Source organism: Petaurus breviceps, unplaced genomic scaffold, assembly GCF_028583685.1.
Source record: "Petaurus breviceps papuanus isolate PSGF00001 unplaced genomic scaffold, PetGlider_PUasm1.0 186, whole genome shotgun sequence".
NCBI classification, from domain to species: domain Eukaryota; kingdom Metazoa; phylum Chordata; class Mammalia; order Diprotodontia; family Petauridae; genus Petaurus; species Petaurus breviceps.
In genome coordinates, this window is record NW_027185798.1 from 33,181,694 (window position 1) to 33,253,084 (window position 71,391).

The 71,391-nt window shown below is 40.8% G+C and overlaps 2 protein-coding genes and 10 non-coding genes across 12 annotated transcripts; 4 read left to right on the forward strand and 8 right to left on the reverse strand.

Moving 5' to 3' along the window:
• Positions 1 to 5,366: 5,366 nt before the first annotated feature.
• Positions 5,367 to 5,780, reverse strand: LOC138162740 (histone H4). Its single transcript, XM_069090142.1, has one exon. It carries the CDS (start codon positions 5,702 to 5,704, stop codon positions 5,393 to 5,395), a length of 312 nt encoding a protein of 103 aa, XP_068946243.1. The 5' UTR covers positions 5,705 to 5,780; the 3' UTR covers positions 5,367 to 5,392.
• Positions 5,781 to 9,946: 4,166 nt separating this feature from the next.
• On the reverse strand, positions 9,947 to 10,028 carry TRNAS-AGA (transfer RNA serine (anticodon AGA)). Its single transcript has one exon. It is a non-coding gene; the product is annotated as a tRNA-Ser (tRNA).
• A 7,332-nt stretch (positions 10,029 to 17,360) lies between these two features.
• LOC138162140 (histone H4) lies at positions 17,361 to 17,733 on the reverse strand. Its single transcript, XM_069089216.1, has one exon. It carries the CDS (start codon positions 17,704 to 17,706, stop codon positions 17,395 to 17,397), a length of 312 nt encoding a protein of 103 aa, XP_068945317.1. The 5' UTR covers positions 17,707 to 17,733; the 3' UTR covers positions 17,361 to 17,394.
• Positions 17,734 to 18,738: 1,005 nt separating this feature from the next.
• On the forward strand, positions 18,739 to 18,810 carry TRNAM-CAU (transfer RNA methionine (anticodon CAU)). The gene has a single exon. It is a non-coding gene; the product is annotated as a tRNA-Met (tRNA).
• A 16,221-nt stretch (positions 18,811 to 35,031) lies between these two features.
• On the reverse strand, positions 35,032 to 35,104 carry TRNAV-CAC (transfer RNA valine (anticodon CAC)). The gene has a single exon. It is a non-coding gene; the product is annotated as a tRNA-Val (tRNA).
• A 14,351-nt stretch (positions 35,105 to 49,455) lies between these two features.
• On the forward strand, positions 49,456 to 49,526 carry TRNAG-CCC (transfer RNA glycine (anticodon CCC)). Its single transcript has one exon. It is a non-coding gene; the product is annotated as a tRNA-Gly (tRNA).
• Positions 49,527 to 50,071: 545 nt separating this feature from the next.
• TRNAQ-CUG (transfer RNA glutamine (anticodon CUG)) lies at positions 50,072 to 50,143 on the reverse strand. Its single transcript has one exon. It is a non-coding gene; the product is annotated as a tRNA-Gln (tRNA).
• A 1,103-nt stretch (positions 50,144 to 51,246) lies between these two features.
• Positions 51,247 to 51,317, reverse strand: TRNAG-CCC (transfer RNA glycine (anticodon CCC)). Its single transcript has one exon. It is a non-coding gene; the product is annotated as a tRNA-Gly (tRNA).
• Positions 51,318 to 53,364: 2,047 nt separating this feature from the next.
• Positions 53,365 to 53,435, forward strand: TRNAG-CCC (transfer RNA glycine (anticodon CCC)). Its single transcript has one exon. It is a non-coding gene; the product is annotated as a tRNA-Gly (tRNA).
• Positions 53,436 to 56,000: 2,565 nt separating this feature from the next.
• Positions 56,001 to 56,072, forward strand: TRNAQ-CUG (transfer RNA glutamine (anticodon CUG)). Its single transcript has one exon. It is a non-coding gene; the product is annotated as a tRNA-Gln (tRNA).
• Positions 56,073 to 56,544: 472 nt separating this feature from the next.
• Positions 56,545 to 56,615, reverse strand: TRNAG-CCC (transfer RNA glycine (anticodon CCC)). The gene has a single exon. It is a non-coding gene; the product is annotated as a tRNA-Gly (tRNA).
• Positions 56,616 to 63,222: 6,607 nt separating this feature from the next.
• On the reverse strand, positions 63,223 to 63,296 carry TRNAI-AAU (transfer RNA isoleucine (anticodon AAU)). Its single transcript has one exon. It is a non-coding gene; the product is annotated as a tRNA-Ile (tRNA).
• Between the last annotated feature and the right edge of the window lie 8,095 nt (positions 63,297 to 71,391).

Sequence of the window (71,391 nt, forward strand, 5' to 3'; positions counted from 1 at the left end):
CTTTGCCCCCAAGGAACCATTGTGGAAGGAGTTAAAGTTAGAAATGCTTCTTCTTGACATTCAACCAATCACTCAGCAAGCATTTATTAAGCACCTAGTACAGGCTTTGTTCTGTGTTAAGCAATAGGGATAAAGACTCATCATCATCATCACCCCAGATTCCAAGGAGCATATTATGCTCTCTTGGGGGCCAGTATTTCTGAGCCTCCCCTCTCAGTCTTTTGCCAGGCTACAACAATATGTGGTTCAGTCACTGTCATTTCCCAGGGTTATGGAATCCCCATTCCCACTAGCCTGGAGCTTAAATGAACGCTTTTCATCAGTAGGGTCACAATGAAGTAAACTCAAATAGAGATTTATTTCATATAACTGCTGTGGCTCTCTACCTCATCCCATATCATAAGATCTTGTTCTGAATCAGACTGTGCTTCCAGATAACAGTTTTGTATAAAGCAAGAGAGTGGACAGATATAATTACCATTTTGAACTGTCATGGTTCTAGGGCATTATTAAAATAAACAGCACAGGCCATGGTATAAAAATCTGAGACACTACTCACACTTACCCAGTGGCATATTAATGTCTACAGGCCAAAAGTCTGGGAAATGCCATATTCCTTACCTCTCTAATCTGGGAATGGAGAGCTTTGCTGTGCCACTTTCCTTTACCCTCTCTGGTTTTCCTCCTTCCCTACCACCACCCCATTCCTTACTTTCGTTGTCCCTTCTTTCTATTGGAGGTTCTGAGGTAAGCAACTCTGCTCTATCTCCCCTGTTGACTCCCCAGCCTCTCCCTTCCCTTAATGGGCAAAGCCCTCAGACCCTAAGTATCAAGGACGAATCTGAGGTCCTCCATGCTAACTCTGGCTTAGCCCATGGCTGGGAAGGAGGGGGCCAGACCCAGTTTCTTTTGTACTCTATCAATAACCTCCAACCTTCCCTATCATGGAATATCACCAAGCAAAAAGTTGCCACACTTAACTCCCATCCACTCCTACCCTGTCAGATCTTGAATCCTTGAATAATGATAGCCAATTCACCCTCTTCCTTTTGGTAGTTAAATGTGGACTTTGTATTTATATTTTGTCAGTTATCTGTCAATGTCTCTGTGTCTGTATCATATGTTATTTGTATTTTGTCAGCTATCTGTCAATGTCTATGTATTCTAAAATGTTGTATTGTTTAGCCTAATGTATTCTAAAATGTATTGTTTAGCCTAGCCCTGTGTGGCTAGAAAACTGAACCATCTGTTATACTGTTTGAACCTAGGCTGGGAAACTGAACCATTTCTATGTGCTTTGATGTCAAATCATATGTTTCTGGGAGCTCCTGTCAGGTTTTTCTGACTACTCCCAACTTATGGCATCCAAAAGAATACCCCTGCTCCTGAGTGAACATCTGAGTCAAGGAACCTAAAAAAGACATCAGATACAGACAGCTTTCCAAGAATCGGTCCAGACCTGGCCTGCACAAGAACTGATCCCTCCCTGGGCCCCTTTTCATACCCAAGACTGGCTCATTACATCTTTCTGCAGCTTTAACCTGTTTTAACTTGGTTGTTCTGTATTCCTATTGTGCTCCCTACCTTGATCCCCCTTGCAGCCTGCTACTCTTAATGTCACTGGGGATGTCCAACCAAGAAAGAGTTTTTTATATACCTACTTTGGTCCAAAGGAACAAAATTTTCATAAATTTGTTCTTTAACTAAAAGGGCAGAAATGATCATCATTAAATATCATATTTTGACCAAGGTATGAATTAATCAAACAAACTGCTTTGATTGATTTAAAAATGCCTTTCCCTGTGTTAGCAACTTCAAAGACCAGAGGTAACATTTCCCTTATCTTGGGACTTACTCCACATGAGAGAAAAACAGACAACATGAGACAACATAAATAGACCCTGTTCCATTTGTTGTGAATTTGCATTTACAACCCTTTCTCACAGATAGATGGTAACAAATGGAAGCCATAAAGTTTTGTGACATGGACATCCTGAATTGGGATGGTTCTAAAATGTATAAAAAGTCTTTTGATTCATCTGTTGTGGAGTCAGGACTTAGCTCTTGGTTCCTTGTACAAGTACTGCTAGCTTTAAGCAAATAATGAATAAATGTAATTTGTATATTACTATTTGTCTGTCTCCTTTAACCAAACCTTTTACAGAGGTCGACAGATTAGATAGCATTAGGTTCTCTCTGGAGAGATATAGATCAATTCAATGAATTATCAGTTGGCCCAGTTGCTAGTTTTAGGAACCAGAGTACTTTTGTATGCTTCAGCTTGCCATCTATAATGTTACATATCAACTGTATCTGCACCAACGGGAGTTCTGAGAAGAAAACACCACTGAATCCCAGGCAAACTTCCTTGAGCAGAGACAATGCCATCCTGGACAAAGAGAAAAGAAGGCAGGAAGATTTTGATGCCAGGAAAGGGTCAGGAGGGGGGAGAAGAATGGACCAGAGCAGTGAATCTGAATGTGCAATGTATAAAATAACTTCCCCTCCCTCCCTGTTCTTTTCTCTTTTCCCAGAATGGTAATTGTGTCTGCTGGAGGAAATTTGCTTGGGATCCAGTGGTGTTATTCTTCTCAGGACTCCCATTGGTTCAGATACCACTGTGGTCAGCTGGAACGGTTGACATGTAATGTAATAGGACAGTAAGCTGAAGCATACAAAAACACTTTGGTCCCTGAAATTGACAACTGGGCCTACTTGATAATTCACCAAACTGGTGAATTCACAAACTCTTGCCTCCCTGAAAGCCATATGGAGACAGCCTCCTTACATGATTCCATGAGATAATACATGAAAATTCTTCAAAAATAGCAAAATATGCATTGTATAATGGTAAATTGTCTATTGTGAAAGTCCAACCCATAGTCCCCCCCTTAACTGAGTCTTAAGGCTCTTATCTCTCCACAATCCCTTGGCAATATAAAATTCACTTCAAAACAGCTTAAACTATCTAAATCACTCACAAAAAAAATCCTCTTTAGTTCTGATCCCTAATCCACATGCCAAAAAGGATGCCATCTCTACCTGGATCCCCTCTCCCCCACCTAAGATACCACGTCCAAATCCAAATAATCCAAATGTTCTCAAATAGTTGTTAACTACCCCCTTATCCTCAAAAAAAAAAAAAAATCTCTATTCCTCAGAGCGTCCTAAAAAGAGTGCTGTATTTGGAGTCAGAGGATGTGGGTTCAGTACGGAAAAAAACAACAAACAAAACATGAAGTGCTTACAAAGTACAAAACACTATGCTAGGAATTAAAGCTACCAACACCAAAAATCACTCGCCTTCGAGGGAACCTGGATCTGGAACCTGTGATCTTTTATAGCTTTCTTGATCTAGCTGGACCTTGGCTTCCACATCAGAAAGATAAGGGGGTTCTTATGACTTCTGAAGTCTTATCCTACTCAGTCTATGATCCCGTGAGCCTCTTCTATATGTTATACTGAATGTGAATCTACTAGGGAAAATAGATTGTGGGTAAATGTTTCAGATTTGACGATTTCTGTCTATAACATCATTCACTCAGCCTCTCATATTCTCAACCAGAAAGCTATATTTTGACTTTACTCTTATGACTCATTATATAGTTAGTTACCACCTCCACTGGAGCCTAGATGGTGAAGGGGATACAGCCGGTCCCACCCCAGGAAGGCTGAATCCATATTTGACCTCAGACGCTTACTAGCTGTGCAACCGTGGACAAGTCACTTCACCCTCATATGTAAAATGCTGGAGAAGGAAATAGCAAACCACTCCAGTATCCTTGCCAAGAAAATTCCAAAAGGAGTTATCAGGAGGCGGACACTAGTAAAAGTGCCAACACTTCCCCAAACCTCTAGAAACCAGTAACTTCAACATTTAGAAGGCAGTAAAGCACAGAATGGATAGAGTACAGAGAATCAGGAAGACCTGAGTTCAAATTAAGCTCACTTATTTAAGCCTAATGGTCCTTATTAGCTGGGAAAATCGTTTCAAATCATTCAGGTCAGTTTCCTCATCTGAAAAATAAGGATAATAATCTAGAACCTGTCTTCCAGGGCTATTCTGAAGATAGTGATATAGTATCTGTAAAGGTCTATACAAATAGCTATTAGTATCTTTCCGGCTTTCCGCTACTCCCTTTTCCACCCTAGGACAGATTGTAACATTTCTTCCCATTTCTACTCTCTAGTCCCTACAATCAAGTCTTTAAAATTCCAGAATATTATTTCTTAAACATGAATTCACTCCTATCAGTCCTATCAGTCCCCTGCTCAAAAGTCTTCAGAAATTCCCTGGTTGTCTATTGAGGAAAGTTCCAATTACTCTACTGGTTGTCTGTTGGGGAAAGTTTCAACTACTCTGCCTGGCAAATCATCCTCAGCCAGAGCATTTATCTGCTCATATTGTTCTTTAGGCTTTGAATGTCAGTCATTCCTCTGATTTGTCTGATAAAAGTAACAAAAAAGAAAATGAGGCTAGGCTGTGCTCGTAAGACCCTCCTTTCCTCCCCCTCCCCTTGCCCCAATAACCTAAACTTTATCTTCAGGTCAAACATCTCCATCCTCAGCTCACTAGCAACCACTAGCACTTCTTGGGGATTGGAATACATACCTTCTTTTTATAAGGGCAGGATCTTGGAAAAGGAAACGGAAACAGGTAATTGGGGGCAAAGAAAGAATGGAAGCCGTCGCGTGTATATTAATTATTGAACATAACATTGTGCCAGATCAAATTACAAATGACGTATAAAATGTGATCTTATTCTCCAAGGCTGTGACATCAGCTCGAGAAATCCAACTTGGCATTTTTCCTTTCATGGCCCTTCAGTGCTATAAATTGTACAATTTACTTCAGCTTTCCTATTTTCTCGCTGAAATAGGGACTGACTGGAAGGCCACGTTTTCATAAACAAATTCAAGTCTATTGACAGAAAATTCTGGTTTTACCTCGTTGGGCTAACTTAGTTTGGTAATGATTTTCAGGAATTCAGAGCAGAGCCCTAATATTTAAGTAGCAGCCTATAGTCTTTTGCTCAGATCCCTCGTGATTGGTTAGAGGCCTTATTGTTCTTCCCTGATGCGCAGCCGATTGGCTCATACAATATCTCTTCTGGTCCACTCGCAAGCTTGGCCTTCTTCCTAAAACATACCGTAAGCTGTGCAAGATAGACAAACCTATTTTACTTTCCTGACCCTGGTCTAAGATCTAAACATTAAAATAAGACTTCTAAACAGCCAGTACAAGTTAGGGCCCCCAGGAAGGTTTCACCAGTCGTTAAATAATTGCACACATTACGTCACCTGGGCCAAACAAGAGACTAGAGCTACAGTCTTCAGAAAGAAAACGTGTGGCCCTGAAAAGGGCCTTTATTTTGTGAGGAAATGTAGGAATTTAGCCGCCAAAGCCGTAGAGGGTTCGGCCCTGACGCTTGAGCGCGTAGACCACGTCCATGGCAGTCACTGTCTTCCTCTTGGCATGCTCGGTGTAGGTGACGGCGTCCCGGATCACGTTCTCCAGGAACACCTTCAGCACACCGCGGGTCTCCTCATAGATAAGCCCCGAGATCCGCTTGACGCCGCCGCGGCGAGCCAGACGACGGATGGCAGGCTTGGTAATGCCCTGAATGTTATCGCGAAGCACCTTCCTGTGCCGCTTGGCACCTCCCTTGCCAAGTCCCTTACCGCCTTTGCCTCGACCAGACATGTTAGCAAAATCACAAACAAAGCTGTAAGAAGATCACAGACAAAGCTGTAAGGAACTCACGCACTTTCGTGACCTTATATAGCCGAGTGTCCGACCTGTTTGAAAACCACTTAGACTGGGCGGGAATAATTTTTCCCCACCCCTTTTGATTCTAACAACCAATACCTAGTTCAAAAATGCATAAGTATCCTCCCCTCAAAAGAGACATTCCTCACAAGAGAATTTTTTTCCTAAATCTTTCATGTCCAGAGTCGTATTTTCAGATCTTAATTTTCAGGAAAGTTTCTTCCGAGAGATCTGAAAATAGAGACACAAACAAATAAACAGGGATAGCATCCGTCTTTTACACCTAATAAACTTGGATGAGGTATGATTCCTCCAATCGCAGGAGGCCCAAGGTCTCACTTTACATGCCATTTCCTGTAGCAGCTGCTAGCATTTATCTCAACCTACAACCTATTTGTATCAGAGCTGCTTCGAGAAAGAGCCTAAAAGTCAGGAACATAGTTTACTGAATTTCAGGTGGTCTAGAACAGCTCTCCCCTTTTTCAAATGAAGGGAAACAACTGATTAGCGAGTGGCACAAGAGAAACTGGAAAGCTTGCAAGATCCCTTGGTCCAGTTCCCTCATTTCCATTCCATGCTGCTGTAAAATGTTGTATACATGTATTATTTATATCCTTTCATTTATTTGTATGACTCGGAGAAGGGAAAATCCAGTTCACAAAGAAATTCGTTTGGCAGATATCCCTTCTCTCAGAGGTTCAGTGGTATAATTTGTCTGGTTATACAAAAGTTGATTCCCAGGAAATGTAGTTATTTTAACTCTCTAAAAAGGGTGCTTTGTGGTTCTGATTCATTCATTTCTGAATTGTGGGCCAAGCAAAATTCTGAAACTGTTATTGAAAAAGGGCGTATCTTCCCTATGGCTTTCCTCCCCATTATTTGTTCCCTGGCCACAAGTTCTGTAAGTGTGCTCTAAAACTCCTTGAGAGCAAGCAGGAATTGTTTGGCTTTCCTTTTTGTGTTTGCAGCCTTTATTTAACTCAGTGCTTGTCACAAAATAAATTCTTGATGAGTTTGTTCATTCATCATTTATTTATTCCTTCTCTTTTATTTTTTTCACCCCCATCCACTCTCTACTTATGCCATTCTTCTCTTCTTTTTTTCCCTCATCTGCTCCAATCTTCCTCTTCCCAATCTCCCCTTTTCTTTCTTTGTCTTCAGTAAGTCAACAAGCATTTATTAAAGGTTTACTGTATGCTCCGAACTAAGTGTTGGGGAATAGGGGAAAAAAAAGGCAAAATGTACATTTCAGCCCCTGCCATCAAAGAAGCTCACATTCTCCAGGGGGAGATAATATGCAAATAAATATATGCATACATGATATAGTAGATGAAAGGTAAAGGGCCAAACTGAGGGATATGGGATACAAAAGCATCCAGCAGAAGGTAGAATTTGAACTGAGTCTAGGAAGTGGAGATGAGGAGGGAGAACCAGGCAGGCCTGGGTGACAGTCAATGAGAAGGAGTTCATGAAAATGTATGGAGTAGAAATGAGGGCCCTTTTCAAGGAACTACAAGGAAGCTTGCAGGTAAATTGTAGATGGTATAAAGTTGAGAAAGTGAGAGAAGAATAGATTCTAGAAGCCACAGGGAGCCACAGGAGCTGATCAAGGAAAGAAGTAGGACATAGCTATGCTTTAAGAAAATCATTTTGCTGGCTGAATGGGATTGGAATGGGGAGAGACTTGAAACAGACAGACCCACCAGCAGGTTATTGAATTAGTTCAGGCATGAGGTGTTAAGGCCCTGTACTGAAGTAGGAGCAATGTCAAAAGAGAGAAGAGGACATATTGGAAAGATGCTGCAAAGGTAAAATCAAAAGACCTGGGCAACACATTGGATATGGAGTGGTATAGGAGGCCAGGATGACTTCTAGGTTGTGAGCCCCCCAGTACCTTTTACCTTTCATCTACTGTGTATATATTGATAAGGTATGGAGCTCCTTCGACCTCTCCTTGAGTCCTTGAGGTACAGGCTCTGGGAACCTTCCTTGGACTCTTGATTAAATTGTCTCATTTGATGAGGCATTGCTGGGCCCAGACCTCTAGCCTAGTTACTAACTGCTAACTACTAGCCTAGTTAATACCTTCATCTACCTCCCACCCTTAATCACTCATTGACCTCATTAACTCCTCCTGAATACCCTCCCCAAACTCCATCTCTTAGACCAACCCTAGATTCCTCCCACTACCTTCTGTATATAAGACCCCATGATGTGAGATCGAAATACTATGCCACAGAATAGTGAGAGCGCCATAGAGTGCCATAGAATAGTGAGAGTGTCATAGAATGAACTAGCACAGACTTACTCTATGTCTAATGCAAGTGAACTTTTAATAAATTTTGCTTTTCTTTGGCTGAGAAAACTCATTCGACAGGACCTGGCATGTTGGTATTTTGGTATTTAATATACCCCAGAGCAACTCTAAACCTCTTAGTGGGTAACCTCTACATATATCATGTATGCATATAGTTATTTACATATTGTCTTCCCATTAGAAGGTGACCTCGTTGATGGCAGGGACTGAAGGAGGATGACATTGCCCTCTCTGGTAATAAAGAAGGTAGGAGGGGGAAAGAAGGATATAGAAAGAAAGATAATGAGTTTGGTTTTGGACATGAGTTTAAGATGTTTCTGAGAAATGTCTGAAAGGCAGTTGGATTTTGTAGGAGAAGTTATAGGTAAAGCTGAGAATATCAGCATAAAGGTGGTAATTAAATCCATGGAAACTGATGAGATCACCGTGGAAAGAAAGAAATCGAAAAGAAGAGTGTCCAGGACAGAAGCTTGTGGGACTCCCATGGTTAGAGGCTATGTGACCTAGAGGAGTACACCCCAAACACTCAAAAGAACCTGCCTTCAGATGAAAGGAGAACGAAAAACTAGACAGAGAGTATCAAGTATCAAAAAGAGTATCAATGTCAAAGATCACTGAGGTTGAGGAGAATGAGGACTGAGAAAAGACCATTGATTTTAGCAATTAAGAAATGCATTTATCAAAAATTTTTTTAAAATTAGTTCATGGACTCCATGGGAGTCCCTGCCTTAGAGCTTTGAAATCTTTCCTCCCCACCATCCCCCAATTATTTGATCTTTTTCCTTGTGAACTGGAGGTAGCTTTTGTAAATCATGATTCATTTACATAAAGTTTTATTCCCAGTATTTGCTGAGTGTGATGGACTAAGTGCTGCTTGGGAGGGGGGAAGGGGACAGGGGAGGGTTAAGGATGACTTTGATAAAGTTTTATATTTCACAGAATCTATAAGACAGGATCTCACTCCTGATCCAGTGGCCAAGGAGACCATCTTTAGAGACCAAGGAGACATGTTTATAAGTCTTTTTATCCTACAAGTTTCATTGCTAGTTTACCAAGGGCAGAATTTGAATTGCATCTGAAGTCTACTCAAAACTGGGAGTCTGCCTTTTCATTTCATTTCATTCATCTGGTGTGATTCTCGCCAGGTAGCCAGGACCATCCCCAGAGACTAGGTTCCTCTCTCCCTATTCTTTAAAAAGAGGAAGCTGGGGGACTGTAGAAGGAGTTCCAGCCTCCCCAGGACCTGGAGGCACTTGGAGTTTTCGAACCTGCTCCTTTCTGGTTGGGAGGGTCAGAATTGGCACGTCTGACCAGGTGCTACAGCTACACTTCTGAGCTACATAGGAACAAAAAAAGTATTGTCGTTTGGGTTTGTTTTGCTTTTTACAATTAAAAGAGCAGGAAGTTTCAGAAGTACAAAGCTAATTTCTAGTTGAGGGGTGTGGACTAAAAGAGCGAGAGACAATGAAATCTTGGGAGAAGAAAGAGGTATCAAACTCGAATGCTAGGCTGAAGCCTTGGAAACTGTCCCAGGGCAGAAATGCTTGTCGAATCAAGTGGATCAAAAAGTATCCAACGGCTAATACGTGCAAAGCAAAGCACTATCAGGCCCTGGAGAACATATTAAAAGTGACTAACTCAGCAGGCATCTTTTCCATCCTCCATGGAACTTGCCATCTGGCCTTTTTCCAAGTCTGTTCCTTTAATGACCTTCAGAATGAGAGATCAGTGAAGTAAACAACTCCACCAAGCAGCTTCTTTCTGCTTTCCCCCCCCCCCCCCCCCAGGCTGAGATACACTGACTTGAAACAAGTAAAGTGGAAATAATGGAAGACAGATTTGATTAAAAGAACACCTTGCGTAGTCGGCAGGATTCGAACCTGCGCGGGGAGACCCCAATGGATTTCTAGTCCATCGCCTTAACCACTCGGCCACGACTACTTCTTATGCTAAGAAATTATAATATAAATAATAAATCTTGGAAATGCCTTCTGTTGGAGGGTTTGAGCATGTTTATTTAATGTTTAATAATCATTTCTTGAGATTCTATTTGTGAATCTGGTCCCTTCATGAAAGAAAAAAGTTGCTATAAGCATGTCACTTCACCTCTAAAAATTGATATGGTTCATTTTTTACATTTCCTATAAACCCCTCCCCCCTCCTATAAACCCCCTTCTATTGAATTCCTTACAATAATACAGTATTCCAAAACACAACAATCCTTCCACTTTTATAGTTTTTCCCTTTAAAGAAAGGACAATATATGGTTTCTTGATCTACCTGCCAGTTGCCCCCTCCTCTGAATATATATTTGCTTATGTGTAAGCAAATTAGTCTAAAGTTCTTTCCAGATTTTTCCCTTTAGGAATTTTGATAAAGGCCTGGGTGGGGGTGGGGGGGAGATGGATTAAATTATGTGGTAACTAGTTTTAAAACATTACCTACCTAATTAAGATCATTGTCTTCCCTCCCCATCTCCCTAAAAACATGGGGCAGGGATTGAAGGGGGGATGGAATCATGGAGCTACCTGAGACATCCTACAGAGGCATATATAAGAAAGGCTTCTTTTCACCTCTAATAACAAAATGCCTCTCTGATCCCATTCCATATGGTTTAATCTCTAAAGCCAAAATGAAGGTTCCATTGCTGGATTCTAAATTCATATGCTAACTAGTATAAGAATCTGATGAGGTAAAGGCTCTGGGAAACTCCTAGAGCTCTCCTTGAATCTTCCTACAGGAGGCATTTGCTGGAGGTCATAAACCTTTCATTATAGCTTGACCCAAATCTCAGTTAAGCCTAGCCCTCCTCCCAAAATATATACATCCTTAAACTAGGTAGCCCTCTATATAGCTGGTCATCTACAAGTAGCCTTCAGCTATTTTCTACCCTTAATCTCTCATTACTGGAGTCTGACCTCATTTGACTCCTCCTGAAGACCCCATCCCCCCCCACCAACTCCTCCTCTAGATTTATCAAACATCTTTTCTGTATATAAACCTCCATCTTGTCTCCATGAAGGAGCTAAGAATTATCTAGAGCAGACTTACTCTGTGTCAGATTATTTTGGTCCCCTCCTTGTCCAAGTGCAATACAAGCATCACAGATACCTAGGCTCCTTAAGAACCCATTATGGCAGACCTTTATAAACTTTGCTTACTTTGGCTGAGAAAAGGCTTGAGTCAAATTCTTTTGTCAGGACTCCGTGTGGGGTCTGAAGCACCCTAAACTCTAGACCTCAACATTTTATGTTTCCCAGACCTTCACAAATCTTTTACAAAGAAGAGTTTACCTAAAAAAAGCACTTTTTCCTACATTTTACTACTGCATGGGGGTGAGGGGGGGGGGAATAGGAATTTCAATCATTGCACTACATCTTGATGACTAATAATGTAGAAATCACCCAAATGATGAGGTACAGGCTCTAGGAACCCCCTTAAACTCTGATTGAATCTTCCCATATCTATACCCAAATCAACTGTTACACCATTGAACTGGCCTAGCCCACCATTTTGTAGGTGGTCTTCCAGGTAGCCTCCAGCAACTTCACTCATTTACTGGAGTCTGACCTCATTAATTACCACCTAAACTCATTAATGCAGTCAGACCCTCCCCAAAAGTCTGACCTCATCTGACTCCTCCTGAAGACCCTCCCCAAACTCCTCCTCTAGACCATCCCTAGAGTCCTCCCATAACCTTTCTGTATATAATACCCCCATCTTGCCTCCATGTGGAGTGAGAGTGCCACAGTATTTTCTAGCACAGAACTTGCTCTGTGTCAAATGATTCTGGCTCCTTAATAGTATACCCAATATGGTGAACTTTTTAATAAACTTTGCTTTTCTTTGGCTGAGAGAAGACTTGAGTTGAATTCATTCAGCAGGACCTGGTGCATTGGTATTTTGTCATCTCAAGCACCCCTAACCCTAACCTCTTCACAACCACCCTGGTGGTCTAATGTTCGGAAGTTTCCTGATCCAACCTGGTAAAACATGTTCTCATCCACAATTGTAACAGCTACTTGCTTGTCACTGTATAAGAGTCCTTGAAGTTTTATCTAAAAGTACTGCTTTTACAATTGTAAAAGTTTTTGGTTTCTTTTATCTCCTGCCCTTGAACTGGGAATGTGTTCTCATAATCCAGCCATTTTATTGCCCTTTTCACTCTCCCATCTGATTTCGTCTTCTCTATCCTTCCCTCTTCCATTGAAATGCTTCGTTTTTTCTAAGTGCTGTTAAAGATTGGCTATGTGTGCTCTAAATAGGCCTGAATCATAATAAAAAACAAATCTGTCCCAGAGATATCTGAATTTGCTCTTAGGGAGAGCAAATTCCTTAGCATTCTAATTTCAGGCTGGCCTCCAATCTTTGATCCTGAAATCCTGAGATATCAGATTCTAAGTGATGGATTTGTTTCTCTTCAGAGGATGGAGAGAATTCCCCAACACTATTCATTAAGTCATTATAATTTATATTCTTATTCATCGATGTTTCTGGTTGGTAGGCTGAGCTCAAAACAGAACATATTCTATGGAAATGAGATTCCCAAAACTTTGTGAATGAAGGCTGATACAGGCAATGGGTTTTGACATACCTTTAAGTGGTCTTCAGTCAGGAGTGCATGAAAAAGAGAAAAATAAAATAAAACCAACTACTCTTCCCTTCCTCAAATAACTTTAGCACTTTGTCTTTTACTCCTAACTCAAAATCATGTTCTGTGTTTCACTTGCAACACCTAGTACAGTTAGTGAGAATGAAAACTTTTGTGGAGGATGCTTCCATACCCATATAGCCAGCAACTCCTCAGTGGATGCTAGATACAAAAATCTTCTGTTAAGCGAATGATTGAAAAAGATTGAGCTGAATAACAAAAGTCCCGAGTGAAAAGGGTCAGCATAAAATGATGAGGTTAGGAGTGCTCGAGACCACAAAATACCAACACCCTGGGTCCTGCCAAATGAATTAGACTCAAGTCTTCTCTCAGCCAAAGAAAAGTAAAGTTTATTAAAAGTTCACCATAGCCTTGGTATCTGTAAGGCCAGCTCTTGACTAGGTCATTCTATGCTCACACACATGGGGACAAGATAGGGTCTTATATACAGAAAGTTTGTGGGAGGAACCTAGGGGTGGTCTAGAAAAGGATTTTGGGGAGGGTCTTCAGGAGGAGTCAGATGAGATCAGGTAACAGTTGATTTGGGTATAGATATTTTGATAGGCTCAAAGGTGGGAAGTAGATGGACAACGGAGGGCCAGGCTAGTGGTTTGGGCAGAGCCACAGTGAAAGGCCTATGGCCTCATGCAAATGCCTCATCAAATGGGATGATTCAGAGTTCAAGGGGGCTCCCAGAGCCTGCACTTCATCACCAAGTAAGCCCAGCAGGAAAATCAGCCAAGACCTTAGTTGAGTGGGCTGGATTACTTTCTGAGAATTGCAAACTACAACCAAGAAAATGTCACATCTTTTAAATTACTAACATTCTCACAATATTGCTATATGGCAGTGACACATGGAATAACTACCCTCTCCAAAGAATTTAAAATGAATGTGACACAAGGGGACAAGGGAAAGGAAAATATTAGTGTCTGAAATTTATAAATTAATGCATAAGGTTTAGCTAAATTTTAGTAGATTTTTTACATTTGGGAGATATGTTACTGTATGTGTTCAACTGATTGGGAATTGATAGCCTTCATGCAAATTCCAGCATATATGTGTGTTATACATGTATATATGTGTGTGTGTAGTTATATATGGGTATATATTACACAAGTATGTATATGTATATATTGTGTGTGTAGTATGTACCGTATGTATGTATACATAGGTAGTATCAAAAGACTTAATATTCTGTGTATAAAACTTACTTTTGTGTGGATTTTATAAGTCACAATAACTTTATCTAATCCTGGAAGTTCTTGAAGCTGTATACCATTATGATTTAATATGACAATTAATACCAAGTTTAACTTTGATGCTTTCCCTCTCTGTTTGATAAACACCCTGTTCCTAAACTGTAACTTAAGATAAAACTTTCAGTATGAGATAATTCCTAGGGCTTCTCATAAAGATTTGCCCAAGAATACAAGATACAGACTGGGACACATGATAGAGAAGTTTGTACAAACAGCTGCCATCTGGAAATATTATTAGGATGTTAGCATTAAGATAATTACTACCTTTTCAAGCCTAAAGTCTGGAAGTGCTATTCCTCCCCCTCATCCTGACATTACTTTGAGATTCTAGACCTTTTGTTTCTATAAATGAATTTTGTTTTTGTCTTGCTCTGTATTCCCTTTTGCAATTTGGTAAAAGCACCCAAAATCTATAAATTAATCATGGATTTTTAAAAATTTGAACTGGCATAGCCCCTATAATAATCAGCAGATTATCCCTCCAAAATAAGTTTTTATTTCTTTGAGGAATGTTTTGTAATTGCATATATGTCTTGAGTGTGTCTTGGTTTGACTTCTCAAACATTTTATATACTTTGCAATTAATTTGAACAAGATTTCCTTCCTTTTTTGAGATATTACTCAATTTGGGGTTGTTTCCATAGAAGTGTAGTGTGTTGGGTTGGTTTTTTTTAGTTTAGGGAAACTTAGAAAACATGAATCATTTTCAATATTTTTGTTTTTATATACCCAATGCCTTGCACAAAGCAGATGTTTAACAAATGCTTGTTGATTCCTGGGATCCTGATGCTCTTGCTGAAGTTATCGAGGACTAAATAAACACACCAAAAGGTCAATAGCATTGTTATTACACAGGGTGTCCAAAAATCTAAGCACTTTTGGGATATCTGTATTTGAACTGCTTGGCAGTTTTTTAGATGTGACTGGAAATGCAGGCTAGTACTAAATTGTGTAGAATGTCAGGCAAAGGAGTGGAAGTTTACTCTGCAAACAACAGTTTGCAGTTTTTTGAATGATTAGTGAGTGATAAGACCAGATTTCTATAGTAGCAAAGAACTTGAAACAAGGTGGGTGCTCATCAATTGGGAAAGGGCTAAACAAATTGTATTACATGAATATAATACAGATAATGAATATGAAGAATTCAGAGAAGTATGAGAAGATAACAATATACAGTTACAACAATTTAAATGAAACGATAAAATGAAACTAAATACTGTATAATAGTGACCTAGACTGTCTTTACTTCCTCTCCTTTGCAGAGGTGGGAACTATTGGTATGAAATGTTAAACACAGAAAGATTTAATGACATGTTTAGTTTTGCTGAGTTTCTTTTAAAAAAAAATCTTTATTAAAAAAAAGTGGATTTCAGAATATGTTCAGAAATGAAAATAAGAGAAAAACAAAATACATCAATAAAATGAAAGCTGCATTCCAACATTTGAAGAGGGATGAGTGCTTCTTTCTTACCCAGTGTGAGGCAACAAATAAGAGACAGCTTGGCTTAGTGTGTAGCAAGAGCTTTTCCTTGGAGCCAGGAAAATTTGGGGTCAACTCTGTCATCTGCTTGACTATAAAGAAGTTGCATGACTGGTAATCTGGGACCTACACCTACTTTTCATGACCCCCTTTGGGGTTTTCTTGGCCAAGATATTGGAGTGGTTTGCCAGTTCATTTTGCAGAAGAGGTAACTGACCAACCCAAAACAGGGTTAAGTGACTTGCCCAGGTACACATAAGTGTCTGAGGCCCATTTTGAACTCAGGAAGATGGAAGTCTTCTTGATTCCACAGCTGGTGCTACACCTTGTTTCCCCTTACAATTAAAACTATCCACACTTGAAGTGATACCTACAGAGTTCCACAGCTGGTGCTCTATCCACACCTTGTTTCCCTTAACAATTAGAACTATCCACACTTGAAGTGATACCTGCAGAGGTCTGCATATTTTAAGAGATTTTTTTTCTGGAGTGGGGCATGGTATGAATTTGACTAGCTGCCCCTGAGGTCCTGTCTCTGAGATGCCATGACCCTCATTATTTTTACTTCCATCAATCAAGCTTAATACAGACCTTCATTACTAATTGGCAAGTTATATGTCATCAATTTTCTAACAAGTCTTTACACTTTTACTCTCCTTCACATTTCTATCAAAATATTTTTTAGCCAGAAATCTGGTCATATCACTATTTCACTCAAAAACCTGCAAACTATTGTTTACAGAGTAACTTTCCACTCCTTTGCCTGACATTCTCCACAATTTGGTGCTAGCCTGCATTTCCCCTGCATTTCCAGTCACATCTCAAAAACTGCCACCAAGCAGTTCAAATACAAATGTCCCAAAAGTGCTTAGATTTTTGGGACACCCTGTATAATAAACAAGGCTATTGACCTTATTTGTATACCTCAAACACAGCCATAATTTCTGGCTTATGACACATTTGCTGTTCACTTATACCTGGAATAAGTGAGAGGCCTCTCTCTAGCTCTGCATTCAGAGAACCTGGGTTCAAATTTATGTGATCCTGGGCAAGTCACCTTATAACTGGATCTTAGTTTTCACATGTATATAGAAGGGTTTGGACTTAGACATTATCTAAGATTCTTTTAAATTGTAAAAAAAATATAAGGAATATATTAAAGGGCATCTTCCATATCCCATCTGCCAATGTTAAAAACGTAGTCTACTGCCATTTCTCAATCTTATCCTCTCCTAGTTAAACATACCCAAACTGATCTGTGATAGGAGCAATTAAAAGAAGTGTTATTTTTTAAGAGTATTTTTTTCTTAACCTGTGAACACAAGAGGTTAACGGGGAGTCCCAGAATACTGAATCTAAGAAATGATCACCATCACCTCTTAAAATCTAACAGCGGATAAGAAGCCATGACCTTATCTCTTTTTTCAAGGGTAAGTTTAACCATTGGTTTGGAAGTATTGAAGGCAGTACAACCGTTCTCAGCACTATAAAACTGAACCAAAAGGAGCCTGGATCACAGCTCTTTCATAGCTGAAGATGTGAAGCAAAATTTCTAGGGTAACAACATTACCAAATAGACTAGTAAAACTTTCGACGTGTGACTATAGGATTTCTAAAAGGTTAGCAAATGTGAGATTATCTTCCGCTGCCAAATGTTAACGTTCTCAGTTAAAACAGTATACAGCATAGTACCAGTACTCTCCCTTTCCTTCTACGTCTTAGCAGAATTATTTTTATTATTACTTTAGTTTTCTACAATTGGCCACCCCCAAAAATTATCAAAACTGCACCTAGTTAGACTAAGCCCAGGAAAACCTTTTAATTCCGAAGATCCGATCTCAGCTCTTTTGATGGAAAAATGAGGGGCCCTGAAAAGGGCCTTTTAAGTCTGTTTTGTAAGTGTAGTAAACCAATCTAGCCGCCAAAGCCGTAGAGGGTTCGGCCCTGGCGCTTGAGCGCATAGACCACGTCCATGGCAGTCACTGTCTTCCTCTTGGCGTGCTCGGTGTAGGTGACGGCGTCCCGGATCACATTCTCCAGGAACACTTTCAGCACGCCGCGGGTTTCCTCATAGATGAGCCCCGAGATCCGCTTGACGCCGCCGCGCCGAGCCAAACGACGGATGGCAGGTTTGGTGATGCCCTGGATGTTATCTCGGAGCACCTTCCTGTGCCGCTTGGCACCGCCTTTCCCCAAACCCTTACCTCCTTTACCACGACCGGACATGATAGCAACCTAACAAAGGACTAAAGCGTCTGAGCTTTCCGTTGGCGGCGCGTGTTTATATAGCCGTAGATCCGACCTATTTGAAAACTGAAACCGCGCGGGCGGGAAATTTGATTATTACGTCATCTTCCGCCCTCCCTCTGTTCCCCCTCCCCACGCCATTTCTCTTGGTCCTAACAGCTACAGGACCAAGAATTCAAAAGCTTAAGCTCCGCCCTCCCTTACTGTGCATCCTCTTCTTATTGGAAGAAATCGTTTTCCGATTTCTTTCTTTGTCTCCAATGTGTTTTTGAAATTTGTTTTCTCGGAAAATTCCGCAAGAAAATTCTGTAAATAAAACCCATAGAGGTGCAATGATTTTGAGCACGGTTATAGCTAGCTAAAGGCATTATACGAATTTAACTGGATTAGGAATTTCCCCTTTGTCCTACACCACCACCCTATTATCTTCCTACCCAATGCAAAGATCTGGAGCTGGCGGAGACAGTCCGGTTCACAAAGAAATCTAGAAAAAATGGCATAGATGGATCTTCGTCTTGGAATTTTGGGGTGGTTCAGTGATATGATTCTTATCAGTTTAAGAAAGAGCTTGTGCTCAATTCCGAGCTAATAGCAGACATACACGTGTGTATGTGTGTATATACATATATATATGAGAGACAGAGACATATATACATATATTAAATGCTTAATATGTATATATTGCTTTCATTTCAACGTTTCCGATTCTGAATGTAAAACAAACATTTTGCGATACTATATGAAAAAGGAGACAGTTCTTTATTGTCTTCTTTTCTGTTTTAATTTCTCCTTTTGGAAACATTTACCACATTATGGCATCAAAGAACATTTCACTCTCATTCATTTTCCGTCCCACATTACGGTATTTCTGCCGTGCGGGTGACTTGGACGCTCCTTCAGATTGTCAGGAAAAAGAGACTTGAGTGGTGATTGTTAGGTGAACAAAGAGGGCGGAACCACTGAAAACGTAAATGTCATCTTAGAGCGGAGTCAAGAAAGTGCTTGCCGTGGAGCAGAGTGGCGCAGCGGAAGCGTGCTGGGCCCATAACCCAGAGGTCGATGGATCGAAACCATCCTCTGCTAAGTGGTTTGTTTTACTTTCTTGTAAAAATCTGAAATCATAAATATTTCACCATATTTTTAGAAGGTCTCTTAACAGGGAAAAGGATTTTTTTTTTAAGTATAAAGGGAATAGAATTACCTAGAAAATATTAGAATATAGACACAGCTAGAACGATACCCAGACGTCCTACTCCCCTTATTTTACAAAAGAGGAAACAAATTCAGAGAAGCTAAATAACAGGAGTGCAGTGGATTTGCCTGTCGGAACTCGAGTCAGGAAGACAACTTCTGAAGTTCAAATTTGACCTCAGACACTTACTAGCTGTGTAATCCTGGGCAAGTCACTTCACCTTGTTTGCCTCAGTTTCCTCATCTGCCAAATGAGCTGGAGAAAGAAATTACAAACTTCTTTGTTATCTTTGTCAAGAAAACCCTAAATGGGGTCACAAAAAGTCTGACTCGACTGAAACAACTGAACAAAAACAGTTTCAGGTTCTCAAAGCCCAGATCCACAACTCTTCACTGCACCAAGCTGCTTCATGCAGGTATTGTCTTGCAGCATTGTATATTTGGTTATATTCTCGATATTACAGCTTTAAACTTAAATGACTGTGTTTGTCTTCATTAGTTGATATATTCTCTTATTCCTAGTGATAACGGTATCTATTTTTTTTTCATCAATGGTTTGATCAACCTGTGATTCAGACAAGGCAGAGACAAGAGGTGGAGTGATGGTGTAAAAAACAAAGAATTTTCTTGGGCATAGATAAGGGAGAGTGGACTGCAATTTAGTTATGGCCTAGTAGTTAGGTAGGGCTCCCAAACAGTTGTTGGGAACCAGAACTGCAGTTATGAAATTTGGTGCCTGGAGTATACATCCTGAAACCTACCCTTATAATTTAAAGTGTGAGAAAAATTATTAATAACCAATGATTTGGGGAGATACAGAGTTCACCCCCATCCTTTCTCCAAAGTCCTGATTTTAAAAATTCAGTCTCTCAAAGGACATGGCTGATAATGATTTAGGTCTCTTTTCTTGTTCAGACCCCACCCAGTAGCTATTATATTCTCCTCTGATTTGGGTGAGGCATAAAAATCTTTGAATAGATTGCTTAAGACTGAGAGGAATTTAAGAACTAGATGACATAATCAAAATTCAGGTCCAATCCTTATTGTAATATCATTCTTTCATTAATTGTCAACCAATCAGAGTTGATTACCATCCTTCTGAATACTCTTCCAAAAGAACATATAAATCTTGAGCCCAGCACCATGATTGTTTTTGGTCTATGAGAGATATGACCATCCTTTTATTAAAATATTAGCATTATTAATAAAATGCTTAAATTACCTAGAAATTATATCTCTCAAACTTTTTTAGTCACCCTGGGTGAGAGATGAAGGTGAAGTCCCTAGCACATTGTAGCAAGGCCAATGTTATGGAGATCATTGCCAGGAAATGATGAGGGCAAAGCTTTGTACCCCATTTAGGTACTGAAAATTCAAATCTAGATTTTCTTATTCTAAGTCCTATAATGATTTTTTTGGAAAAAGATACAAAAAAATTCCTATAAAACCTCACATTAGTATCTAAAATAGCATCTTGAGAAAAGAAGCTATGAAGAAATGGAGGGCAAGGCCCCCTGCTTGATACTTCATAGCAGAGCACATTATGAATCTGGAAGTCAAATGAGGAACAGAAGATGTTTTATTATTGGAAAATTGCTAAATTGAGAGTGTGAAGGAAGAGGAAGTTGTGTGTGTGTGTGTGTGTGATAAAAGTAGGCACCTTTATAGATCAGAAAGTGGAAAAAAAAATACTAAAACTCTTCATGGCCCCTTCTCATGGGGGGCAGCTGACAATATGCTAGTGAAGATGTTACTCACTAAGAGGGTTAGGGCTGCTCTGGAGACCCCAAAATACCAACGTGCTGGGTCCTGCTGAATGAATTCGACTCAAGTCTTCTCAGCCAAAGAAAAGTAAAATTTATTAAAAGTTTGCTTGCATTAGACACAGCTTAAGTCTGAGCTAGGTCCTTCTATGGTGCTCTCACACCACCTGATGTGAGATGGGGTCTTATATACAGAAGGTTGTGGGAGGAATCTAGGGGTTGTCTAGAGGAGGAGTTAATGGGGTCAATGAGTGATTAAGGGTGGGAGGTAGCTGGAGGCTACAGACAATGGTGGGCTAGGCCAGTTCAAGGGTATATTGATATTTTGATAGGCTCAAGGGTGGAAAGTAGATGAACAATGGAGGGCTAGGCTGGTAACAAGGCTAGTGGATAGCAGTAAGTAACTAGGCTAGAGGTCTTGGCCCAACCACAATGTAAGGCTTAATACCTCATGCACAAATGCCTCATCAGATGAGACAATTTAATCAAGAGTCCAAGGGAGGTTCCCAGAGTCTGTACCTTTAGGACTCAAGGAGAGGTCCAGGGGGCTCACAGAGCCCATACCTCATCAACATGACCAGTGAGTAGGAAAATATAAATGAAAGTACAGCAAGCATTTAAAAGAATAGCCAGATAAGCTATATCATCAGGAGCAAATCAAGTCTCATGGACAGAAAAAGATGGAGAGAACAAGAAAGGAAAAGATTTAAGACCAAAGCTTGTTACCTGAGGAGCATGTATTCCAGAGATCACAGCAGGAGGGGTAGATAGCTTTAGAGGAATGTTGGGGAAGGGAAGAGATTGAGTTGAGTAGGATGGTGATAAAGGACTGGTCAGTGAAGGACCACAAACAGACAGAGTCACAAATAATAGTAGCTGGAGGATTGGAATCATTGGGAGGGAGATGTCATGACAGGGTGGAAGTATGTTCATCATTGAAGAATGGATTCAGGTTGTTTATTACTGTCCATAGATATTTAGCCTAGGGACAGAATTAGCTCAAAAGTCTAGGAAGCTTTGTGCTAAGGCCTTGGAGGCAAGGAAATGAAAGAAAGTGTAAGGAAAATTATAGAATCCTAAGTGGCTACAAAACTCGATGGGATTCCTGCTTGAGGCAGGTGAGGTAACTTCTGTTGCATATGATTTCTCTTGGGTGAAGAAGTTTCCTATTGTCTGGGACTGGGGAACACTGAATATTCAAGGCTCTAGCTTTTCTTCACCAGGTGATGAAATTCTCTCTGTACCATGTGAAAGGTATATGTCCACTACAAACAGGATTCCCATCACTAGATATTTTTTTTTTAAAGCCTTAGAACCAAATTGGGGAAAATAGATACAGAAGATATCTTGGATTAGAAATTATTTTTCCTTAGTTGGCTCAAAGACTCCTGTAGATAGGAACATTATAAAGACAAGAAATGGCATGGAAATCTGGATGCCTTTGTCATCTATATATGTTTTGGAGACAGGTACAGATGATGTCTATGCACAAAATGCACAAAAAAAGTTTCTTCCACATTGTCCTTTTCAGAATTTCCTTTAATAAGACATAAAGGCTTTTATTCTACAATGAAATCGATGCTATATAATACAGCTAAAGTCACTCAGTGGAAAGATAATATATCAGTCAGATGAAAATGATTACTAGATCCCTGCCTCCCAGCTTTTTTTTTTTTAGCAGATTTGTGATGGTATGACATGATGTGACAAAGGGCATAGGTTTGGAGGACGATTTTCTGACAAAGACCCTTCTCTCTCATGGAGTTCTCCAATTTGACACAAGTAATCTGTATCTCATTTATTTTTGTGGAGATTTCATGAGAAGGCCTAAAAATTATCCTTTACTCTAAAATGTACACAAAATTACAACTTGGGAACAGAGAGTTCATTAACAAAAAAAAGAGAAAACAAATCAAAGTTACATTTGGTAATGGTAAACCATAACAGTCAGAACTGCACAGGTTCAAGGACTTCCAGGACAAGATAAAGGCAGATTCAAACCTGCAAGATTCATAAAATAGTAGATTTGTATGAATAAACCAAATTCAGTTATAGGTATTTGTAAAAGACTACTGGCTACAGTTATCTGTTATAGTGTATTCTAAAATTTGCAGAGTCTATTTCACTTTAATTACCAATGAGGAACTTATAAATGTAGAGGACTAGAAAAAATTGCCTAAACTTTATGTATTAAGACATGTGGAATTAATTTATTTTCCTTTTAATACAAATTTAATTTTTATTAATGTGCTAGCCATTAATAAATTTCTTTCTAAATTTGAAACTAAAATTTTGTTCCATCAGGGAAAGGATAAAAACAAGAGAAAAATCTAAGACAGGCTTCCCTACTTAATAACTACACCAGGACCTAACCTTGATTATTGATACAATGAATAACTTCTTCCAGTTAAATTCCTACTTCCCTTCCTACTACCATGAACAGGAAATGGTGCTGGATTTAATGTCAAGGAGATGCACTTAAATCCTACTTTTTTTGCTCATGACCTTGGACAAGGCTGTACAAGCCTCATTTTCCTCATTTGAGGAAGGAGAAAATGAAGGGGGATGGATTTAGACTAGAGGTGTCAAACATGTCAGTCAGCTGACTACCTACAACACTCTGTGGTATTTTAAAAAAGGTTTGATATGCATAATTTTATCAATAATGTCAGAATTTTAATGAAAGGATGGTCATTTGACACAATCATGATGGCAGGCTCATGGCTAATATGCCCACTGAAAGAAGGATGCTCCCAGGGGTGGCCATCAAAGTTGATCAGTTAACAATTAATAAGAGAATGAATATTACAATGAGGTGCTGGACCTGAACTTTGATTATGTCATTTACTCCTAAAGTATATACCACTTCCCCTTGGACAATCTATTCAAAGAATTTATCCCCACTACAAACCTGATGGCTTCCCCACTTGGGTGAGGTCTGGATAGAAGAGAAGAAACTGAAATAAGGATGAAAGAAAAGAGGGAAAATCTGGATCTCTCCAAATCATTGATTATTAATAATAATTTTTCTCATCTCCCAAGTGTAGCTCATATCAACTTAAGATATGAATTTGGAAATACTTGACAAAATAAAATAAATAAAAATACAATAACATCACATTTGAAAACTGATGAGGTATGCAACCCACAAGGATCCTTATTATGATTCGGTGGTCCACATTACTATTTGAATTTAAGATCTGATCCTACTCTGGGGCCTCTCATCTATTTTTAAGTGGCCTTGAGTATGAATGGAGAGTAGTAAAAAAGAGGACAGAGACAGAAAAGGCTATACCAGTTAGATGGTCCTCCATTTGTGACTGAGTTACTGCTACTTTGCACTTCAGCCTCACTCATGAAGCAGGTCCTTTATTCATAGAATGATTGACTCAGGGGAAAGTTGTTTGGGTTTTTTTTCTGCTAGCAAGAATTTGTTAATGGGTTGGTGTTTTCATTAGTACTGCACATCAGTAGGAATATATGAAGAAAAGAAAAGCAGGTTTTGGAAATGAACTAGTAAATTATTAAATGTCTGAGCTTGGATTTAAACTAGGTGTTTTCAATTCCAGGTTAATCGCCACCTAGCTGTCTAGTTATGCCAGGCTAACATTAGTTCCCTTTTTGACAAGGTTACTGAAGAGATAAATCAAGAGAAGCATAGATAGAGTTTACTACATTTTCACAAAACATTTAATAAAGCTTCTCTTTCTAATCCTGTGGAGAAGGTATAGAGAAGAGGGTTAGATGATAGTACAGTTAGGGTAAGAGTTCTTAACCTACATCTGTGTATAGATTTTAGGAAGTCTGTGAATTTGGATAGGAAGAACATTATGATAATTGTATTTCAGTATAATTAGTTTCCTTGGCAATCCTATGTATTTTATATCTTTAAAAAATATTATTGTAAAGGATTGTGGAACTGAATCTTGTAAACTAAAAGTAGACAAATTAATAAAGACAAAAAAATTATTCTGAACCAAAGGTGTTCATAAAAATAAAAATTAAGAACTCCCAAACTAGAGGTGGATTCAAAATTAGTTGAATAGGTGGTTCCAAAAAGTAGTCACTAATGCTTGCACTTTGACTTGGAAGGTCTTCATTGGAGTTCCTCAGATATCTGTAGTTGACCCTGTGCTTATTAACATTTTGGTCAATGATTTGGATAAAGGAATATATGGCATGCTTATCAGCTTTGTAGATAACACCATGCTGGAAAGGATAGGTAACCCACTAGATGAGAATAAGTTTTCAGAAAGATCTTGACAACTTTTTTCCCCAATAAGTTTTTATTGATTTCTTTTTTTCATATCACCATGTTTCCCCAGAATCCCTTCCCCAAACCCTCTGAGAGAGCCATCATATAATGAACAATGTTTTAAAGACAAAAAAAAAAAAAAAGAAAAAGTCAGTTAAACTGATGAATACATCAGCATGTAATACCAGCATATAAAGGACACTGAGGTCTTTTCTGGAGCTGAACTGCCATGCATTCAAACTCTATGGCATAGAGTACAATTCCAGTGGTCTGGTCACTTTGTTCAAATGCCAAACCTGTTTTCCCAATGTCTGTTTTACAGAGAACTCACCGAAGGCAAGTGTGCACATGGAGGTCAAAAGAAGCAATACAAGGACAATCTCAAGGTCTCTCCAAAGAACTTTGGAATCAATTGTGAGACACAGGACTGCTCAGCATGGTGTACCCACATCAAAGGAGGTGCTCCATGAACAAAGCAGAATTTCAGTAACTAAAAAGAAACATGAGATGAGCAAATTGAAAGATGCTTCCACTCCAAGTGCTCATATGGACTATTTGTGTCCTTGCTGTGGTAGAGCTTTCCCAGCTTGTATTGGTCTAATTGGCCGTAATCAGACACACTGTACCTTGACCCCAACATAGTGATTTTGGTCCTTCTTGAGCACAAAGGACAACAATCATTAAACCATTTTATGTGCCAGCCATTCTCTTAAGCACTGATGATACAAAGAAGGGTTTTAAAAAAAAGTCCCTCCTCTCAAATTTTAAGGGTTTTTTCCCCAAATTACAATAGAAAACAATTTTTAACATCCATTTTTTTTAATTTGGAGCTCCAAATTCTCTCACTCCCTTCCTCTCCTCACCTCATCACTGAGAAGGTAAATGATTTGACATAGGTTGTACATGTGCAGTTATATAAAACACATTCCCACATAAGTCATGTTGTGAAAGAAAATGCAGAGAAAAAATAAAACCAAGAAAAATAGTCCAAAAAATGGTCAAAGGATATGAAAAGGCAGTTTTCCAATGAAGAAATCAAAGCCATTCAGAGTCATATTAAAAAATGTTCTAAATCATTGTTGATTACAGAAATGCCAAAAATCTTGAGATATCATTTTACACCTATCAGATTGAAGGATAAAACAACAAATATTGAAGGAGATGTGGAAATTTTGGGTTTTTTGTGCTGCTGTTTTCAGAACTAGTTCTGGAGATCTGTAAGCCTTCAGTTCTTTCAAGGTGTTATAATCTAAGCAGATAATATGATCACTCCCCTCCTGGCCTGTGCTCTTGTCTGTGAATGACCACAGGCACTCTTCTCTACCCTGGAACAGGGCTCCCATACCCCTGTAGCTGCATGTTCTAGTATGTTAGAGTTCGTCCTTTTCCTCACCCTGGGACTATGACCTGGAACCACACAATGTCATAGAGTCCTACCCCCAATGTCAGCAGAGTTTCCTGTAATTTCCTTCTGACCAGCCCCCTTACCATCTGTGGACTGAGAGCTCAGAAAGACACAACTGATGATTCAGTCACCCCCAAGGTCTGCTACTGCCTTGCCCTTGTCTGGCAAGGCCCGTGCTGGATTACGCTGCACCCGCCAGCAAGACATACTGTTCCTGTCAACCTCTGAAGTTGCCTTGCACTGGAAAATTGTTTCACCTCTTCCTTTTATTGGCTCTGCTGCTCCAAAACTCATTTTTAAAATAATTTAGAGGGAAATTTGGGAGAGGTCAGGTGAGTCCCTGCCTTTACTCCAACATCTTGACTCTGCCCTTCAGTCCCTAACCCCAAGATGCTCACAGCCTAGTGAGGGAGACAACATCCAAGCAATTCTATACAAATAGGCTATAGACAGGATACATTTGAAATAATCAACAGAGGGCAAAAAATACTCCCTGCTCTCAAATTCATGGTCTATTGAAAGTATCATGCAAACAGCTATGTACACATAGGATATACACAGGGGAATGGGAAATAATCTCAGAGGAGAGGCAATAAAATTAAGTAGAAATCTTCTAGATAGTGAGGAACAAGCACACTGAGCAAATACACATGCAATTTCATGGTTAAGTGTCCTTTCTCTTTCTTGGTATACCTATTGGGAAAGTTGGTCCTTGGCTAAATTGTGGTACTCAGAGGCAAGGCTAGGTTGCTTATGCTTCAAAGATGGACTACACTGGGAACAGCTTAACCAGAACTTTGGGGTCAGGACATTCCTCTTCTAAACTCAACCATTTCTTTCATTACCCTCTTATGTGCCAGGTTAATCACTCCTTCAATATTTTAGAAAGGGCAGAGATCCTTATCATCAAATCCACAGAAGTCTCTCCTGTTTTGTTTCTTTGGGTGGGTTGTGAAGGAGTTTCACTTTCCAAGAGGCAGGTGGCAGTATAGGGAAACATAAAGACAGTTCTTGTTTTATGTAAATGTGCCATTTTGGAGACCTCTATGTAAACTAATTTTTATGTAATGCAAATTCCTCCCCCTACTCCCTATAGGAAGGGGAGGGAAAGAGACCGGTAGAGAAGCTTGCCCCTTAGAAGAAGGGGGCTAGGCACATGGTTCAAGGACTTGTGAGGGCCAGGAACAGAGAAGTATGAGGAGGAAGAGCATTCAGCAGGGCCCAGGGCCAGCCATGCTGGCCCAAACCAAAAGGAAGAACACAGGGCATATGAGATGAGGAAGAAGGGGGAAGAGGGAGCTCAGAGTGAAATGCCTCCATTTTTCCTGTAAAATATGTGGCAAGCTTCTAAACTGAGAAGATGGGAGAAGGGGGAACCATGGAAGAGTTGAAGAAGGATGAAGTTTTAGAGAATGCATAGTGAGTTAGTGAAAGAGGTATAGTAAGATTGTCTAGTAACAATAAAAGCCCAGTTAAGGTTGCATGACAGAAATCTGTAGTGTACCCAATCAGGATGGTTGCATGATTTTCTTCACATTTGTTTATTTCATTTGTTCTCTTTGAATTTAGCCTTGTAACGGTAAATATGTAGGAGCAAAGGTGGTGGTTGGTGCGAGTGATCCAAGTTTGAGGCTTAGCATGAAGCAATCACTGATATGATAAGCAGGATAGAGCCCCTGGAGAAGAGGACAGTGTAGAGTTGACTTGGTACACCAAGAGGTCAAGGTGGGGAAAAAGGTCAAAAGTAATTAGTCCAAGGATGATGGATGGTCTGGGAGAGAACTGAGAGGTCAAGGGATTGAAGGTTAAAGTGTGGGTGGAGAGCAATATTTAGTAAGAGGAGGAAAAAGGAAAGATGAAAATCCAATAGATCCTAGTCAGATAAGGAGATTCCAGGATTCTTAAACATTGAGGTGATACATTAGATGAAATGGTCAAGGGTATGACCATCTTTGTGTGTGGCTATGGTAAATGAAAGAGTAAATCATAGTTAGTGAGTGGGCTGATCCCAGATGATTACCAGCTGTATGATCCTGGGCAAGTCACTTAACCCTATTTGTCTCAGTTTCCTCATCTATAAAATGAGAAGGAAAAGGCAAACCACTACAGTATCTTTGCCAAGAAAACCCCAAATGGGGACACAAAAGTGTTGGACACGACTGAACAACAATAGCAACAACAATACAGGCATGGCACAGAAAAGCTCCTGAATAAATGTTCATTGAATTAATTAATTTAATTAAAATTTAGTTTGAGGGAAAATTAGCACCTGAGACCTACACAATTCTTATAGGATTTCTTTTTTGCAGGGTCCCTTAAAAGGATTTGGGGCATAGAATCCTTAAAGAATTAACCAGGAATTATATGGACTTTCTAATCTTAAGTCAGATAGACTTTGGACAGAGATCTTGCCCTTGTTTAGGGTTATTGAAGCAGTTTATTGGCATGTGTTCAAAGATATTAGATGCTAATTGACCTCTAAAATTATAACAGCAGGTTAATTTTGCACTGGAACAGGAAGAATATTCAACAAGGACATAAGGCTTTGCTTGGGTAGAGACAATTCACCTTGGGTCTTTTGGGCTAGATGTAATGTGACTCTTGTGTCTTTGAAACAACTTTCAAGATAAACAAGTTTAAGCCACTTATATGCTTTTAAGATATTCATTAACCTGCTTCAAAAAGGTGCATCAGTATCCCCCAGGGTCACCAAGAAGCTGCACAAATGGAGACATGGCTTGAGGCCTGGCCTTCTGAACCAATGAAATCTTGGGAATAGCTTCATTGCATTTTAGGGAAAGAACCAACCTAATCTACCTGAAAGGAGGGAACCCTGAGAGATATAGATTCAATCACAGATGTGAAACTTCAATTACCTATTCGTGGTTCATAAAGGAAGTACTAAGAAGCATTTACATTTTCTTGTTTAAGAGATAGGAAGTTTCTCCCTCAATTTGATGAAATTGTAGGGTTACTATCTACTAGTTGGCTGAAGGATCAGCCTTGTGGCCTTTAAAAAGCCAGCTTGAAACCTTCTCTAAGATGTTAGTACAGCTATTAGTAGTCAGTTCTTAGGAGCCATTGGAGGAAGGAGAGGGGAAGTATTTCTCCTCAATGCTCCCATGGCAGCTTCTGGTAGAGTGGAGTCAAGGGAGTAAATGAGAAGAGTTGAGAAAGAGTATTAACCCTAGAAGTCAAATTAAGTACATCTGTAGAGAGGAGTAGATCCGAGGAGCCCACCTAAGTGACTTGTCCAGCAAAGATATCACACCAAAAAGGGAGAAACATGAAGAAAGCAGGAAGGAAAGGATATTGGAGTTCTCCAGAATCAGAGGCATTAGTTTTCTGGGTCATATGTGTCTCCTTCATTTGTGACTATCTGAATGCTATACATGTACACATTCTTTCTACTGATGTGTTCTTCTGTGGGAGAGTACACCCCCCAGGTTTATGGGGGAAATGTTTTAATGTTAATGTTCATAATATGTTGTTTCCAAATTACCAATCACCATTTGAAAGATAGCACCAAAACACTCTGAGCTATTGCACTATTTGCTCTAACACTCCTGGGTTGGATATTGTAATGTTAATTGGATTTAAGATCTTCCCTGACCATTAATAGGCCTCACATGGAGACCATTAAGGGAAGCTTGCTTAGGGGAGGCTTGCTGGTAGGAAAGCTTTCACACTTTTTGCTAGTTTCTAATTAGGTATTGAGTCACAAAGGTTGTGATGCCTTCTGGCTCTGAGAAGTGTATACACACTCTGAGCTGGTATTTTGCTTTGGGAGCTTGCTTATGAGAAGGAATTTGTGATTCCCTGGTCCAGATTCTGAGTGGTTGTATGTTCAGAGCTCCCCAGTTGCTCAGATGTAAAGGCTCTCTAGACCCAGGGATGTATGTAAAGTATATAGCAATATTGCTTTGATTCAGGCAGAGTCCTGTCTGTTGGTCTTTATTTCTCTGCTTGTATTTTCTCAGTTTGTATTTTCTCTGAAGTTCAGGGTGCTGACATTTCCCCTGAACTAGTGAATGTAATTAAAAAAGATTGACCCCTTAAATAGCTATCTTTCCTAGTAAAACAGATCTAAAAACCTATGCTAGCAGCCATCCTGGGAATGCCAGTGTGGTTGCCACTACAGATATCCAGAGAATAGATGCTGTCTTGGGTTCTAGGGTTATTTCTGGAGCTATGCTCTTAAAATGATGATGGTGCAAAAAAATCTCTACCACATTGGACAGGTCCCTCATTAACTCAGTACTTCAAGGAGGGGTGAGAGGGGGAAAAAATGACCTAAATATTGTCCAAGTGATGACTCTATTGAAATGTGGCTGGAAAGGAGTCTGAAGAATGGCACTTCCTCCTATAGAGATTGGCTTTTTTTTGGTTCCGGGGGGAAGTACCTGTAAATACAGGTGAGGTTAAGCAGAGACTGGGGGGGGGGAGGAATTAAACATACAGATATTTACATACATATGCATATACATATACATGTATTATGTGCACATATCTATGTATATATTTATGTGTATAATATGATAGATAATCATTAATCTGCTCCAAAAATATGCCATTTCAATAGGAGGGCAATTTTCATATTGAAGAATGAGGCTTCCATCTTTGCTGCTTTTTAGTACTTAGATATTATATATTAGATATACCCTGTCATAATGTTTGTAGGGAAGTGAAAAACTGGACTGACTTTATTTATTCCCTCCTGTTACCCAGGACTGCAGTCTATCCTAGAGTAGTCCTCAACTACAAGGAAATTTTCTCCATGGTCATCCCAAAACATTTGGCTCTATGTTTCTCCTGGTTCTGAAAGAGTTCTTACGAAGGCTGAGATCATAGCATGAGGGAAGGAAAGAAATACTAAATAAGGCTGAAAAACCAGTGGAAGAACATTTTCTTAGCTTGGTCATGATGCTCAAAACCACACATCTTGCAACACACATGTCCATCACACAAAGCCTGCTGGTTTACAACCTGGAGATACCAGTTCTTTGGCAACTGTCACCCCCATCTGATGTACACCAAAGCATTTTCCCTGTACTTGCACATCTGTTTTTGGGAGATGAGGAAAAAAAGAACAAAAAAAAATACAAACCTGTCAAAATCCCCCAAGGTCTTTGCCATTGACCTCATGTTTCTTCTTTCCTTTATGATGGCCTGCTTCTTTCTCCACCTAGGGCATTCCCAGAGAATCGTGGAATTCAGTAGAAACCTCTTTCTCAGTTGAGTCCTTTAGGACTCAGGTCCTGCCCTTACCAGAACTGGGGTGGGGAGGAGGGGGAGTGAAGCCAGAGTGAGGGAGGGATGGAGAGAGTGCGTTTGGGAAGGTGCAGTTGAGAAGGAATTGGAAGAAGACATTTCTTGATTCCCAGGACATCTGCTAGTTTTCCACTCTGTTTATTTCATTTCCCACTCTACCACCAGCCCCCAAAAGTGGACATTTCCTCTGCCAACAGAGCACAATCAGTTTCCTGAGGCTAAGATGATTCTGTTTTGAGAGAAGAGGAGGAATGGAGACAGGGCTTCATTGCTGAGAAGCTGATGGACCTTTGACTATGAGTAAAAAATGATGGAAGGGAGAGAAAAAGGGAGCATCAATGCAAGTGGCATTGTGTCTGCTTAACTGTAGATCTCATCATTTCCTCTTGAACAAAATAGAGTTGCTTGAAAAAAAAGAACTATAAATTAGTGTGGATTGTAAATACTCTAAGTGTCAATCCAAAATAGTGAAAGACAATATTTTTAAGATAGTCCATGTTTCAATGGCTAACCCAGAGAACTTGAAAGCCAATGGTCCTAGTTCTCATTGGAACCATTTAGGTAACATTTCTGCCATAGTCATTTTCTCTACATGCTAGTTTTTCTGGATTCCTGTTATGATCCAATGTGACAGTCTCTTCTACTTAACTTTTCAACCACCGTGGGTCAATGGTTAAAGAGGGAAAACTCCTATGGCAAGCATTACTGAGCCTGGAAACAGGAGGAATAGAACCCATGTGAGCCAGCATCCTTATGTCTGAGTGCAGTTTCAATTAAATTGTTTGCATTTTTATCAAAATAGGGGCTGGGTTTAAAGCCAGTGGCCATGATTTCACATCCTAACTTTGATGCTTACTACTTTTGTGACCCTGGGCAAGTAATTTCTAGAGTCTCAGTTTCCTGGCATCCAGCATTTTCCTTCAGATTGACACTATTATTATCTCTTCTGGAACAACAGAGGAATCCGTTATCCTCTCTTCTGCCTGGTTAGCTTAGTCAGTAGAACATAAGACTTTTAATCTCAGGGTCATGAGTTTGAGCCCCATATTGGGTGACTTATACCTGTTTTCGTTCAACCTGATAGGTCTCCAATTACTCAACAAACTTTTATTAAGTGCCCACTCCAATAACTGACAATTCCAGTTGGGCAACTCAGCCCCTTCTTTCCTTCCCTCCTCTCTGTAAAGTAATGAGACTTTATGGCTTCTGAGATACCTTCTATATTCCTATATGAATCAACATGAGGAACATGGCACCCAGCATTAAGTTTCCTTCAGGTTGGCATTTACTTTCTTTCTTCAACACTGTTCCCTTCCTAGCTTATTGTTACACTTTTTGTGACACTTCATTCATTACAGGTTTCTAGAATCCAGTCCCACCCAGGATGCCGGTTAATCAAATCACTTCTACAGTCTTTCTCTGTCTCCTATGTGCAAAGCATAACAGACAGATTTTCACTTTTTTTCTAAAAGGAAGAAAACAAAATTCTCTGTTCTTTAAGAGTTTTTATGCTACTGGGATTTCCCATAAAGGGAGTGGAGATTCAATCTGTAAATCCAAGGGAATTTGAGGATGAAGAGAGCACGCATAACTGATTCTGAAAGTCAAGGATGTGGTAGGGGGATTTGGCAGTTCCAGAAGTGAAAGGAGTAGAGGGAAGAGGGCTGTGAAAGGAGTTTATCTGGTGCAGTCCTACAGGTCAGTATATATAGTGGTAAGAGGATGGGGTGCTCATCGATAGATCGAAGAGAAGCTGAACCCCTCTGGAGACTGGAAGTCTAGGGTCAGCAGGGGATCTGGACTGGGATCCTGACAGCTTGGAAGTTCAACTCGATGCCCCTCGGGGAATTGGTGCCCTGATAAAATCCCTAGATCATTTCACTTTAGTTACAGCACTGCATAAATGGAATGTTCTTGTCCAGGGATCAAGGAGGCGGTAAATTACTGAAGTAACAGTATCACATCAATCTTGACTTTGTTGATCTAAGGGAACCCTTGAGACAAAAGGATTTTGTAGATTAGTGAAAGGATAGTTTGGAGAAGGAAACAAAGACACTGGAGACGTTGCTTTTATTTTGTACCCAAAGGCATCAAGAAACAATCTCAAGGAAGAATTTATCCACATGTTCTCCAGAACTTCCCTGGTGCCTGGAACGCATTCCCTCTTCGATTGCCTTCTTCAGAACACTTTTGGGTTTTTGAGGACAGGAGCCAGGTCACATTTTACCAAAACCAATCACTTTCCAGGCACCTACTCACCTACTGCTGAAGACCGAGCGGACTGGGTTCTCTATACATTAATGCTGTCTCTGAGCAAGCTTGTTCGGATGGCAGAGTTAAAATGGAAAAAGAAAAAAAGCCAAAGTGCTTTTTTTCTGGAGCAGAAGACTAAGCTGGACTGAGAGGTGGAAACCTATCTTTTCCCGGCCTTTCCACCTCTCTGCCCTCAATATTCTTTGCCTCTTCTCTCTTAACCGTTCCTTACCAGCCTTTTTGTGGCACAGGGCGGAAAATAAGTGAAAATCGGGTTCGAGAGAGAAAAAAATCAAAATGATTGTGAGTTTCACTTTCTGGAACACAAGTATTATTTCTTCTGGGATACTAGAAGAAGATTTTTTCCTTTGCTTTTGCACGGCTAGCTCAGTCGGTAGAGCATGAGACTCTTAATCTCAGGGTCGTGGGTTCGAGCCTGTGGGATGGGCCTTTTCTTACCTTTCTCTATTTTCTTTGGACCTGACGGTCTCAGTTACTCAGCTCAATAAATCTTTATTAAGTGCTTACCCAGACATCTGAAAGTTCCATTTGGGCAACACAGCTTCCTGTCTTCCTTCCCTCCTCTCCCTCCTTCCTTTCCAGTGTGCTGCAAGATTGTATCCTTGCCTGTGACCAAATCGTTTCTGGCGAGACCAGGGACATACTTCCACCGTAAATACCATAAAAAACACTGCCTCTGCTTTTTCTCTGTAGCTTCCAGGAGCCTAACTGGAGTTGAAACTGGGAATTTTGGCCCGGAGCTACTACCAATAACCGTACCTGGGCCAAGAGTCTGGGAGGAGCGAGAAATTCGTACTAACACTGCGGTTTGTTTGTGTGTGTGTGTGTGTGTGTGTGTGTTTTTAAGCCTTCTACTAACCGCTAGGGAACCGAAACACCTAATCTCTCTCTCTCACACACACACACACACACACACACACACACACACACCTCTCCCTCTACGACGTCTAGTAGAGAACCCCGGTTTGTGTGTCTTGGGAGTTACTGAACTCGAGGAAACCTCAGCAACCACCTAAGCTACACACAGAACAGCACGATCTAATTGCCAGGCCGGTGCATCCCCATATGGTTTTTCCACTTTCCCTGATTATTGATTTCCGAGGAGTGTCAATGTGGCCTGGCAAAAAGTATGACAGAAGGAACAATGTTTCCGCCCGGTTTCGAACCGGGGACCTTTCGCGTGTGAGGCGAACGTGATAACCACTACACTACGGAAACTACCTCTATGAGGAATCCTTCGTTCTTCACACCTGAAATTTGTTGCATGGTTACAGTTTGGTCTTGGTGATATTTATCAGGCTATGGAATATTTCTTTGGAATTCTAAGTTCGCCCAGGCCTCTGTGCGTGAATTGCTGCTCACACAAACCATCTGACGTTTCTCCCTCCCACCCCTCCACGCCAGTCCTGGCAGCTCCCTGGCGGTTTCAGCTTCCTATTCAGCCAATTTCCAGCCTGCTTTTATTTCTCAGACCACTGCTGGTCCCTGCACGTGTACATCCCATCTATGTTACTCACAAAAGGACGCTGGATCAAACTTCACAGCTAGGGCCTTATATGTGCTCCCTAGACCAATCTATCATCCATGAGAACTGAGTAACACAGTCTGCTGATGGGGAGTTCCCTAGTGGGGAAGGCAAGGTTGCTGGTTCCCATCTCTACTCTCATCTAAAATCTGGAAATTTTGTCATATGAAAGGAATGATTGAAAAATTAGAGTGGTGATTAATTCCCAGTCCAAAATGGATAGTCATAGGTTATGGGGAGATAAATTTTCAAAAAAGAAAACACAAATTGTTCCCCACAAATGAATCACTAACATTTATTAAGTTCCTATTATTTCCTATGCACAGTGCTAAGCATTGGGGAGATAAAAAGAGGTAAAAGACAGTCCTTGTCCTCAAGGACTTCACAGTCCAATGGGGAAGACAAGCAAATGTGTGTGTGTACATATACGTATATGCATGTACAAACAAGCTACATACAGGATAGATAGGAAACAACTAAAAGAGGGAAGGCACTAGAATTAAGAGAAGTTGGGAAAGGTTTTCTGTAAAAGAGGAGATTTTAGCTAGGACTTAGAGAAGGCCAGAGAAGTTGGTAGGCAGAAATGAGAAAAAGCATTCCAGGCATGGGACACAGAGAAAATACTCCAAGCTGAGAGATGGCGTGTCTTTTTTGTGGAAGGGCAAGGAGACCAATGTTACTAAATGGAAGACAATGTGAGGAGGAGGATGGTGTAAGAAGACTGGAAAGGTGGGAGAGGAAATGGAATATGTTTTGAATAGGTTGGAATACCAAACAGAGCATTTTGTATTGATTCTGGTAAGAAGTGGTAAGAAGCCACTAGAGTTTGAGTTTTAAGAAAATCTCTTTTGTGTCTGAATGGAACATGAATTGGAAAAGGAAGAAACTTAAGGCCGACAGAGTCACCAGGAGGCTATTTCAATAGTACACAGTCATGAGGTGACAAAGGGCCTGCATCAGAGTGGTGGCAGTTTCAGAGGTGTGAAGGGTGAGTATTTGAGAGGTGTTGAAAAGATGAAATCGATAGACCTTAGCAACAGGTGTGGATATGAGGGGTGAGAAACAGTGGTCTAGGATGACTCCTTAGTTGTGAGCCTGAGAGACTAAGAGGAAGATGTTATCCTCTACGGTATTAGGAAAGATAGCAAGAGGGGGAAGTAACAGGAAGCACCCTAGCATACCCAGGATGGCTGTTAGCATAGGTTCTTAGATCTTCTTTTCTAAAGGAAAGCAACTCAAAAGGGGTTAACAATCTTACTTTAATCAAACATATATATCTTTTACTTAGTTCAGGGGGGAAAGTCAGCACCCTGAACTTCAGAGAAAATACAAACAGAAATTATAAGCAGAAATAATGGCATAAAGACCAATAGACCAATGTCTGACCATTACATACATACCTACATACATATATGGTTACCAGAGAGAGAAGCACCAACATCTGGGTTTTCAAAAAGGGGGGTGGTCCTTAATAGCTACCCAGAGTCTCATCTGGCTATATTACTTGAACGCTCTTCCCATTAGTAAGCCCTAAAGCAAAATGTTAACCTCAGAGTATATGTATACTTCTTCAGGGTCAGAGGGCATCACAACCCTCATGACCCACTGCCTAATTACAAAGTAACAAAAGGTGTGGGCATTCCTGGAAAAACAAGCTTCCCCTAATCAAGCTTCTCTTATTGGGCTCCACTTGAGGCCTCTTAATGGGCAGGGAAGATCTTCAACTCCCATTAACATTACAGGGGAAGATTTAGAAGGAAAGGTACTGAGTTCTGTTTTGAGCATGTTTAATTTGTGGTGTCAATTGGACATCTTGTTTAAGATGTCTGAAGAACAGTTGGAGATAGATTAGAGACCAGCAAAGAGGGTGGGACAGGATTCGTTAATCTGAGAATCATTAGCATAGAGATGATAATGAAATTCATGGGAGCTGATGAGATCACCAAGTGAAATGGTGGAAGAAGAAAAGAGGACCCAGGACAGAACTGTGAGAGACACCTATGAGTAAAGGGAGTGATCTGGAGAAGAATCCAACAAAGGAGAAAGAGGAGTAGCAGAGAAACCTCCCCCCCACCAAAGAGAAGAGAATATCAAGGAGGAGGGGGGTGATCAGCATCACCAAAGGTATCAGAGAAGTCAAAGAGAATGAGGACTAAGAAAAGGACATTCAATCTGGTAACTAAGAGATCGCTGATAACTTTGGAGAGAGCAGTTTCTGTTCCAAAACCAAGCATATATTTCCATCCAATATTTCCATTGTTGTGTATGTACCCTGAAAGAACCATCCAAAAGATCAGCAAAAAAGGAATGATCTATTAAAGATTCTCATAGTCACATTATATCTAATGAGGGTATGAAAAATGTAGTGACTTCTACAATATAATTTCTAATTCTTTTACATAATGGTTGAACCAATCTGTAGCTCCACCGCTAGTGAATTCATGTTCCTGTCTTTTCAGTGCCTCCCTCCAACCTGACTATTGTCATCTTTTGTCATCTTTGTCAATTTTCTGGTGGTTAGAAGAATCCACAAGATTGTTTTGATGTGCATTCTTATTATATGATGTTTTCAGCATGATTTCATTATGTGGGTGATATTTAAAATTTTTTTGAAAGCCCTTCATATCCATTGATATAAAGGTCTATTTTGTCAGTTGATGACAGCCTTATGTAGATGAGTAAATTTCTGTATTTTCTGAATATCAATCTTCTTCCAAAACTAATAGATGTAATCTTTTCCCCCACAATTCACACTCTCTCTTCTTAAACTGCCTGAATTGATCTTGCTCCTGCAGAAGAATTTCAATGGTTTGTTAAAACAAGGATTGCTTCATTTAGGTTACCACCTAGTTGTGGTTATGAGAAGTAACTCCTTCTAGTTGGTCTAAAGGATAATGATGTGATCTGATATATTTGGGTGGAACATCCATCTGGAACTTGTAGTATACCAAGGAAGGAAATAATCTAAACCTATTTTCTGCCTAAATGAGTTCCTGTGTTTCCAGTAGGAGTTGTTTTTTTTTTTGTCTTTTATTAAATGAATTTCTCTAGATTTTTTTTTGTTTTAGCATCACCTATATTTAGCAGTATTTTCTTGCCTTTTTCACAAAGCTCTAAAATAAGGAATTGGGAAAATGAGGGAAAATAGATCAGCAAAACTAAGCCACACATAGAAATAGTATGACATTTTATGCAGTGCTTCACAGCCATGGTCATCCATCTCTTCAAACGACTCTTCTTTGTGGTCACCCTTGAACATTATAATTCCACCCCATTCAATTTTGATTCTTTTATAGTTACTTTTCTTGTCATTGATGTTGCTATAGTCATTGTGTGCATGTTGATTTCTTGGTTCTGCTGCTTCACTTTGCAGGAGTTTATATATGTCTTCCTATCCTCTTCTATGGTCATCATAGTCATCATTTCTTACAGCCCAGAATGGATTACTTGTCAAAGAGGATGAATAAGAAACTCACAAAAGAAGAATTACAAACTATTAACTATATGCAACATTACTTGAAATCACTAATAATAAGAGAAATGCTTGTCCAAAAAAAACTGAGTTTAAGAAAATTGGCTAAGATGACATAAGTTGGGAATAGTCAATGATGAAGGGATCATGGAAAAATAGAGACGTTAAAACACTGTTAGGGAAGATATCGTTAGTACAAACATTCTAGAAAGCTATTTGTATTATACTAGAAAAGTGACTAAAATATGTCTTTGACCCAGAATTCCCAAGAATTTCTAACACATAAGGAGTGGGTCAGTGGATTTTGTATTCATTCCCAAGTGTGGAACACCATCAGGAAGGTAATGGGTCCAACCTTCTGAACCCTGTGTGTGATATACATGAGCAATCAGGCCTCAAATTAGAGGTGAAACCTCCTAGGAGGTTGAATTTCTGTTGTTCTGCCATCTTGAAATCTCTTTCCCAAGCAAAACCTCCAAAGACAATCAATATCTGTAACTCTTTAGGAATCTCATAGGGATCTGTCTGGGGAGTAAATAAAGGAAAGGGTTTCATCTTTAAGGGCACTTGAGGACATCCTTACCATTCCCTCTATCCTTCATCTAACCACCTCCTCAGTACCCTTCAACCCCACAAAACAATTGTCCTACCTCTCATCTTCTTCAATCCACTGGGCCTAGAGAACCCAACTCCACTCTCTTCCTATGACCTTCTCCTCCTACAATCAAACATACCTCCATAGTTCTAGCCTTTAGCAACTGCCTGGCTAAATGTGCACTTAAAGATCATATTCCATATACTATGAACAACCTGGACAAGAGGAAAAACTAGATAAGATAGGAAACAGATTTAAAAAAGCCTGTAACAGTAGCAGGATATTATAATAATGGAGGAATTCAAGACCATTTCTGGAGCTACCCTCTACTCACAGCAGAAGACAAATTATTGATAAGCTTCTGAGATGATCTTGCTTTTCAAAAGAAGAGCAGATGGAACTAATGGTATGAGCCTAATTTGTACCCATAAGTGGAAAAATAGAAATGATGGGAACTTTGGGAAAACATGATCCCCTTCCATCTTATGAATTTGTGATAGGTAAGGAGAGGCAAGCTAGGTACAGAAGCACACTCTAGATTTTGGGAAAATTGAGTTTCATATAATTTAGAGAGAGAGCAAGTTAACATTCTAGAGAGAAAAAACCCATGAGTGACCTAAAGAATGAAGTTTTGACAACAAAAATTATTCTAGTGAAAGAGAAAACATTTGAGATATGGATGCACAGGATATTCATTGACCACCTTATATTTCAAAGGCATGTACAGAAAATGAAAGAAATGGCAGATATCTTACAACAAATACAAGAATGCCAATGTTAAAAGAAATGTCAGAAGTCCTGACAACAAAAAGATAAAAGAAGGCACTTGAGTTACAGAAATGGTATAGCTACATTTTATGCATTGCAATTCATTTACTTGTGATGAAAAGTTTTAAAATAAAAAAAGAGGTTATATTTCAAAAGAAGCCAAAATGAGTCAATACTTACACAAATCCAATTACTAAGTTAATTCTACAACTTCATGGCTCTAAAAGGCTCTAAATTTCAGCAGGCTGATCACCATATGCCCAGTTTTGGCCACCAAAAAAACTGTCAGAAACCTAAGACATGTTCTCATGTACAGCTCACAGCCTCAAAGATGGAGTTCTTTTGAGTTCTAACATCTTCTGCTTCCCCCAGGTGGCATCTTCACACAGTCTTAATTCTATGATCTATACTGGGGGGAGAGGAGGAGGAGAATGGGAAGGGTGGAGAGAGAGGGAACTCAAATCAAAAAGCTCCATTCAATTTTGTAGCAAGATCTTCACCAGGAAATAACAGTGAAGAGGAAGGAAGGAAGGAAGGAAGGAAGGAAGGAAGGAAGGAAGGAAGGGAGGAAGGAAGGAAGGGAGGAAGGAAGGGAGGGAGGAAGGAGTGTATACAAACACCCAGGGCAACTGAAACATCTAAAGCTTTAGAGCTGCCAGTGTCTCTGGTAATGCAATGATGACGCTCTCCATTGTTCTTCTGATGGATATTTCTTATCTTTTCAGTTGCCATCACATTGTTTTACTTCAGCAGCTCCTCTGATTTTGGGACTTCTCTCTGCAACCAATTTCTATACTTCAATTCTTCAGGATCATCTACATTAGTCTAACCTTCCATTTGCTAAAGTACAATGACTACAAAGTCTTTCCTTGTAAGAACAGGCTGAGAAGTCTTTTTAGTCCATAGTTATGAGTCACTACACCCAGTTAAAGGAAACTGTACCAAAGTCAGAGTGACCTGAAATTTGGAATCCCTATAACTTGAGTTTCACTTTACCTGTGGCAGACATCTTTTGTCCACAAAATTTGCTTTAGGAACCTCTTCTAAGGAAGTCTCAGAGTCATTTTATGGAAGCTAGAGTTATGAAACTGATTTCACTCCAAGTCTCTCTTCAGACTGGCATAGAAGTGAATCTAAACAAGACCAAAATTAAACAAAGAAGGCATAGCCATTATCCTGCCCCCTGCTGGCACAAGTTCTTGATTTTATAATCTATTTCTGTCAACAGCAAAAGTCAAACAACAACCACAAAAGTCAAACAACAACCAACAACAACCAATTTCACCCTCCCTCTTCTCCAGGCTTACCTTGCCCTCCCCAATATCCCCAGCCTTTTTTTTTTTTTTTACAGATTTTTTGCCAATCACAGATCCTTACTATTTCTCTTCTTCCCTCCAGTGACAGAATTTGCAGCTCCAGTTACTTACATGGACAACACATGAGCATCCATGAACATACAACATAAGTAATTTAAATTGACCTATCATAGAGAGAGAAGTGATCACCCTAGTTACATAATATGATGTACAGGAAGGAACCTAATAGCAGGAATTCATATTATGATGGTGGTATGTTTCATCTTCAGTCTTCTGGACTACTGGTTTACCATGGCATTGATCAGAGTTCTCAAGTCTCTCAAAGTTGTTTTTCTCTTATAATGCTTTGCTTTTCTAGTTCTACTCATTTCAGTTAGCATTGATTCATAAAAATCTTCCCAGCTTCCTCAGAAACTACCCATTTAATCTTTTCTTATGGTGCAACAATATTCCATTATGTTCATATATCATAATTTCTTCCCCTACCCACCGCCCCAAAATAGCAGTCCCACAGGATATCCCCTCCTCCAATCTGCTCTCTCCCATATCTTCTCCCATACCCCCTTTGACTTTTCCAGTAGGGCATGGTGGATCTCTATGCTCCAGTGCCTATATATCATATTTTCCAATTACATGTAAAATAGTATTAATAATATTATATATATATTTAAACATTTGATTTTAAAACTTTGAATTCCAGATTCATTCCCTTCCTCCCTTGTCACCCACCCTTACTGGGAAGATAAGCAGTTCAGTATAGGTTGTATAGCTAATGGAAAACATTAACATAGTAGATATATTGTAAAAGACTGACTATATTTCCCTCCCTCCTATCCCACCTCTCACTTGTTCTATTCTCTACTATGATCCCGTCCCTTTTCAAAATTGGGTGCTTCCAACTTCCCTCCCCCCCCCCCTCCCGCCCTCCCTTCCCTCATCCGCCCTCTCATCCCCTTCCCCCCTACTCTCCTGTAGGGTGAGATACCCTATTTAGTGTGTATTTCATTCCCTCCCTGAGAAAAATTCAATGAGAATAAGGTTGACCCATTCCCTTTTGCCTTCCTATTCTTCCCCTCCATTGTAACCATTTTCCCTTGTCTCTTCTATATGAGATAGCTTACCCCATTCTGTCTCTCCCCATCTCCTGTCATTATATTCCTCTCTCACCTCTTATTTTCACCTCTTAAGTATCATCCCTTCCTATTAAATTGATCCTGTGCCCTCTATCTATGCATACCTGTAAACATATATACACACATTTTCATATATATTCATATGCCTGTATACCCTCCAATATAGACATATATGTACATATATTCCCTTCAACTATTTTCATACTGAGAAAAGTTTCATCAGTTACAATTATCATTTTTCGATGTAGGAATGTAAATAGTTCAACTTTGATAAGTACCTTATGATTTCTTTTCCCTGTTTGCCTTCTCATGCTTCTCTTGCTTCTTGTATCTGGATGTCAAATTTTCTATTCTACTCTGGTTTTTTCATCAAGAATGCTTGAAAGTCCTCTATTCCACTGAATGACCATATTTTCCCCTGAAACATGATACTCAGTTTAGCTGGGTAGGTGATTCTTGGTTTTAATCCCAGCTCCTTTGACCTCCAGAATATCATATTCCAAGCCCTTCAATCCCTCAGTGTAGAAGCTGCCAGATCCTGAGTTATCCTGATTGTGTTTCCACAACATTCAAATTGTTTCTTCCTGACTGCTTGTAATATTCTCTCCTTGATCTGGGAATTTTGGAACCTGAATATAATATTCCTAGGAGTTTTCTTTTTGGGATCTTTTTCAGGAGGTGTTTGGTGGATTCTTTCAACCTCTGTTTTGCCCTCTGGTTCTAAAACATCAGGGCAATTTTCCTTGAGAATTTCTTGGAGTATAATTTCTAGGTTATTTCTTTGATCATGGCTTTCAGGTAGTCCAATAATTTTTAAATTATCTCTCCTGGATCTATTTTCCAGGTCAGTGGTTTTTCCAATGAGATATTTCACATTGCCTTCTATTTTTTCATTTGTTTGGATCTGTTTAATAGTATCTTGATTTCTCATAAAGTCATTAGCTTCCATTTGCTCCAATCGAATTCTGAAGGAATGATTCTCCTTAGTGAGCTTTTGAGATTCTTTTTCCATCTGGCAAATTTGGCTTTTTAAGGCATTCTTCTCCTCATTGCTTTTTTGATCCTCTTTTGCCATTTGAGTTAGTCTATTTTTTAAGGTATGATTTTTCTCAGTCAAGCTGTTGACGTTTGTTTCGTAATTTTCTTGCATCATTCTCATTTCTTGTCCCAATTTTTCCTCCACTTCTTTTATCTGCTTCTTAAGGTCCTCTCAAGAACTTTGAAATTGATTGTGTGACATGGTAGACACTGGTACAGGACTGCTCAGCATGGCATGCCTGAATCAGACAAGGTGCTGTGTTCTATGAGCAAAGCAGAATTGAAACAGCTCAAAGGAAACTTAGAATGCGCAAATCTAGAGATTGCATCCTAAATGTTCACACAGGCTATTTGTGCCGGACCTGTGGTAGAGCATTCCAAGCTCGTATTGGTCTGATCAGCCACAGTCAGACACTTCAAAACTTTAACTTTAGCATAGTGATGTCATTTTGGTCCTCTTCAAGAATGAAGGGCAACAACCATTGTAAATCTGACTCCCAAGCGAGAAGAGGTAATTCTGAGAAATCTAATTTATTAGTATATTCATTACACATATCATATTGATTAATATGAAAATTATAATTTCTTCCACAATATCATATTTATTTTATATATAAAACTTTACTGAATTTATTCTTTAATTGAAATTTTTGCTGAATTCTTTAGGATTTGCTAAACCATCATATCATCTCCAAAAAAGCAGTAATAGAGTTTCCTCTTTAACTATGCTTATTCTTTTGTGTTGTCTTTCTTTTCTTACTGCCTCAGCTCTCATTTCTAGGTCTCTGTTTAAAAGGAAGGCATTTTTGTTATACTGTTAATCTTGTTAGAAAGCTTATCTCTATTACGTACAATGTTTGCTCTCATGCTGGTTCGTTTTTAACAAAAATGGCCATTATATTTTATTTTTAAAAAATTTTTACTTCTCTTGATATAATTTTATGGTTTTGATTATTTTTATAATGAATGTGATATTGTACTTACAGTTTTCCATATGTTGAATTAGCACAACATTGTGGTATAAATCCAATGTGGTTAAAGTACATAATCTTTCTAATTTGTTGTTGTAATCTATCAGAAAAATATTTAATTTCCATCACATTTTTCCCCTGGTCAATCATCCAAGGACAAAGAAATCAAAGAGGATGGCTTCAAGGAAACACATTTCTCATTCACTGAGAGGATAGAATCTGAAGAAAACCTTAGCATCAGATTCTGCTTCAGGCTGGTGATTTAGGGTCTTTGGTAACTCAGGTTAGAAGCTAAGAAAAGGAAATAAAAGTCCTTCTTTTTAACAACTAAATAAAGCCAAGCAAAACAAGGTTACATGTTGGCTGCTTCTAAAAATGCATGTCTCTTTAGCCTCTAGTTCATTGCCTCTCTTCCAAGATGTGGGAAGCAAGGTTCAAGATCAGACTTCTGGAGTCCTGGTTAGGCATTGCATTGGCCATGTTTCTGAAATCTGTGAAACTTGTTTTTCTTTCCATTACTGAAGTCATTGCATAACTTGTTCTCATGATTCTGTTCACTGACTCTGCATCAGTTCCTATAAGTCTTCCCAAGGATTCTCTGAATCCATCCTTTTTGTCATTTCTTCCAGCATAATAATATTCCTTTATATTCATGCAAGCATTTATCCAACCCTTCTGCAATCAAAGGACATACACCTCCCTTGTTTCTAGTTATTCGGTTGTTTGCTTTTGTTTTAAGTGTTTCAATAAATATTTTTGTAAATATTCTTACTCTGAGGTGTATGGTTAGTATCTCTGGGTCAGGCATTCCAAAATACTGTAGGGAGGAAATAGATAAATTCCCAGTTTCAATAATAATGGATCCATGGTTATTAAGTCGTGTCCAGTTCTTTGTGACCATGTGGACCATTCTGTCTATGGGATTTGGGTTGACAAAGATACTCTTGAGGACTAAGGTAAACAGAGATTAAGTGACATGTCCAGGGTCACCCACAGCTAGTGAAGTGTCTGAGGCCAAATTTAAATTCAGGTCTTCCTGAATCCATATCAGGAGTCACCTAATGAATTCATAATTTTGCCTGTCTTCACAGCCGCTGCGTTTTGATTCCTCGAGGAAAAAAAACCAATCAATTAATGGAAGGCAGGTTGTGGAGTGCAAAATTTATAGAAAGAGTCCTCAAACAGTCCTCATCCAGCTTCAGAGGATTTATCTGGTCAATTCAACAATCCTAGGGGGGGAAAAACCTGTACTACTTCTGTGCTGTGCTGGTGATGTTGATAAATAGTACAGCGTCAGGGGCCGGTTAGCTCAGCTGGTTAGAGCGTGGTGCTAAGGTCACGGGTTCGATCCCCGTTCGGGATCCTAATTAGGGACATTAGCAGAACTCCCACTCTCTACTGGACTGAATGAAGCACCGGGAACTCACCTGGGAACATCCTACTGCACAACCCTTTGGAGTCTATGAAACTAGCCAACGAAAGACAAGTGTGAAATGTCAACTACTCAACCTCAGCTAAGCACGACGATAGGCGAATCTTCCTCAACTACCTGTGCCACTCGCCAGCAGCAAGTGGGGCGGGGCCAATGTGGGGGCCCCTCCTCTGCTACACTTAAAAATTCACTTTTTACTTATTCATTTCAGCATCAGTATTTCTTCCTCTTTCTTCCTCAGCCCCTCTACAAAGCCAACCCATTAAACGATCAATAGTCTTTACAGAAGAAAAAAAGAGGAAGGGGGAAAAGCTAGCAAAACTGAGCATTCATTGTGAAAGTCTACAAATACTTGTAACATTCCTCACTAGCGGACCCCCGACACTTCTGCAAAAGAGTGCAGGTCGGGATGCCTTCTTAGATCTCTTCTTTGGGGGCTTGTTCTTTGCAATTCTGCAACAGTCACTGGTGAACATCTTGTGGTTGCTCTTTCCCTGACGTGGTAGTCCGTGTGAATACTGTTTTCTTGACTCTGCTTACTTCACTCTGCATCAGAGTGTGGAAATCATTCCGTGCTTCTCTGTGGATTAGTCGTGGTTTCTTACAGCACCGTCGTAGTCCACGACATTCACGAACCACAATTTGTTTAGCTCTTCCTACCAATCCATAGGCATCTGCGTGTCATTCATAGAAACACAGAAGGTCTTTCTACAGAGAGTAGCCCCTGACTGGTACATCCACGTTTGTTGTCCTCCTTCTACAAAGTGAAGGAAACTAAACGAACAAATGCATTGCATGGCCAGTGGGGAAAATAGGGAGAAATCCTCGACAGCGGAACTAGGGAATGCGCAGAAACTGAATTCTCCTGGTTGCTCAGCCCTGAACACCATCCTCAGGATAAAGTGGCAGGATTGGGAACTCAACAAGGATTTTTCTAGTCCGTCTCCTTTAACGAGAAGCAAAAGCGCTGACTTGAATGGGGCCTTACACCTAGTTAGCTGTCTGCTCAGGGACTGGAGTGGCCCAGAGACGAGTTCCGAGATGCTTCGGGAATGGAGAGGAAGCTCCTCTGAGCAACAAGGAGAGAAGGTGGGGCCTGGACAGACTCGAACCTGCAAAGAACCCCCCCTCCCCAGCATCCTCTAGTCGGTCCATCCTTTGCCTTGCAGGAGCCCCCAGACCAGAGTCCCGGGAAGGCAGCGGCCACCATACTATGGGTCTCTTGTGAGGGTTCTGGAACGAGGTCGAACTATTACTCGCAGAGATTGCCAGAAGCTAAGCGGGACTGGCCTGCTACTAGCTCTATACAGAAGAAGAAGAAGAAGAAGAAGAAGAAGAAGAAGAAGAAGAAGAAGGAAGAGGAGGAGGAGGAGGAGGAGGAGGGGGAAGAAGAGGGAGAGGAAGAGGAAAAAGAAATGTGAGAGTCATACTTTTTATAGCAGCTCTGTCTGTAAGGGCAAAGAACTGGAAAGTAAAGGAGAGCCCACCCACTGGGGAAGGAGGAACAGATTGTGATATCTCATTGGAATGGCATACTAATGTGCTGTGAGTAATGGGAAAAGAAAGTTTCAGAGAAATCACCGAATGTTATAAGACCTTTGATATTTTGCCACCATTGTTTAAGACCCACCTATAAAAGGATGTACCTGTGTCAGGTCAGAGTGGCTCAGGGCTTGGAGCAATCTGACTGTTTCTCTGTCATTTAAGCACTGGATTTTCTTTTTAGCTTATGTGACTGGTTTGGGTCTGTTTTTGTTTCTGACACTCCTTAGTGAACTGCACTCTGTTAGGAACCCCAGTGATGTCTCTGTGATAAAGGACAGGCAGAAAACAACACTCTTTTTTTCCCCCGTTTATCTCTCTAAGTCACTCTCCATCTCTCTGTGTATCTCTCTCGCTGTGTCATTCTGCGTCTGTCTCTGTGTCTCTGTCTCGGTGTCTCTCTGTGTCTATCTTGGTCTCTCTGTCTTTCTGTCTCTGCCATTCTGTGCTTCTCTGCCTCCTCTGTCTCCGACTCCCTCTTCTCCCTGTGTGTCTGTCTCTGTGTCTCTACCTGTGTCTTTGTCTGTCTTTCTGTGTCTCTTTCTCTCTCTGAGTGTCTCTGTGTCTGTGTCTCTTTGCCTATCTCTGTCTCTCTAGCTTTCTGTCTCCGTCACTCTGTCACTCCTTCTCTGTCTCCAACTTTCTTCTCCTAGTCTTTCTTCTCCCTGTGTGCCTCTGTCTCTCTTTGTCTCTCCCTTTCTCTCAGCTTTAAACCATTTCTTAAGTCCTCCTCCACGCCGATTTCCCAGCCACCCTTACTCCCTCTTTGCTCGGTCAGGGCTCGATTACCAGCGCTGGGTTTGAGATAGGTAACAATAGCCCGAATTGTGTGAAAATGTAACTGAGGCTAATGACAAGCTCCAGCGCTCTCTCAGAAGCTTCTGACCCTGGACCCGATTAGCCGCTGGGAAAGTATGTTTAGTAGAATCAGTATGGTGTATTCACTGAGTATCCGTGTTGAATGTCTTGCCAGCATGTCATAGTCTGCATAGAAGTATGCTCGTAAGTGCTCTGGGGAAAAGCTCTAGACTTCTTGACTGTATACTCTTAGGTATGGCTGTACAGCTCTTGGCATCTTCGAATACGTTAGTGGTGAGGTCGTGTATTCCGGGCTCTCAATGGAGCCCACAGTCCAGAATTGTTGAAGTTGTCTTTGCAGAGAATCTTGGTCAATCGTTTTAACGCTTTCCAAAGAGGCGACATGATAACTGCGAACTTGCCAAGTGATCCTGTATCAAGTGCTTGTAAAAGAGTATTGTAATTGACTTGGAAGGAGAAAAGACTTTTACGCATCCGGTCCTAGTTCCGTTAAAAGTGACGGTTTCCTGAGTCCTGTAGCTTATGCTCTCCCTTGTCCTATGGTTGATTATTCTGAAGTAAAGGCATGTAAAGGCAAGAAAGAAAATGGAAGTGAAAGTCAGGAGAGGACTGAGAGCTAGAGCTGTCTATGTAGGAGTGACCCAAAGGAGGTCGAGCCCTTCAGGGGCCTGAAGTGTGTGGGGGCAAGTGTGAAGAAGGGCAAGGGTGGGCTGGGAGGTTCGTGGGCCTGGAGCTGTGTGTTAGGGATGTCGGGGACTTAGGGACGATTTGGTACAAGTTGGTGAAATTTCCATTCAGGAACGTGAAACCTCTGAAAGATGAATGGATTTTAGAAAGAGCTGGGAATTCCTTTAGAATGAAGCCTTAACCCCTCTACCCTCCCCTCCCCCCCAAAAAAGCATAAAGAAACAAAACAAGATTGTGTAAAAGTAAGTGATAGAAGCGGACCCTGGCGTGGGCATTGGTGGTTCAGTGGTAGAATTCTCGCCTCCCACGCGGGAGACCCGGGTTCGATTCCCGGCCAATGCACTTCAATTTTGGAAGAAAGGCTTCCTCTCCTCCTTCATGTAGTTTCTCGCCGAGCCTCGTGGTATTTCCGAAGCAGCAGTCCACAAACTCTTCTTGCCGATTGCCAAGCTACTTTGAGTGCTTGAACGCCTACTGCACCAGTCTTGTGTTTGTATGCCGCTCTTCCTATTCTCAGTACTTATTTAGCACCGAGCCTAGAACATAGTTGGAACTAATAAATGACAGCTGACTGACTACTATACCGACTCACTACTAGACTGACTCTTTGTCGGGAGAGATAAGACAACCCCCATTCGCACCGACCCTTGGAAGGTGAAAGAAGTTCAGAAATCCGGGCAAAGGATCAGTTCAGCCCACACATCATTTCCCCAATGACACATACCAAATCATGAATCTTTTCCAGTTTTCTCTTTCCTAGGCTTAAGCTACAACCTAACCCCAATAAAAGTAGATTAAGAGATAAGTGGGATGGAGATAGTTCGTCCTTCACTTTGGACCTAGACTACGTGGGAATCCAGAAGGACATGCAGAAAGTTTGAAAAGTAAGGTCCCACCGAGATTTGAACTCGGATCGCTGGATTCAGAGTCCAGAGTGCTAACCATTACACCATGGAACCACTTTGAGATTGTTTCTCTTTCGCGCCTTTTCACTAAGATTTGCAGCATTTTTTACCTGCCACATCAATCGTGAATTTCTTTTTCTCAAGAAATTCTACCTTGTGCAAGAAAACGGACAACGTCCACACCTGCGAAGACACCACCTGTTGCTTTCGTTGGTAGGTGATCAACTCTTTTTTTTTTTTACTCTCTGCGTGCGTCTCTGTCTCTCTCGGTCCTTCTTGCTTCTGTGTCTGCGTCGGTGAGCCTGTTTCTGTCTATTCTCCTCCCTCTCCTTCTCCCCTCCCCCTTTCATTCTTTACAGTAGTTTCTGTACGGTACTGCTTATCCCATTAGCCAAAGACCCTGGGTTCGAAAGAGAGAGGAAATATTGTTCGCTCCCCTCCTCCCCCTAGTCCCTCTCTCCGTCCGCGCTTGTCCATAGCTCTGGAGTGTCCAGCAGAGTTCCCTTGCATCGCAGTCGGTCTGTACTCCAGTCGCAATACAGAAGCCGAGGTCTTCGGTAGACTAGAGATGTGAAGCGCACTACAGGACGAGGTCCCTGTGCTGAGGACTGCAGCTTCCCAGATCCTCACATCACTCTTCCTCTACTCCTGCTACGGAAAGACACTCTTCCAGCCGGCCGGCTCAGCCTGCCTGCAGATCTAAGTAAGCGTCTTGAGGATACTGCCCTCTGGTGTGGCGTCCTTGGTTTCCAACTTAGGACTTTGCCCAGTACATCGTAGGGTCTTACTACATGTCCTTTGGATTACCTTGTGTCCCTGGGGTGAAGAGAACAAGAAATGTGTGTGCGTGTGTGCGCGCGCGAGTATGTGTTTTCGCGTGCTTGGGCGCTTTGTGAATTGAACTGATTCTTTGTCCCTATTTCTTGGGCTTCCGCCCCACCCTAATCTTCCACCCGCTTCCTGCTTCTTCATAGTGTCAGGCAAGTGCAGTCGAGTTCGGATCCTGTAGCTCCTAAAACTGAAGTAGGTTCTCATTTAAACCTTGACTGAACGGATGAATCCAAGAGAGAGCATGATAACTGCTCGGAAACACTTGCGTTGTACAGAGAACTTAAGAATCCAAAAGGAAAAGTTCTTGTGCTAAGAGTGAACGAACCTGCATTGGCCGGGAATCGAACCCGGGTCTCCCGCGTGGGAGGCGAGAATTCTACCACTGAACCACCAATGCCCCCGAGTCGTCACCTTTACTCCATCGACTTCTCTTGCTTTATTTTTGGGGACACTGCACAATGAAACAAGCAGATTATTACAGTTACCTTAATTTGCTAGACCTTGGGTCCTTGATCTCCACAATTGCAGCATCGGTCACACCGGCAAACTTCTAAGATCCTTTACGCCTCGAAACCTATGTGCCTTTCAGTCTCTCTCCGCTTAGCTTTCTTTTTTCTTACTCGGAGACTGTGTATTACACACACACACACACACACACACACACACACACACACACACACAGAAATGCCATGCTCTTACCTCTCATGAGCTTCGATTACATTTTCACACAAGGTCTATTTTCAAGGAGAAAGCAAAGGTCAATCACTTCACATATATATCTAAATAGTTTATATGTGTATGTCTGTACATATATGTCTATGCAAACATATACATGGATATGTGTGTATATCTCATTATCTCTAGCTTCCTTGGTGAAGTGTTTCATCTTTGCTTTCCCCTTGAAGTCTGATGTTCACACACGAGGCCTAATATATATTTATGTGTATACATGCATTTATATACCTGTGTAATATGTGTATGCATACATGCACCCGTGTAGTAAGGAGTCATTTGCCTGGAGGTGGTAGTTAAGTCAATGGGAGCTGATGAGATGATAGAAAGAAGATGTTGAAGGACCACTAGATCTATAATCCAAAGAGATCGAAATAAGAGGAAATTCAGGGCTCAGTGCACAAAAGTAGTTGCAGTACTTTTTTGTAGTGACAAAAACCATTAAAGTAAGGGAGATGTCCACCAACTGAGGAATGGTTGAACAAACTGTAATATGTAAATGGAATGAAATCCACCATGAAAAGTGATGTGTAGGCTTATTTCAGAATATCCTGGGAAGGTTTGTATGGACTGAGGTAGAGTGAAGTGAGAACTAAGACAACAGTTTATGCGTTAACAATATTCTAAAGACAAACATAAGGAAAGATTGAATATTTCTCTTCATTGCAATGATCACCAATAATTCCAGAGGAATAAGGACAATTTGTGCTGCCCATCCCCTGACAGGGAAGCCATGAATCCAAGATGTACAAATAGACATACATTTTTGGACTTGGACAATGAGGAAATTTGCATATCAGTTATAATGGTTTTCTTCTTTTAAAATGTGGGGAGGGCTTGGAAGGAAGAGAAGCATGTGTGTCAATTATTTTATTTTATTTTTTTACAAAAAGAAAGAAAATATAGAAAAAGAAGACAAGAGGGTCCATGACAGAGTTTTGAGGTACAACGTCATTTAAAGTGTGATATGTGAATGAAGAACAGCTAGAGAAGACTGAGAAGACATAAACAGACAGGTAGGAAGAGAAACAAAACAATTGTGTCAGAAAAAAAAAAAAACAGGTAGGAGAAAGTGACCAGGAGGAGACAGTGGTCAACAGTATCAGGATTCAGGGAGGTCAAGAAGAATAGAACTAAGAAAAGTCCATTGCTCTTGTAAATTATGCATTTGTGTTGCTCATGAAGGTTATGTATAGGCTCACAATGGTCTAACTACATGTGGCTTGGAAAAGGAATGAATAGTGAGATATTTCCAGAATATCCTCTGCTAGGTCCTCTCCAAGGGAGAGTCTGATTGCTCAAAGCAAGAGATTGGAGCCACACAATCTCTCTTCAGAGAAGGGATACTGGGCTAAAATCATACCCATATCTGAGTAACATCTGAGTGAAATATATTTCTGAACCCCGGGTGGGGGAGGGATGTGGGTGTGTGCTCCCTCACCTCTCCGTCCTTGTGATACAACAGTCTCTGAGGACTGAAGCATGGGCAAGAGCAAAGAAAGCTAAAGGGAGAGAGAATGAGAGGCTCATAGTTTTCGAGGCTTCAAGAACTTTAGAAGTTTGCTGATACTATTGGTAGTGCAAGTGTGGAGATCAGGGATCCAAGGCCTAGCAGACTTAGGTGACTTTGTAATGATCTTGTTTCATTGTACGCAGTACACCCAAAGATAAAGAAAGAGAAGTACAGGGAGGAAAAAAATGCTGGCATGGGGGCATTGGTGGTTCAGTGGTAGAATTCTCGCCTCCCACGCGGGAGACCCGGGTTCGATTCCCGGCCAATGCAGGTGTTCTTTAGGGGTTCTTCCAGTCTCCTGTTTCTTTTTATATTAAGTGGTTCTTTGAACTGTGTTGGAACGGTAATTACAAGTAACTCAGGTCCAGTCGGAATAGATACTCAACTGAAGTTCTTTCTTGTAACAATAGGCGTAAATGCCTAAGACCAAGATTGGGCAAGACCTCTCAGATCTGTCTGCACTTAACATTGATGGGGTACGGGTCCAAGCTGAGACCTTAGTCCCTGACCCCAAAAGCCCATTTGTCTACGGCCCCGGAAAACCCCCCCTTAAACTTTACTTGAATTTCCCTACAGGATCTGGCGTTCTCCTGAGGCTATAAGCCTTTCACTATCACTCAGCCCAATTCTCAGTTACCTTTAACCTATTTTAGCCCTCCCTCCGTCTGTTATCTCCAGATAGACTTCGGCTACTTCCCACCCTAGATCCAAACTTATCTCCCGACCTCTAGTCACCCCAGCCATTGGCCACTCCCATCAGGGTCCTCCCTAGAGCCCTCCTCCAGTCACCCCAGACTTCTTGGCCAACTCTAGATCCCTCCCACAGTCTTTCTTTATATAAGATCCATCTTGTTTCCATGAAAGTGCTCGGATTCCTTAAGAGTCTATCCAATATGGAGAATTTTTAATAAACTTTGTTTTTCTTTGGCTATAAAAGGTTTTAGTCGAATTCATTCGGGCAGGAACCGAGTGTCTCTATTCCGGGGCCCCAATACCATATGTACCAGAACGTCTCTTAAGGCTGTCGGCAAAGCCTAGTCAACGCTTCCGCTTTCCCCCACCCCCAAGATTTGCTCATGAGGATAGCAAGCCACAGACTATATGTCAGTCTAGGGTACGGGATCACCCCGACTACTAGCAAAGCTGGATCGTGGCAGAATCTGGCTTGCCTTTCTGCCCTGCTAGAGAGTCAGCTTCGGTGACCCAGCTGGATGGTCTGCCATAGCCCCGGCTGGCTGACAGGTAAACAAAACCATAGGTTTTTCGCTCAGTTTTTAAAAGTGTAGGCGGGGAAGGGGGGGGAAGAGTTTTATCCGACCCGTGTACACTCAGGGTAAATAAAAACTTATCTAAACAAAACTTACGCCTAGGAGGGTATAGATTTAACACCTCCCTGATGCCAAGGTCCTCTTTCTTAAAGAACAAAGGACGAACAATAAGCCAAATAGTGCCTCCACCCCAAGGAGTGGAAGAGGGGGAAAGCAGGAGAGTCCTTCACATCGGACCGAATATGGAGAACCATATTTGTCTGCCGGTGCATGGAGAAAAGGAATTTCCTAGAAATTAAACCTAAGAAGTTCCCAGTGAATGAAACTGAGCCGCTGGAGTCAAGCCTAGGGTCCAGAATGCCTACCCGTACATCATCGAACCTTCTAAAGTAATACTATCTTTCACGAGCTTTCGCCGACAGCATGTACATTCCACTTTAATATGGAGGACGATTTCCTCAAATAGCTCTACTTTGTTCAAGAGCAAATTACAGGACCTTCAATTACGCAGACACTGGCTGCACTGAGCACTGATCCTCTCTGTCGCTGTCTTTCTCTCCCCTTCCCTCCGTTCTTTCCTTCTTCCTTCCCTCTTTCAGCTTCTTTCTTGGTCTCAGTCTCTCTGCCTCTGTCCCTCTATTTTCCCTATTTCTATCCCTCCCCCTCCCTTCATTTCCAGTGGAGTGAAGAACTGGAATTTCCGGAGAATCCTGATCCCTCCTAGACAGCACGAGCGCAAAAGTGCTCTTTCTCCTTCTCTCCCTCGCCCCGCCTCATTAGCCCAACTCTGATTAAGACAGGACCTGTGATTGAGGAGAAGGAACCAGGCCATTCTAGGAAGTAAGGTGGTAATGGAGTTTCCCGACCTGGGGCTCTGAGGGGTAAAGGTATTAACCTGTACCCTCTAGTCCAAGCTAAGCAGGTTTCTCCACAAGACTGTTGATCCTGACAAATTCCGTGTGCTCCTTCTGTAGCTGGATTCGAGGATGGGTGATTTGAGGAGCTGAAAAGTTGCGGTCCTAAGAGCAAGAACCTTTCACAGTAATGCCCATCACTTGTGTGTCTACTGAAGGTCTAGACATCTTTATTTCGAATAGGGTACCTGCTGAGATGCAAGGAAACCTTGCTGGGCTCTCAGCGACTATGGACAGTTCTGTGAAACGGGCCCCTTCCTCTTCCAACAGTCCATGGAGAGCATACTAGGGGGCGTGGATGGGAGGTGGGGGGCCAATGATTTCTGTTTGATTTCGAACCTAGGATCTTTGGTGTAAGGCGATCTGATACAGTACCCTATGGAAAATACCGCAAAGAATAAAAACGGGAGGGTGGTAGACAGAGACAGAGACAGAGACAAAGACGGAAAGAATCCGAGACAGAGACGGACAGAGGTGCACACACAGTCAGACAGGTGATCAATGGAAGCAATAGGTGGTGTCTTCGCAGGTGTGGACGTAGTCCGTTTTCTTGCACAAGGTAGAATTTCCTGAGAAAAAGATTCGCGATTGATGTGGCAAGTAAATGCTGCAAATCTTGCTGAAAAGGCGCGAAAGAGAGAAGCCTCCAAGTTGGTTCCATGGTGTAATGGTTAGCACTCTGGACTCTGAATCCAGCGATCCGAGTTCAAATCTCGGTGGGACCTCGCTTTTCTACTTTCTGGATTCCCGCTTAATCTATGCCCAAAGTGAGGGACTGACTATCCCCACCCCATTTTCTGAACTTCTTTCACCTTCCAGGGTCGGTGCGAATGGAGGCTGTCTTATCTCTCCCAACAGAGTCAGTAAAGTAGTGAGTTAGTATAGTAGTAGGTCAACTCTCATTTATTAAGCTCCACTGGGTGCTACGCTCTGTACTAAGTAAGCCCCGAGGATAAGACCTGCACACAAACAAAAGACCATGGCGCAGTAGGTGTTCAAAGGAGATCTATTGAATGGAAGCTGAAGCACACAGCTTGGCAATCAGCGAGAAGAATACGGAGACTACAAAGAAAGAGAGCTGTGAGGATTGTGTGAGCCGGCGGCCTTGGAGATGCCAAGAGGCTTGAGCTGGGGAGAAGCTACAGGGTACAAGAAGGGTTTTTGGTAATGGCAGGAAGTGGACACCTGAAGCAAAAATGCATTGGCCGGGAATCGAACCCGGGTCTCCCGCGTGGGAGGCGAGAATTCTACCACTGAACCACCAATGCCCACACAAGTGTCTACTTCTATCACTTACTTTTACACGATCTTGTTGGGAGGGTCTTTTCATTCTAAAGAAACTCCCAGTTCTTTCTAAAGTCCATTCATGTTTCGAGATTTCACGTTCCTGAATGGAAATTTCACCAACTTGTACCAAATCGTCCCTAAGTCCCCGATGTCCCTAACACACAGCTCTAGGCCCACGAACCTCCCAGCCCGCCCTTGCCCTTCTCCACACTTGCCCCCACACACTTCAGGCCCCTGCAGGGCTCGACCTCCTTTGGGTCACTCCTACATAGACAGCTCTAGCTCTCAGTCCTCTCCTGACCTTCACTTCCATTTTCTTTCCTGCCTTTACATGCCTTTACTTCAGAATAATCAACCATAGGACAAGGGAGAGCATAAGCTACAGGACTCAGGAAACCGTCACTTTTAACGGAACTAGGACCGGATGCGTAAAAGTCTTTTCTCCTTCCAAGTCAATTACAATGCTCTTTTTACAACCACTTGATTCAGGATCACTTGGCAAGTTCGCAGTTATCACGTCTCCTCTTTGGAAAGGGTTAAAAGGACTGACCAAGATTCTCTGCAAAGACAACGTCAATAGTTCTGGACTGAGGGCTCCATTGAGAGCCCGGAATACACGACCTCACCACTAACGCATTCCAAGATGCCAAGAACTGTACATCCATATCTAAGAGTATACAGCCAAGAAGTCTAGAGCTTTTCTCCAGAGCACTTACAAGCATACTTCTATGCAGACTATGACACGCTGGCAAGACATTCAACACGGATACTCAGTGAATACACCACACTGATTCTACTAAGCACACCTTCCCAGCGGCTTATCAGGCGTTGGGTCCAGGGTCAGAAGCTTCCGAGAGAGCGCTGGAGCTCGTCATAGCGTGCTGTACTTAGCCTCAGTTATATTTTCACACAGTTCGGGCTAATGTTACCCACTTCAAACCCAGCGCTGGAGATCGAGCCCTGACTCAGGGGTAACGAGGATAAGACCGAAAAGGGAGTAAGGGTGGCTGGGGAATCGGCATGGAGGAGTACTTAGGAAAAGCTTTAAAGCTGAAAGAGACCTACACATAGACACACACGGGGAAAAGAGAGAACAGAGAGAAGAGTTGGAGACAGGAGGCAGAGAAGTAGAGTGACAGAGACAGAAAGAGAGAGAGACAGACAAAGAGAGACAGACACAGAGAGACAGACAGAGAATGACAGAGTGACAGAGCGACATAGAAAAAAAAACGGGAAAGAGAAAGTGTAGTCTTCTGCTTGTCCTTTACCACAGAGACATCAGTGGGGCTCCTAAAGGAGTCCAGTTCACTAAGGAGTGCCAGAAAAAAAAAAAAAAACAGACCAAAATCAGTAACAGTTAGCTAAAAGAGAATTCAGTGTTTAAATGAGGAGGAATCAAATTGCTCTAACCCCTGAGACCCTTTGACCTGACACAGCTACATCCTTTCTTAGGTGGGGGTTTGAACAATGGTGGCAAAATATCAAAAATCTTATAATATTCGGTGGTTTCCCTGAAACGCTCTTTCCCCTTTACTTTACCACACGTTAGTATGCCATTCCATTTAGATATCACAATCTGTTCTGCCAACCAGGCAATCCAGTTTCTACACTTTTCCTAGTTCCGCTGTTGAGGATTTCTCCCCATTTCTCTCACTGGCCATGCAATGCTTTCGTCCGTTTAATTCCCTTCATTTTGTGGAAGGAGGATAGCAAACGTGCTTTGTACTCATCAGGGGCTACTTTCTGTAAGGAGACTTCCTGTGTTTCAATGAATGACACGCGGATACCCTTGGATTGGGAGGAAGAGTTAAACAAATTGTGGTTCTTGAATGTCGTGGACTAGAACGGTGCTGTAAGAAACAACGAATGATCCCGAACGACTGCAGAGAAGCACGCAACGATTTCCACAGTCTGATGCAAAGTGAAGTAAGCAGAGTCAAGAAAACAGTATTCACACGGACTAGCGCAATGTCAATCGAAAGAGCAACCACAAGATGTTCATCAGAGAATGTGGCAAAATTCTGTAGACTATTGCTCGTTTAATGGGCTGTTTTTGTGGAGGGTCTGGGGCAAGAAAAGAGAAAGAAATTCTGGTGACCTGAAAAGTATCGATAAACTGTGTTTTTAAAAGGGTAGAGGAGAGAAGTTCCCTCTACGGATTCCTGCATTGCACGCAGCTTTTCCACTCCTTCCCTTCTCCATCGTCCCACTTGCTGTAACAAGCGGTACCGGTGCTTCAGGAAGATGGACCTATGTATTATTGGACTTAGTTGTAGTTAGCTAGGGTTGAGTAGGTGGCATTTCACTTTTGTCTTTACTTGGCTATTTTCTTTGACGTCGGAAGGCTTGTGGCAGTAGGGAGTTTATTTCATGCAGTGCGGGAGTTAGTGGGATTTTTGCGAATGTCCCCTGTAAAAAAAAAAGCTGGCCCATATGGGGAATCGAACCCGCGACCTTAGCGTTATTAGGACCACGCTCTAACCAACTGAGCTAACTGACCTCTAGTACTAGCTTCTTAAATCAACTGCCCCAGCACAGTACAGAAAAGACTTGTATTACTAGGATTGTTAATTTGATCAGTTAAATCCCTGAAACAGGCTGCACTGTTTGAGGATTCTTCCTATACAGTTTTGCACGCCACAACCTGCCTTCCATTAACTGATCGTTTTTCTTTCTCGAGGAATCCTTGTTTTCAAAACGCAGCGGCTGTTAAGATAGCCAAAATTATGAATTCGTTAGGTGGCTCTTGGTATGGAATCAGGAAGACCTGAATTCAGATTTGGCCTCAGACACTTCACTAGCTGTGGGTGACTCTGGACAAGTCATTTAATCTCTGTTTACCTTAGTCCTCAAGAATATCTTTGCCAAGGTAAATCCCACAGGCAGCAAGATTCACAGGGAAACAAAGATTTGGAAACGACTTAATAACAATTAATTCATTATTATTGGAAGTGGGAATTTATCCAGCGACTCCCTACAGTATTTTGGAATGACTGACGGAGCGATGCACCTCAGAGTAAGACGATTAAAATGGAATAAACATATGAAGTACTACAGTGAAACAGATTAGGTATATAACATACAGAGGCAAATAAACACAGTCCTATATTTTCCCAAGTAAACCAGTCACTGGGCTAAGGGGTCATTATTTGAAAAAGCTTCTGAGAAAACTGGAAAATATTTTCACATCAAATTCAAAAGAATTAGAGAAATGAAAACTCAAGCAGCTCTGAGGTTCTGTTTCATGCTTATCACACTGAAAAATACAATTAAAGAGGAAAATGGCAAATGTTGAAGGTGGTGTGGAAAACAGGAAGAGTAGTACACTCTGGGTGGCACTGCCAACTGGTCCGGTCATTCTAGAGAGCAATATGGTCCTGTGCTCCAAAAGTTATTTAATTGTATGTACCCATTGACTCAGCTATACTGCTAGTAGGTGTATACAACAAAATATCAAAGAAAGTGAAAAGGATCTATATGTACAACACTATTTATAGCATTTCTTTTTTGTAGTGGCCAAGAATTAGAAATGAGTGGACTCACCCATTGGGGGGGATGCCTAAAGAGATTATGATATATGAACTTAATGGAATATTACTGTGCCATAAGAAAAGACCAAAAGGACAGTTTCAGAGGAAGCTGGGAAGACTTTTATAAGTTGATGCTAACTGAAATGAGCAGAACTAGGAAAAACAATTTATACAATGACAGAAACATTACAGAGAAAAACAACTTTGAGAGACTTGAGAACTCTGATCAATGCAATGGTAAACCAGTAGTCCAGAGGACTGGAGATGAAATATACCACCCACCATCAGCCAGAGAAAAAGGATTTAAAATCTAATCATGATATGAATTTCTGGTGTTAATTTCCTTCCAGTATATGATATTATGTAACTGGAATGTTCACTTCTCTCCACATGATAGGTCGATTCAAATTACTTATGTTCTATGTTCATAGATGTTCATGTGTTGTCCAAGTAAGTAATTGGAACTGCAAATTCTTTCCCTGGGAAGGAAGTAGGGAGACAGTAAGGATCTGTGCTGGGCAAAAGACTGCCCCCCCAAAAGGCAGGAAATATTGGGGAGTAGGAGGTAGCCTGGAATAGAGGGAGGGTAAAACTGGGGTGATTGTTGTTTGACGTTTGCTGTTGCCAGAAATAGATCATAAAATTAAGAACATGTGCTAGCAGGGGGCAGGATAATGGCTATGCCTTCTTTGTTTAGTTTTAGTCTTACTTAGATTTACTTTCATGCTGGTCTGAAGAGAGACTTGGAGTGAAATTAGTTTCATAACTAGCTTCCATACACTTACTCTGGGATTTCCACAGAAGAGGCTCCTAAAGCAAATTTTGTGGGCAAAGGATTCCCATAAGAGTGAAACTGAAGTTATAGGCATTCCAAACCTGGGGTCATTCTGTCTGGCTTTGGTAGTTTCCTTTAACCAGGTATAGTGACTCATAATTTAGGACTAAAAGAGATGTCAGCCTGTCCTTACCAGGGAAAGACCTTTTAGTCATTGTGCTTTAGCAGATGGAAGCTGAGGTTCATGTAGATGGTCCTGAAGAGATGAAACATAGAAATTGGTTGCAGACAAAAGTCACAAAATCAGAGAAGATGCTAAAGTGAAACAATGTAATGGCAAGTGAAAAGATAAATATTCATCCCAAGATCATCAGAGAGCATCATCATAGCGTTACCGGAGAGGAACTCTAAAGTACACGTCCTTTCCCTCTTTCTTCTTTCTCTTTGAGATATAGACCTAGTAGCAGGTCATTCCTACTTACTGTAGCAGCAAGCACCCCAAGCGTCCTCAGGGTTTGCTGCCAATACAGGTTCTTGGATCTGCTTTGATAAAGGAAAGCAACTCAAAATGGGTTAACAAGCTTACTTTAATCAGTCAAACATGTATCGTTCACCTAGTTCAGGGGAAAAAGGTCAGCACCCCGAACTTCAAAGTGTACAGGCAGAATTATCAAGACAGAAACAGATCAAGTAGACAGATTTCCAAACTGTCCAACCATTACATCCATACCCAGTCAACATCTGGGTTTCAACATCTGGGTTTTTCAAAGGGGGGGGGGCCCCTCTGGACAACAGCTTCCCAGAATCCAGATCAAATCACAGAACACTTCTCAAAGTGAGCCCCCAAAACAAAGCTACACATCAGGGCTTATATAGCCTTCTCCTGGCTCAGAGAATGTAACAACCTTTTGGACCCACTGGCCAATCAAGAAGTATCTACTGAAAAACAAGCCTCCCACCCCAGGCTCCAGGTGCACTTTAGCCTAGGGGCAGGGAAGATCTTTAAATTTGCATTTCCATTACACTTAGCTCCTCGAACCCCTTGAATGGAATAGTGCGATATTCTTCCAGAATACTCATGGGAGCCTAGTAGTTGGTTATACTGGCCAGTCTGGCAGGCCACTTGCCCCTCCCGGTTACTCCAGGCTGGGGGCTCCTGGCAAAGGACGAGCAGACTGGAGGGTACTGGGGAGGGGCTGTCTCTTTCCAGGCTCAAGTCTGTCCAGACCCCTCCTTCTCTCCCTGTTGCTCCGAGGAGGTCTCTCTTCACTCCCGTTGCATCTCGGAACTGGTCTCTGGGCCACTCCAGTCCCTGAACAGCCAGCTAACTAGCTGTAAGGCCCCATTCAAGTCAATGCTCTAGCTTTGCATTAAAGGAGACGGACTAGAAAAATCCTTGCTGAGTTCCCAATCCTGCCAATTTATCCTCAGGATGGTGTTCATTGCTGAGCAACCAGGACAATCCAGTTTCTACACTTTTCCTAGTTCCACTGTTGAGGATTTCTCCCCATTTCTCTCACAGGCAATGCAATGCTTTCATCCGTTTAATTCCCTTCATTTTGTGGAAGGAGGATAGCAAACGTGCTTTGTACTCATCAGGCTACTTTCTGTAAGGAGACTTCCTGTGTTTCAATGAATGACACGCGGATACCCTTGGATTGGGAGGAAGAGTTAAACAAATTGTGGTTCTTGAATGTCGTGGACTAGAACGGTGCTGTAAGAAACAACGAATGATCCCGAACGACTGCAGAGAAGCACGCAACGATTTCCACAGTCTGATGCAAAGTGAAGTAAGCAGAGTCAAGAAAACAGTATTCACACGGACTAGCGCAATGTCAATGGAAAGAGCAACCACAAGACGTTCATCAGAGAATGTTGCAAAATTACAGAGAACATGGCCCCTAAGAAGAGATCTAAGAAGGCATACCAAGCCTCACTCTTTTGCAGAAGTGTCGGGGGTCCACGGGTATGGAACGTTGAAGGTATTTTCATATTTTTTTCAATGCATGTTCAATTTTGCTACTATTTCTCCCTTCTTCCCTTTTTTTTCTGTAAAGAGTATTACTCGTTTAATAGATTAGTTTTGTGGAGGTACTGGAGGAGGATATACTGGTGACCTGAAAGGTATCGGTAAAAAGTGTGTTTTTGGTGGGAAGGCCGCTCTGTGGTTTCTCACCCTCTCACAACTTGGTCTGCTGCTGCGAGGGTTTATGGTAGCAGGGTGTTTATGGGTACACTCCAGGAGCCAGAGGGATTTTTGCGAGTGTCCTTTTTAAAAGAAAGTGGCCCGTACGGGGATCGAACCCGCGACCTTGGCGTTATTAGCACCACGCTCTAACCAACTGAGCTAACCGGCCCTTCGTGAGGTAATTTTTATTCAATGTCTACACAAGTACTACGGAAAAGGCCTGTGGTGCCCCTAAGATTGTCTATCGTTAGTCGATAATTTCAACAATTACACATTTATGAAAACGACTATTGTTGGCCAATCACTACGCTAAGCGTTGAGAATACAAAACGAGGCAAAAGACAAAGGAATTTATAATCTAACAGAGGAAACAAGCAAACAAACATCTTGCAACAAGCTCTATATAGGAGAAATTGGAAATAATTAACAGAAGGAAAGTCCTAAAAATTAAGAGGCTTTTGGAAAGTCTTCCTCTACATGTGCAACTTTCGTTGGGAATGTAAGCCAGCTAAGCCAGCAGTCAGGGAAAACATTTCAGGCATAGGGGCAATTTGGTGGGAATAATCCAGCAGTGAGGCTTGATAGGGTGAAATCTGCGATATGAGAAGGGGCTGGGGACCCAAGAGAAGAAGACAGTGAAGAGTTATATTGATTCACCAAGGCAGTAAAATGGTCAAGAGAAGAGAATGTACCTAGAACCAGCAAAATAACCTGGAAGAAAACTGAGGGGCTGAACGATTGAAAATCACTGTGTGTAGAAACACCAGGGTTGTTAAGAGAAGGCAGAGGGAGAAGTGAAAAGTCAAGGGTGTGAGTTTAGTTGGGAATTTCAGAATTCTTGAACACAGAGGTGGTGCATTTGTGGTTGATGGCAAAATCAAGGGTATGATCATCTTTCTGTGTGGGTAAGGTAAGATGGAGGAACAAGTCGTGGGAAGTGAGTAGATTCAAGAACAGAGTGCTTAAAGTATTTGAGAGAGAAATGATCATGTATTTTGAAGCCTCGGGTCTTCCCTCCTTCTCTCTCTCCCCCCCCCCCCAAGTATGAGGGCAGAAGTGGAAGAGGAGAGGAAAAATTTGAACCAGGTACTAAACTCATTGATGAAAGAAGAAGAGTGACCAGGAGGTCTATAAACAGCAGCTACCAGTGTTTTGATTAGGTAGTAGATATTATGAAATACGTCACCCTCAAAGAAGGAAATGTTACTGAGTGGTAGAGATTGGGGGAGAATGTGAAAGTAGCAGAGTATTCTGACTCTGCTGTCTTAACCAGTCAAGGGAAATGAGTAGAGGTGTAGCCACCACTGAAAGGGCTGGGAGCAAGGTTTCAGTAATAGCTAGAACACGGAAAGAGTGGGAGAGGATTGTGCTAGATAAGTCAACTTCTGCAGCCATCGGACCATTTGAGGACTTCTCTTGCCCTGCTTTTAACACCAGAAGCCATTTTTCATTAATAGGTAGTTTTTCTTCCTGAGTGAATTGCCTTTTGAAATGCAGTATGTGGGAGGATGGGCATATTCTTGAACTGATTGTTGGTGGTATCAGGAATTAACATTTGGAAACTTTGCACACAAAAAAACAAACAAAAACACTACTATCCACATACCTTAAGGTGGTCCAAGACAGGGAGAAAGGCACACATATGTAGGCAAATAGTTAAATATCTTTTGTGGTAATAAAGAACTGGAAACAAAAGGGACAGATTATTCATTGATTGCAGAACATTGACAAACATATACTGAATGCATGGAAGGGGATATCATTTTGCTATAAGAAATGGTGAAGGAGGATGGATTCAGAAAATCTTTGGGAAGACTTAGAAGAAATGAGGCAGAATTAGGGAGCAGAACTAGGAAAACAATTTGTGCAATGACTGCAATAATCGAAAGAAAACTAACTTTCAAGGATTTCATTAGATGGCCAGGACTATACCTCATCATGACTCCAGGAGACTGATCATGAACCTTGCTTCCTACATCCTGGAACAGAGGCAGTGAACTAGAGCCAAACTGAAACATACATTTTCAGAACCAGCCAAGCTTGTTTTACTTAACTATATCTAATTGTTCAAAGGGAGAAACTTTAATTCCTTTTTCTTTGCTGGAGGGAGGAGCTATGGGAACTTGGAGAAGAGTAATTACTTTGAAGAAGAATAAAAAAAGAAAAAAGCAACATTGAAAAGTTTTTTAAACTACAGAAGAGAGAAGGAAGTTCAGAATGGGACACAGAGAAGCAGGGTAGTTTCCTTACCATCATGTTAAATTTAATATACACTTTAAAATACTAGATGTAATAGAAAATCAGTTTCATAGGCAATCTTCATTTTATGTCTTCCTACTGAAATTGTCTTGTTTGTTGGTGTTTCTAAAATTTATAATTTAAAAAGTTTAAAGATAAGACTATGTCAATTCAAATCAATGTTGTATTATCTGTTGTGACTAAGTAATTCTTCTTTTGATAACTGTTAAATGACCTGGGAGTGTTACATTCCTTTATAAACTCTAACCTAAACTATATTCAACCTACTCTTTGCAAATATAGAGGCAGACCTAAATAATTAGAGAAATATTACTTACTCGTAGGTTAAAAAAAAAAGACAATAGAATAAAAATGACTCTAGCACATAAATTAATTTATTAATTGTTTTACCCATCAAATTCCCTTAAGTGTATTTTATAGACAATAATATAACAAAATTCATATGAAAGAACAAAAGATCAAGAATTTCTTCTCCTCATTGGCTTTTTGAGCCTCTTTTGCTGTTTGAGTTAGTTTATTTTTTAAGGTATTATTTTCTTCAGTCAGGTTGCTGACTCTCATGATTTTCTTGCATCATTCTCATTTCTCTTCCCAATTTTTCCTCCACTTCTCTTGATTTTCAAAATCCTTGTTGAGCTCCTCCATGGCTTGTAACCAATTCATATTTTTCTTGGAAGATTTTGATGCAGGAGTTCTGATTTCATTGTCTTCCTCCTGTTCCATGCTTTGATCCTTTTTGTCCCCAAAAAAGGAATCTAAGGTTTGATTGCTGTGTTTGCTTTGCTTTCCCTGTTTGCTCATGTTGCCACTCAATTACTTGACTTTTGAGCTCTTTGCCACAGTAGAACTCTGCTTCCAGAGAGGAGAGCTTTGTCCAAGATTGCTGGGGTTTTTGAAGCTTCCAGAGCTATTACTTGGGTGCCTCTCTGCAGCCCCCACAGGCTCTAGCCCATTGTCTACACATCCCAGGACTTCCACCCAAGACAGCAATCCAGATCCAAGTAGATTAAAGCAAGAATGATTACCCCCTGAATGGTTGCTTGGTCCCCCTCCCATCTATAGGCCAGGAACTCTGAAGCAGCCATGTGAAAGCCCCTCCACTGATTCTCACCCCAGGGGCAGGGGTCAGACCCTCTCCTCTGTCACCCACAGTTCCAACAGAGTTCCACACTAACCTTTTACTTGCTCTTTGGTGTTTATGGGTTGATAAGTCTGGAAACCACCACAGCTGCTGGTGCTTCACTCACCTGAAGTCTGCTCTGGTCACCACTAGTCCTCTAGTCCTGCTGCCCTGAGGCTAAAACCTCGAGCTCATGAGGGGCTGGACTCTGCTCCCAGCACACTGCCATGGACCCTTCCTGTAGGCCTGTCTAGCTGGACATTTGTTTCTCTCTGTCACTTTGTGGGTTCTGTAGCTCTAAAATTTGTTTAGAGTCATATTTTATAGGTATTTGAGGTAGTGGTGGGGGGAGCTGATGGAATTTTCCTGTTTCTATGCCGCCATCTTGGCTCCACTCTAAGATCAAGATTTTCAAGTGTAATAATGAAAAAAAAAGTGGGAATGAGGAGAGACTATTGTTGTCTGATCTTAAATTACGATCAAAAGCAGTATCATTAAAAATGGTTTGACTAAAATGGGATAAAAAAATATGAAGTGAAACAGTGGTACAAATTAGATATACAACATACAGAGGCAAACAAAGACAGTAGCATAATTTTCCACAAATCCAAAGCCCCCAAATGCTAGGGTCAGGACTCACTATTTGGAAAAAACTACTAGGAAAAACTGGAAAACAGTATGGCAGAAAATGGATATAAATCAACCTTACACCATATACCAAAATAAATTCTAAAATGGATAAGTGACTTATCCATTTTTTTTTTAAGCAATCAGGGTTAAGTAACTTGCTCAAGGTTACACGGCCAGGTGTTTCTGGGTGGGTGCTAAGTGTCTGAGCCCGGGATTCGATCTCCAGGTCGTTCTGACACTGGAGCCGGTGCTCTTACTCGCTGTGCTACCTGACCACCCTATAAGTTTATATTGATATATGTTTCTTACATCATCATAGTGCCCCATGTATCCCTCCCCCATCTCTCCAAGAGAACCATCCCAAATGACAAATAATATTTTTAGAGAGGGGAAAAAAAGTTAGCACAACTGATCAATACACTAAAAAAGTCTAAAAACACAGGTAATATATAACACCTATGGACCTCCCACCTCCATAAATGGTTAGGTTGGGAGTGTCTTGTAATATCTCTTCATTCAATTCCCATTTCATATTTATAACTTTCTTATATTTACTTTCAGTTCTTCGGGTAGGTCATTCTTTTCATTTACATTGTTATAGTTACTGTATATATTGTTTTCTTGGCTATGCTTATTTTACTTTGCATTAGTTCATATAGATCTTTCCATTCTTCTCTGTATTCTTCACACATGTTATTTCTTGCAATGCAGTAATATTCCACTAGTATTCATGTTCCACAATTTGTTTAGCCATTCCCCATTTGATGGGTGTCTACTTTGTTTATAATTCTTGGCTATCACAAAAAGTGCTGCTATATATATTTTGGAATATATGGGGACTTTTTCCTTATCAATGGCTTCCTTGGGGATAAGCTAAGTTCAAATTTATAGGATGAAGAGTAGATATAGGTAAAAATATAAAAACAGTTCTCAAAAGAAGAAATTCATACTATCAATAAACATATGGGGGGAAAAATGTTCCAAATAACTAAGAATTAGAGAAATGCGCATTCAAGTAACTGTGGAGTTCCACCTCATAACCTTTACACTGGAAAAAATAACAAAAGAAGAAAATGATAAATACCTGGGCTGTGGAGAAACAGGCAGAGCAGTACACTGTTGGTGGGGATGTGAATTGGTCCAGTTATTCTGGAAGCAATTTGGAACTATGTGCACAAAATTAAATTGTACCCATTGGCCCAACTACACTACTTTTACTTCTACTGCTGCTGCTGCTGCTACTACTACTACTAAGTTATATAACAAACAGATCAAAGAATGTGAAAAGGATCTATATGTACAACAGTCTTTATAGCAGCTCGTTTTGTAGTGACCAAGAACTAGAACACAAGAGCAGACTCATCTATTGGGTAATGTCTAAAGAAATTATGATATATGAACATAATGGAATATTATTGTGCCATAAGAAAAGACCAAACATGCAGTTTCAGAGGGAGTTGGAAAGATTTTTATGAATTGTTGCTAACTGAAATGAGCAGAACTAGGAAAACAAATTATACAATGACAGGACCATTATAGAGAAAAACAACTTTGAAAGACAAGAACTCTGATCAATGCAATCATACACCAGTAGGTCAAAGGACAGAAGATGAAACACACCAGCCACCTTCAGTTAGAGAGGTGAAGGATTTAATATCTAATCATAATTTGAATTTCTAGTATTAGGTTCCTTCCTGTACATCATATTATGTAACTAGGATGATCACTTCCCTCTATATGACAGGTCAATTTAAATCACTTCTGCTGTATGTTCATAGATGGTTCAAGTGTACCTTATGCAATTGGCTTGAATTGTAAATTCTGTCCCAGGCGGGGGAAGTAGGAAGGCAATAAGGATCTGTGCCAGTCAGAATTCTTAAAAAGGAGGGAGCATTTGGGAGGGGGTGGTAGACTGGAAAAGAGGGAGGGTGAATCTGGGATTGTTGTTTGTCTTTTGCTGTTGACAGAATTAGACAATAAAATAAAAAATGTGTGTCAGCAGGATGCAGGTTGCAAACTCTGACTACTTAGTTTTGGTCTTGTTTAGATTCACTTTCATGCTGGTCTGAAGAGGGACTTGGAGTGAAATTAGTTTCATAACTTCAGCTTCCATACAGTCACTCTGAAGTTACCTCAGAAGAGGCTCCTAAAACAAATTTTGTGGGCAAAAGGGTACCCATAAAAAATAAAGTGAAATTCAAATTACAGGCACTCCAAACCTAGGGTTACTCTGTCTGACATTTGTAGTTTCCCTTAAATGTGTATAGTGACTCATACTTATGGACTAAAAGAGCTATCAGCCTGTCCTTCTCAGAGAAAGGCTTCTTAGTCACTGTGATTTAGCAGATGGCAACTGACAGACATGTCCTGCAGATGGTCCTGAAGAGATGAAACACAGAAACTTGTTGCAGAGAGAAGACACAAGATGAGAGTAGATGCTGAGGAGAAATATATACATATGAAAAGATAAGAAACATTTATCAAAAGAACAATGGAGAGCATAAATTGACATTACCAGAGGACATCAGCAGACCTAAATCTTTGAAGGTGGGAGTCAACCCAAGTGTATGTACAAAAAACAAAAACACATGCCTTGGACACAGGCATTTTTAACATGTACATCTTCACCAATCTTTCACATGTGTGCCCTCCATGTCTGTTATCTGATCATATGTGATCCTTCTGTGCATGCACTATCCATAGTCTTAATCTGTGGGAGAATGGGCATCATATATGCATGGCAGTACATAGATGTGTTGTTCTGGCTGGGTTTTTGTTTTGGAGAAGGGAATGGAGGAGTTATGTTCTCTGATTAAATATCTCTTGATTTGAAGTAAAGTGTGGAGCAGTTTCTACGATGACATATTGTTTCTATGTGTTGCTTGGCTTTGCTGATCTATTTCCCAACATCTTTCTGATTTCTTATTATAGGACTTTATGAGAAAGGCATGGGAATATTGCCAATATATGTGATGTTAAAACAAAAAAAATACCAAGAGGAATTAATTTAATTTTTAAAAATGGAAATGTGAACTTACTTAGGCAGTAAATAGGTTCACACTCCTTCCAATGTATACTACAAGTTCCAAACAGGTCCAGTCATATCATTATCAATTAGAGGAGATTCAAAGGAATTACCTTTCATAACTATTGCTAGGTGGGATAATACTTAGCAAAACAAGGGATAGAGATAGTAAAAGAAAAATACACAACATTTAAATGCTTCTGCAGAAACAAGATCAGTGCAAGCAGTTTATGAAGGGAGGCTGTCAAGGATAGGAAAATTTTGTGTCTATTACTTCTGAAAATTGACACAAAGGAAATATGAGTATTTTTTCATCTGTATGAGAGCAAGAGCCAATTTACTGGTTGACAAAATATTTTATTACATGAATGAGTATGAAGAATTTTCAAAAGAATTTCAAATGATCACCTCCTAATGAAATAATGCTTCAAGTCATAAATAATAAGAGAAATGCAAATCAAAATATGTCTGAAGATTCTTCTTGCAACCAGCAAATTGACAAAGATAGCAAAAGGTGGGAATAGTCAGTATTGGGAAGATAAGAACTATAATTCACTGGTGGTAGAACTGGAAATTGGTTGGATCATTTTGGAAAACAATTAGAAATTACATGTCAAAAGTCACTGAAGTCTTCATACCCTCATTACATACAATGCAGTCATGAAAATCTTTCAAAAAATCATTCTTTTTGGTTGACTTTTTGGATTACTCTACCAGAGTAAATACACAGCAATATTAGGTAAAAGGATTTCCTTTTACTTTTACTGAATACTTACAGATTGCTCTCTAAAAGGCTTCCAAGTTTGCATTTACACTTGCATTTACAGCAGAAATCAAACCAGTGTTTCTGCTATCTCAGCAGTGTGAGATTTCGTTGCTTTTAGTTTTTGTTATCATTAGTATTATTGTTAGCTAATTTAAGAAGGGGGAAGTCTGTACCTCAAAGTAGCTTTAATTTTCATTTCTTTGATTATAAAATGGATATGAACTGCCCCCCCAGCCCATATATTGTTATCAATTTATGTTTCCTTCTTTTAAATTATGTTCTCATAACTTTGGGCCATTTATCCATTTTGGATTGAAATTGCCATGGTAATTTTTTAATAAGTCAAGACAGCTGGAGCACCAGGCCTGGAATAAGAAATATCTGAGTTCAGATCCAGTCTCAGGCACTAGCTGTGTGATAATATGTAAGTCAGTTAAACCTTTTTGCCTCCATTTCCTCACCTG

Bases quoted from the DNA above. Each gene is read 5' to 3' on its own strand.
- LOC138162740 (XM_069090142.1), bottom strand. From the start codon at position 5,704: ATGTCTGGTCGAGGCAAAGGCGGTAAGGGACTTGGCAAGGGAGGTGCC.
- LOC138162140 (XM_069089216.1), bottom strand. From the start codon at position 17,706: ATGTCCGGTCGTGGTAAAGGAGGTAAGGGTTTGGGGAAAGGCGGTGCC.